Source organism: Mus musculus, chromosome 8, assembly GCF_000001635.26.
Source record: "Mus musculus strain C57BL/6J chromosome 8, GRCm38.p6 C57BL/6J".
Taxonomy (NCBI): domain Eukaryota; kingdom Metazoa; phylum Chordata; class Mammalia; order Rodentia; family Muridae; genus Mus; species Mus musculus.
The window spans coordinates 59,419,188-59,491,276 of record NC_000074.6 but is presented as its reverse complement, the minus strand read 5'-3'; the positions used below and the strand labels follow the sequence as shown (position 1 = coordinate 59,491,276).

At 36.0% G+C, this 72,089-nt stretch overlaps 2 long non-coding RNA genes across 2 annotated transcripts; one reads left to right on the top strand and one right to left on the bottom strand.

The window, feature by feature from the left end:
* Positions 1-12,650: 12,650 nt before the first annotated feature.
* Gm34420 lies at positions 12,651-32,760 on the top strand. Its single transcript, XR_379003.2, has 3 exons — positions 12,651-12,927; positions 31,772-31,853; positions 32,659-32,760. It is a non-coding gene; the product is annotated as a predicted gene, 34420 (long non-coding RNA).
* Positions 32,761-41,629: 8,869 nt separating this feature from the next.
* Positions 41,630-71,832, bottom strand: Gm34370. Its single transcript, XR_379002.2, has 6 exons — positions 71,410-71,832; positions 58,287-58,310; positions 57,770-57,947; positions 55,691-55,818; positions 43,709-43,901; positions 41,630-41,730 (listed from the first exon to the last, which is right to left on the bottom strand). It is a non-coding gene; the product is annotated as a predicted gene, 34370 (long non-coding RNA).
* Between the last annotated feature and the right edge of the window lie 257 nt (positions 71,833-72,089).

Here is a 72,089-nt window from a genome sequence, read left to right as displayed (position 1 = left end):
GTGTCAGCTAATTGAATTAAATATGTTGTCAAACATCAACAAACATAACACCTTGTACTAAAGAAATTATGAAGCCAGGACTAGTACCCAAGGTTGACCTCTGACCTTTATATTGTGCTGTGATTACTTTACACTGTATACACACTTACATACACACACAGATACCTTTATACACTCACACACACACACACACACACACACACACACTCATGAGATAACGAAATAAAAACAAAACAAAAAATACAAACAAACAAAAGTCCAATGAATGTTTAAAGGGAGAAGCAGGCAACGTGAAATTTCATAGGGAAAAAAATAACACTCGAAAAATACACAAAGCTGGTTTGAGAAAAATAATTGAAAAGTCATTAGCAAAAACAAATTATTTCAGAATCTCAGCAGTTTCAACTTATGTGTGTGAACAGCCTAAGGGGAGTACAGAAGACATTGTAATTTTAATTACATGGGGTTTTGAAAGCATGTCTCAAACCTGGATCTATTTTACATTATATAAAATTGTTTCAGCTTATTTTTAACAGTAGAAGAGCAAATAATTATCTTTGTTATGTTCGAAATTACAGTGCTACTATCCTTATGGGCAGTTTTATACTTCAACGGTATAATGCCAAATATCCTTCTTCTTAATTCCCCTCTTTCAAATGAGAAAAGCCAATTTGCATTATTTATAGGCAATACATAAACTTTATAGCTGAAACTTCAAGCCCATAATCTTTAATTATCCCTTAGGAATCTAAAATATTTATTCATACACCATAAAGGCCTGGGAACCTTCTTAGTTTGCAATCTGTCCAGCCTCTCCTACTCTGTAAAAACGGAAGAGGCCCATGTTATCTCAAGTAAGAAGTTGGTCACTAAGTTATCATTCCCAGGGCATTGCAAAGTTTATATTTTACAGCAATATTTACAATAATTAACATTTTCACTTACTGGGAATTGCTCTGAGAAATGTATATTTATTGTTTTTATCCAACACAATGTTACTGTAACATAGGCACTTTCCAAAATATGTTATAAATGGTACCTCAGAGAGATACCAGGTTAGATGACTCCTAATGTGTTATATATGTGGATGCCATATCTGGTTCACACCTGTTCACTTATTCTCTGTTCATTATTTTCTCCTAGTATATTATAAGTGGAAGAGTAATAGGTTAGACAGATTTATTTTAAGGCTTGGTCCTGGCTTACCAAGATTTCCTGTGGAGATCAGGCTAAAGTCTAATTCACAGAGCGCTGCCTGTGTGCTACCCCAGTACTGGGGTTAAAACTGTGAACCACCACAAGGGAAGACACTAATCACTGACTTAATGAGAATGACAGTTGCAAATTTCTTAAGACAATTGTAGTATGAACCTAACATATGTGTCAAGAATGTTCATTAACATTTTCTTCTTAGAAAAATATTGTAATCACACTTCAACATAAAATTAGTATTTTAAAGTGTTGAGATCACCCTTAAACAGTGTAAAGAATATAGCAGTGTATCAAGACATTCTTCTGTAGTGCTGAAAATAGGTCCGAACTCTTAAAGCATATGGCTTCATTATGTCCTGGTATGTCTACATATTTACAATTATGTAGACATATATGTGTAAATACATATGATTTCTGCATTTAGACTGTCACTTTTGACTTGGTTACTAGACGATGTTTTTCACAGAGCTTGGCAAACTTTTATCTTGAGGATGAAACATACGCTGCTTTTTTCTACAGAAACTCATCTTCCTCTCTTACCACAAGTACAACTTCTTCTAAGGCTCACTTTGAAAAATCACCATTCCCAGGAACATTTCCTGTGCCTTCTCTTCCTGTCTCCCTCACTTCTTTATGCAGCTCTTTATTACTCATTTTCTCTATACAAATCACATGTAAATAGATCCGAGTATCATTTTACCTATTCTAACCTGATATTTCTGCATAATGCAATTTTCATGAAGTTAGAAACCTCATCCAGCTTGTCAATTTTCATGCTTTCAGCACACAGCACAATCTGCAGATTCAATGTGTGATTAAGGCAATAATCGAATGAAACAATGAGAATGATGGTGACAAAGATCTATATCAAGACAGAGTAATTTGTTTCTTTTCAACTCTTCCCGAAGAAAATGAATAGCACACAATGATTGCATGCAGTCAGACATTTTCACTTATTCATTCCACTTACAAGTTGGGTGACTGCAAGTTCAAAAGTAATAGAATAAATGCGGGATAAATGAAGAAAAAGCAAGAATTCCTGAAAGTTTGATGTTTGATCATGTTTTTTATATCCTTTGTTGCTTAATTAAAAAGCACAATTAAATATAAGACAAATATGAAATCAAGTCAAGGTGCATGATAAGTAAGTCAACACATTTTATCCATGGAAGGAATAATCAGCCATTTGTTGGTAAGCAATCATCTAACAGTAGATCCTTCATTATAGAAGATATACGTGAGCATGAGAGTTAAATCAATACTGGCATGATAGGAAACAGATATTAAAATATATGTTCTCTCGGGTGGACTACCAGAATAATTACTCTATGTCTCCCACTAAATCAATGGTAACATATTGTAGGTCCTACCTCTGCTGCTTTTCCATAAATTTGTCCCTGAAGAGTTATTAATAACATTGAGAAGAGATTGGAAAGTGAATAAAGTTACACACCTAACTAATCCTTGGGTCTTGATCAAACTTATCCTTTCGAAATATCTTCAACTTGAAACAGAATCTGGGAAATGGTTGTATAGGTTGATTTAAATCAAATGCAGAAGGAATTGTTTAAAAGAGTTAGGCATCTTGCTCTTTATAAAGACAGTTGATGCATGAGCTACATTAGGTCTTCATATTACATCATCTAAAGAGCATATCAGTACACAGGGGGTGGGGGACCTGATGAGGAGGTAACTGAGAAGAAACTGACAAAATTTTCTGGGTGGACCAAAAATTGCATTTTTAGATAAGAACATTTGAATATTACAGAATTAACTAGAGTACAAAAAATAGTGATAAAACTAGAAGATAACCAGTAGAAAATTATAAATAATGTCAGTGTTCAATTGTTCCATCTCTCCAGATCTTGGTTCAGGAATCATTATGGAATGGTGGCTTGTGGAGAAAGACTCTGATATCTAATAGTTTTCTATTAACTGTGGATAAGTACATATTTTCATCCTTAATTTCAGTTTGGCTGAAGTTGATGCCATTGCTGAATGAGTTTCTCATCAATTAGTTAATTTCATCTCTCTAGTATCCCAGTTTGGAAAATAAATAATATAGGCATATTAGAATTATCACTAAGTATAATTCAAATAGTAGTTGAACTCAGAGCATTAATTAACTTTGACAAGCTACTCAGTAATTTCACATGGTTTGCATAACCATTCCTTTCCCTTACTGAATCCTCACCCCTGACATACTTTATTAGGATACCCTTCATACTTCATACATACTTTATACATACTTTATTAGGATACCCTTCATACTTCATACATACTTTATACATACTTTATTAGGATACCCTTCATACTTCATACATACTTTATACATACTTTTTTAGGATACCCTTCAGAGAAAGCCAGTCTTATATACTTCTCCAGACAGCTGCCTATTTTCATTTTCTGATTTGTAATTTCCAACCTCTTTATTTTAAAAAGAAAGTCCCTGAATGTATAAGATCAACACTCAAATGAATATAAGAGACCAGTCCAGTCATCAAACTATTTAAGTTCAATCAATTACAAACGGTGTTCAACATCTTCATTCAGGAACCAGCTCTTTCCATAATATAAAAGATTGTAAGTAGATGACAATATATTATTGTAGCTTTAAAACTGACTAAAAGTATAATCACTTGAGAAAAAGAAAAGTATGTTCTTTGCTTGTTTGCTTTGTTTTTTTGTCAGATCTGGAAAAAGTTCTGCTTCCCTTCTGCATGCAGCCTGGTTTTAGTTTGACTGTCATTGCTAATATAAAACATCCAAGGCCCTCTAGTGTGTTAACATATTAGAAGTAAGGCATGTGGGAAGTAAGAAGAGACAATATACAATGTAAGTTAGATATGCACTGGCTGTTTAAAGTTTCTACTCAGGTTCTGGTTTGGGGGAAGCTCAATCACGTGAGTAGATAGTCGTGAGGGGAAACTGTTAATAAAGTATAAATATATGACAGATGGGAAAATACACATTTTGATAAGCATGCAGCCAGATCTATAATATATACTGATATGTATTTGATAATATCTCCTTACTGGTCATCTCACTTCCCTTTTCCCTATTCATATAACATATAAAAGAGAGTTTTAAGAACTATATACCTTACTATGTCTTTAATTAAATTTTTTGTTTCTCTTAGGGTTATTACATAATTCAGGAACACTCTTGTTCCAACTTTCATAACTTATATTCCAATGATATTTCTTTCAGTGAGTCTACTTATTTCCAATGCAGTACAAGGTCTCTGTAGAGGATACCATTAAATTTCCCATGAAACAATTATCATTGTTATAGCCATGTCCACAGAAGGCAGTGTCTCTACCATAAGAGTTCAAGCCTATGTAGGGGTCAGTGTTCATCAGCTACCACAATGTTCCTTTGGTTTCACCTTATTTTACAAGATTCAAGATCGATTTATGATTGGAATTATGCTGCCTTTAGATGTTATAAAAGAGTCAACTTGTCCACCTTTAAACATCCTATTCATAAAAACCATGGAGGAGGAAGGAGTTCTCAAAAATTTTTCCTTTACATATTTAGATATATATTATAAAATGTCTATACTTCCTTCATTACATCATTTAGAAACATGACACATTGACACTTTCGTATAAAAATTACATTGGGCTTTTTAGCTTTTATCTTAGTGTAAGTAGAAATATGAAACAATATATATCATTTCTTGGTTAATAATTAATGTCTTCTTACTCTCAGACTGCTATAAGCACATTTTCTGCTGGTAGTATGGTTTTTAGATTAAATGTCACCTCTTTGCAGAGGCCTCTGTTCTGATTGTTTTCTATGTCTCATTCTGTATCATTCTTTACCTTACTATGTCCCTAAGAGACTGACCTCTGCGTAGGGCTGCAATTGCATTCTTGACCTCTGACTGTTGGTCAATGAGAGATTTGGAAAAATGACAAAAGTATGATCTTAGGTCATTCATCTTCCATGTATGTCCCTTTCTGCCTATCCTTAGGCTGTCTCTCTCCTATCTATCACACATTTTGTATACTTCATGGTTTTCAGACTTTCTATTTTTGCCCAGTGGTTTTTCAAGCTTTGGGATGATAATGGTTCTTCAGCTCTTACCCCCAAGGAATTTGCTCAATACTGGTTTTGTCTCAGTATTTCTATCTATATCTTTCTTTCTAGGCATTCATTCTATTAAATATTTCCACTTTTCCAAGTTGGAAAGGTTATTACATTTCTTTCCAGACTCTTGACTATCAATCATTTGAACTAACAAAACTAAATTCACAACTAGTTTTCTGCCCCCATTGTTCTGTAAGTATTTAATCATATAAAAGGAAAGATTATCAAACTTGAGAGCTGGGAAATGGGAGGAGTGAGAGGGAGGATTGCAGAGAGCAGCTAGAGCAAAAGAGGATGTAACTCCATTTCAATTAAAAACATATCTAAAAAGCATTAAAGCTTCCAGGGGCTAGAGCTGTCTCTCAGTGATAGTCCAAGAGTTGATCTTAGGATTTGGTTCCAAACAGTGAAGGAGACAAATGTTACTACGTAGACTTACTGGACTAGATACTACAATTCTTTACCTTTAAAAGGCAATGAAGGGAGTCTCAAAATAGCTCAGTATCCTGAAAAGGCTGTCTCAGACTAAGGCTTTCTGTAATCTAATCATCATGCCAGTGATTAGATAGAGTACAGCAGAATAAAGCCTTTAAAATGTGCAGGATATAGAAATGGATAAAGTCCTATCTGTCCAAGGATTAGAGAACATTGTGATAGAGAAGGTTGTAAGGATGGCAGAGTCAGAGAAGGGGTTGAGTACGGAAAATGCTGCTTCCTGGGTGGAGTATTGTTCTTGCTTTAAAAAGTTATGTGAGGGATGGACAGCTGGCTCAGCAGCTGTGGTTATCTGCATAAGATATACACAAATTCAAGCCAATAAAACCTCCAGTCTGATACAGGGGTATGGGAGCTTCTTGGCTTCACAGCCATAAGAAGAGAAGTTATTGGCAATTGATGACTGCTGAACAAGGAGAGTCACTTTCCTTCTGGAATTTGGCTGCTAGTGTGTTACCCTTTTCCCAAAGGTAACATACACATATGTTGAGTAGTAATTTGGCTCAGAAAGCTTCTACTGATAATAAAAACACTGAGTAAGACATTAGGAAGGAGGCAGGTTGGTGAGTCCTGCCCATGTTGGAGGGAATGTTGTGGAGTAGATGTGGTCAAAATAGATTGTGGCCATGTATTAAATTTCAAAGAACAGATAAAATAGTATTTAAGAATTTGAAAGAATATGTTAGAATAACAGCAAGCTTGATCTTTCATGCTCTAAAATGGACTTATGGTATAATGGATAATGACATTATCCTCCTCCGTGTTCAAAATTTAAATTTACTGGCACAGAATAAAAAAAACCCACAGTTTTCATTGTTTAGTAACTTACATGTTCATTTTATTATTTTAATTACTGTCAAACATACATGGAGACATGAGTTTTATATCTGCAAAATTATATTTCTAATTGGAATGGTGGTTTGGTGATTTAATTCACATCTGACAAACTGAAACTTATAGATTGAAGAATTAAAATTCATCTGTGGGATCCAGTCAAGTGAAATCTTGGTTTAATTGTGAAAATGGAATCTATTCTTATTGGGCTAAACTTTCTTATTAATCAGGATTGTTGACTAGTGAGGAATTTGTTTATCTTCATCAGTGCGTATTAGTTGAACTTTGTAAACCAGTAATAAAATACTCATTTGAAGAAACTGCATATCATAGGGACCTCTGGTTGTCATATATAAAAATTTTTAAAATTGAAAACAACATATAAATATTGGAGCAGTGGTCATAATTTCTCAAAAATTTAAATGGAATAACATCTTCATATTTGAAGCATTTATAGGAAGATGATGACTAGTAGTAAATTTTACATTTCAGTCATGTCTGAAGATATATTTTTGAAATATTTTATTTATTTATATTCCTGTCATTGTCCCCCGCCCCCCCCCCCCGCAAGTTCTTTCACCCACAGTTCCACATACCATTCTTCTTTCTCCTTGCCTCCAAGAGAGTGCTCCCCTTCCCACTAGGTATCTTCCCTTCCCTGGGGCCTCAAGTTTCTCAAGGATTATGCACATCTTCTCCCACTGAGACCAGACCTGGCTGACCTCCACTATATATGTGCCAGGGACCTTGGACTGATCCTTGTATGCTCCTGGTTGGTAACTCAGTCTCCTGGAGCTCACTGGGGTCTGGGTAAGTTTGCTGATCATCTCATGGGGATCACTCTCCCCTTCAGTTTCTTCAATCCTTCCCTCAATTCAACCATAGGGGCCTCTGATTTAAGCCAATGGTTGGATACAGGTATCTGCTCATCTGTCTCAGTGGGCTTCTAGTAGGGCCTTTCAGCTATACCAAGATCCTGTCTGTAAGCATACCATAACATCAGTAATAGTATCAGACCTTGGTGACCCCATGAGATGGATCTCAATTTGGGCTGGTCATTGGACTTCCCTTCCCTGAGTTGTTTCTATTACTGTCCCTGCAGTTCTTTTAGACAAGAACAATTCTGGGTCAGAAATTTTGACTGTGGTTTGGTAACCCAATCCCTCCAATTGAGGCCCTGCCTATCTACTGGGTGTGGACTCTTCAAGTTCCCTCTACCCAGTGTTGGACATTTTAACCAAGGTCACTACCACTGAGTCCTGAAAGTGTCTTAAATCCCAGGTCTTTACTACTTTCCAGAGGGTCTGCCCATCTCCAAGCCCCTGAGGCTTTGTATTCTCATTCATTCTCCTGGTCCTTTGGGCTTCCCTTCTGTCCCCAGTCCCCATACCTTTTCCTGTCCCCCTTTTCTCCTCCCAGTCCCCTCTCCCACCCAGGTCCCTCCCTTCCTCTGTATCTTTGATTTCTTTCTTCACTGACCAAGCTATCTTTGAGCAGAAAGTTATTCTGTTTCCCTGAGTATGTGGGCTTTCTGTTTTTGTTGTTATTGAAGTCTAGCTTTAGTCTCTAGTGATCTGATAGAATGCATGGGATTATTTCAATCTTCTTTTATCTGTTGAGGGCTTATTTTATGTCCAATTATATGGTCAATTTGGGAGAAGGTTACATGTGGAGAAGTTCTCTTAAACCTCTTTTTCCAACTTTTTACTCTGAGGTAGTACTGTCGTTGTCAGTGAGGTGTGTTTCTTTTATGATATCAATTTGCTGGATCCTGTTTATGTATCCTGTCTGCTAGCCTGTTGCTTTTTATTGGGAATTGAGTCCATTGATGTTGAGAGATATTAAAGACAGATGATTGTTCATTACTATTATTTTTGTTGCTGGAGAATGTATTATGTATGTATGATTCTCTTCTTTTGGATTTGCTGTAAAATGTTTAATTTCTTGTGTTTTTCTTAGTTGTAGTTACCCTTCTTCTGTTGGAAACTTTTTTCTAATATTCTCTGTAGGGCTGGTTTAGTGGAAAAATATTGTTTAAATTTGGGTTTGTCATGGAATATCTTGTTTTTTCCATCTAAGGTGATTGAGAGTTTTGCTGGGGATAGTAGCCTGGGCTGGCATTTGTTTTCTCTTAGGGTTTGGGTAACATCTGTCCAGAAGATCTTCTGTTTTTTAAAGTCTCTTTTGACAAATCTAGTATAATTCTGTTAGTTCTCTTAATGTGTTACTTGACCTTTTTCCCTTACAACTTTCAATATTCCTATTTCATTCAGTATATTTAGTGTTTTGATTATTATTTGAATAGAGGATTTTCTTTTATGGTCCAATCTATTTGGTATTCTATAGGTTTCTTATACATTTATTACCATCTCTTTCTTTACAATAGGCAAATTTTCTTTTCAGATTTTGTTGAAGCTCTTTTCTGGCCCTTTGAAATTGGGATTCTTCATCCTCTTCTATTACTATTATTCTTAAGTTTGATCTTTCACTGTGTCCTGAATTCCTTAAATATTTTAGGTTAAGAGCTTTTTATCCTTTGCATTTTCTTTGACCAATATGTCAATATTTACTATGGTATCTTCTATATCTTCAATTCTCTCTTCCATCTCTTGTAATCTGTTGGTGATGATTTTATCTGTATCTCCTGATGTTTTTCCTAAGTTGTCCATCTACAGAGTTGCCTCCCTTTGTGTTTTAAAAATTCAGTGAAAAACTCCAGTCTTTTAAAGATAATTTTATAATCCAGTCTCTTTTAAAATACAGTTTTTGTAAAATTCTAAAACCTCTTTAAAAGTCCAAAGTCTCTCAACTGTGGCATCCTGTAAGTTCAAAAATAAGTTAAGTGCTTTCTTACTTCAAAAGAGAAGAATCAGGGACAATTACAATCTGAACAAATCAAAATTAAACTCCCGAAGTGTAAATAACTTTATGTTCAACTTTCTAGGATTCACTCACAATCTTTTGGCATTCTTCAGGTGGTTTGGGTTACTTCTCTGATTCTTATGTCTGTATCAAACATAGCTTGTCTTACAGCTTTTAGCAGGCTCCACCCCACTTTTTCTGCTATTCTTGGTAGCTGACCTCTGTTTCTGGCATCTTTAAAATGATGGTATCTTCTGCTGCATCTGGGCTGCATTTTCTTCATTAGCCACATATAGGCTCTCTTCATGGGACCATGTCTCAACTTCTCTTTATATTAACTTCAATTCTAGCGCTTCAACTAAAACTGAGGCTGTACCTTTGTCTTTTCCAATGCCCTATCTTAGCCTCGAATGGTGACAAACCTCAGCTGCTTTTTGGGACCCCTTCATACCTTTAAAACCAGTGCGATCTGAGTTGCTCATACACTACCAAGTTTGGCTAGCAGAAGAAGCTACAACTTTGGCCATCTCTAGAACAAAGCTACTGTGTGGGACCAGGGAGAAACACTTATCAGAAGATTCTACCTCAGTGATGTTGGTCTCTTCTTAATAACTGCTAACATTTTACATTATTGGTTCCAGTATCTTTAATCACAGCTGGTTGGCTCTTCAATCACATCTAACTAGAACCAACTTAAAGAATGAATTTAAAAAAAATCATCCAGGCATGTTGGTCCACGGCTTTAATCCCAGCACTCGGGAGGTAGAGGCAGGCAGATTTCTGAGTTCGAGGTCAGCCTGGTCTACAAAGTGAGTTCCAGGACAGCAGGGCTATATCAAGAAACCCTGTCTCGAAAAACCAAAACAAACAAACAAAACAAAATAAAACAAAACAAAAAGAATGAATTCTATCTATCTATCTATCTATCTATCTATCTATCTATCTATCTATCTATCATCTATCTATCTATCTATTTATCTATCATATACACGTGATATAAATGTATATATTAGAATTAGAATGACTTACAAGCTGTGATCCAGCTAACCCAACAATGTATGGCTATGTACAGAAGGTCCAAAAATCTAGTAGTTGTTCAGCCCATGAAACTGAATTTCTCAACTGGTTGTCAATAGATACTGGACACTGGAGTCCTAAAGAAGCAGGCTTAAGGCCAATGAAGGAAAGAACTTGCTAGTAATGGTGAGAGCAAGTAGGGAGAGAGATTGAGAGAGAGAGAGAGAGAGAGAGAGAGAGAGAGAGAGAGAGGGAGGGAGAGAGAGCTTTCTTTTTTCCATGTCTTTTATACAGGGTTCCATCAGAAATGTGTGGTCCACATTAATGGGAGATTTCTCCCCTCAAAAGACCTGGATTAAAAGATTAACTTCAAACATCAAAATATGGATTACAAATGGGTCTTTCCACTTGAAAAGTTTTAAGTAAAAAAAAAAAAAAAAAAAAAAAAAAACCTTTAGAGGTATGCCCATTTATTTGTGTCGTAGTTAATTCCAGATTTAGTCAAGTTGAGAAACAAGAATAGCCATCACAATTTTCATTATAAGTTATCAGGGGGAGTCATGTAGAATTACAGGAAAGAAAAGAGATGATAGAGATGACAAGAGTCTCAGCAAGAACCAGCCCTGATAATACTGTTCCACATTGAATCCTTGCAAGAGTTTTGGTTCTCAGGAAGACAAAAAAATAAGATTTTGTTACTTTTGGACATAAATTTGTTATTGGCAGATCGTTAAACAAATCTGTGATTTCTTATATTTAATATTCAATTTCAGAAAATAATGTTTAAGCTTGGTTTAAATATCAAAATGATACAATGATTTTGGGAACCAATTTTATGTAAAACAAAAAACATCTTAATTTGGCATTAGAGAAAAATATTTATTTATGTATTTCCATTGTTATATATGAGTACAATTTTCAGATTGTATTATATAATCATACTATATAATAGTTAACTCTGGTTCCAAATGTGTCAAGAGTTGTGAAAGGCATGGACAAGATGTGTAAACTTTTAAGGAAAAATGCTCAACTCTTTCAACATACAGTGCTGTTAAATTGAAGTATGCATTTATTTTTGTAAGAATTTTTGGGCTAAACAGTAAACACTGATGAAAATTGTGTCACCAAACAAGAATGACTATTAAATTCAGAAGGGAAAATTTACAAGAAGTTGATTACCAATATGTTCCCAAACTCTTTCTTCTGTTTATTCTTGAGACATCACTGGAACCTGCAATCCAGGTTACATCAAATGAATTGTGCAGTCTTCTAAATGTTGGTGTATACAAGGTTGAAAAAGACAGTAATGAGTGTTAGGGTCACTGTGTGCTAGGATCTATGGGAGCTTGTTGAATGACTAAAGGAATCAATTCCCTTCCCGTGTTCATGGTCACTGTAAAAATACTGGGGGAAAAAAAGCAGAGGGCCTGTCCATCACACACACAAAACAAACACAGTCATTCCATTAATTTCCAGATTGGTTCCATGAAAGGTTCAGAAACCCGTTTTCATAGTTACTTCAAGGAACTCTATGAGACCATACAATACAAAGCAAGCATAAGATAAACTTAATGAGACATTATTTCTCTCAGCAGTTCACCCAAACTTAGAGGTAATGAAAGGGTTAACAAATCAATTATGTTTTTTTTAACCTCTCTAAATTAATTTGTTATATTACCTTCTATTGATCTTTTCTAATGCAAATGCATTGCTGGTAAAATACTTCAGAGATTTCTCTGACCTCTTTATTGTTGTAGGATGTGGCAATTAATTTTTTTATTGAGAATCCAATTAGCTTTCTGCTCTTACAATGTTTTACCCAAATCCTCCTTTTAAATTCTCTGAAGGTTACCAGGAAAAGACCAACTAAGCATGACTCTGTTAAAAGGTAGAAATAAAGAAAGCATTACTTAGGCTGTGTACAAAATTGAGGTTAAGGTAGGTTAACTGAATCAGATTTCTTGACGAGATAAAGATGTTCTAAATCATGAAGAATTAATCAGAAAATTCTAATTGAAAAACAGGACCACAACAGTCTATTATGAAAGGGGAGGAAGTGTCAAATTAACACAACAAGGCTAGGAAATCTGGAAAAGATTTTACAGACTTTTGCCTGCTTTGACCCCTTAAAAGTCCTGTTAAAAAAGAAGAAAAACAAAGGGAAAAAGGCCGGAGGGAGGGCTTCAAGATTAGGACCAACCAAGGAGATGCACTAACAAAGGAAAAGTGAGTTCCTTAATTGGAGGTGGTCTGCGTTTAAAGAGCTCTGATGTCCTGCAGATGCCAAGGACAGGGAATGCAGTCTGTGTAATTACTACAGAGAAACTGAGAGGCAGGCTAAGGGAGGATATCCCAGACTCCAGGACAGTGGCTGAGGCAGCAGCTTTCAAGTACAGCTCTGTAATAATCCAGGTAAGTACCCACCATTCAGGTTAAAATTTTAAAATTACATTAAAAAGCCACTCCGTTTCTATTCATGATCTCCCTGGCTTTTTCTGACCTTGAATCAAAAGCGGATGGCAGAGTGGCTGGCTAGAAAAGGTAGGACAATTCTCAAATGTCCCTGGTGTGAACAAATGAAACTCTACTGCACTCACAGTGAACATGAACACAGGAACTGACTCACAGACACATTTTTTTTCTGGACACGGGGAGATTCTGTTTTTCCGAATCTAATACCTGTGCTGAAAGGCAGAAGAGAGAGGGCACAAAAGGGGCCATGAAACCTGCCAAGGGCTGCCACTTCCTATTAACTGTCTGTTCCAAGGCTGCAAACCTTGCTTAGAGAAACTGATCTCAAATTAAACAGAAATCTCATGAAGGTTTTCTAAATTTGTTTTTTTTTTCAAATTCTTGAAAGGTAGACAAGAACTGCTTTCAGAAGGATGCATTAAGAGTTTGTTATTAAAATATTTAATTTTGAAGAAAATATGATATAGTTTATAGTTTTTGTGCTGCCTCTCATCTTTGATCATTCTCTCAGATACGTGTTTGTGCACACATACAGAAATGATGGGAATATACAGGCTGTGTGCTTTGGAGTCGACCATATGCTAATCTTAGGTAGGATTTGCACATCAAAATGATTCCTACCAAGTCAAGAATAATTGCACAGGAGTTAGGAACTTACCATTGTCACTGTGGTATCAGGAATTGTGTGAGAACTTGATACTAGTACACACTGGGATTCTTTGAGCATATTTTAAATTCCTAGCATTTTACAACGGTAATTAAATGTGTTAATGAACTATGTTTATTATGCCCTCAGATTCTCCCATTTTTAACACATCTTGGTTTTAGCACATTTAAAATCTAATTTTTTATTTACAGATTAATTTAATACTTATTTTTCTGCTTGGGTTCATAGAATATTATACTAATTGTATTCTATAGAATTCACATATATGCACTTTATATTTATGTTTTAATACATATCTGGATATTTCTGGTTCGAATTGAACTGAATAATCTAATTGAAATAATTTTCAAATCATAATTTTACTATAGAGTTTTCAACCATAAAAATGTAGATATTTGTATAATAACCTTTGCTCTATCATTAGAATTAGTTAATTCTTAATTCATGTTCTACAATTTTTGTTTCCTCAGTCATCAACCTAACTGAGACTAATTGAAAGAAAATACATAATTGAATATCAGCCCTATGACTATGTTAGTACATAGTACCATAGACTTCTTATGATCAGACAGTGTCTTGAAATCTGTAATTATTTTCTAGAAGGAACCCTGTAGCCAGTTTTAGCTCCTGTTAACTCTGAGCTGAGATTCTTTGACCTTTTATATTATGCAAGTGACCCTATAATTAAATTTAGCCTTTTATCATAGAAGAGCAGTTATCTTAACATGATATCAGAACAGGAATTATGATTTCCATTATTTTTCCCCACTCTTTCATTTTAATTTGTACTCTGTAAGGAGCTATCATGTTCAATTCATTTATATATTTAATGGGAAATGCTATCACTCAAACTGTATTGAACTAAGTTCAGAAGGCGATAGCTTCCAATCTGTTTGTGTGTACGGATCTCAGCAAATCATTTCTTTCTTGGTCTATATGCTCTTTTGAAAAGTGGGCAGATAATTGCAATCAGACAAAATTTTTGGACAGCATATGAAGCATATTGAATCCTGCCTCATATAAATTACTATCATTATTATTATTTTGTAAAAGAGCAATGTCCAGTTACAAGTGAAAGAATAAAATCTGTTTGATGGAGAATTAGCAGTCAATACTGTCCTGGCTCTTCTTTCTTCTTCCAGTTTCTAATCATGCATTGAACTGAGAAGCCAGAAAATAAAGCAAACAAATTAGGAAATCTATAAAGTAGATGTATATAAGTGAACATAAATGATAATTTGCTTATAAGAAATCACAATGTCATTAATTTATGAAAGAAAGTTATCACTTTAAAGTTTAAATTTTGGGGAGGCTAGGCTAAATGTGAGACTTGGAAAACTGGTGTGAACCAGGAGAAGCTTGTAATGCCAAGCCTCATGTGATAAGAAGATACAGCTAAAGGAGGCTGTGAAGACACATCCCAAACTGCAACTGTGTCGATACTATATTTGTGGGTGTTGCCTAAGTTATACATTGGGAACAGTATTTTAATTAGAATACCAACACAAGTGATTTAAAGAGAATCATTTTTCCTTTGAAATCGGCTATTTAAAATGAAAGCATAATTATTATATTTTGGTGATAATGAAATCTATGACTCAGCTTTAAATATTACATGCACAGTTATCATTCTTTCTCTATAACCCTAGTTTACTATTACTTGTAAGTCAAGAAAAAGTGAACTTGGCCTTTCTATTTACTCCTCGTGGAAAGAAATATAACTATTCTGCTAATGGGAGTAAAGGAAGCTCAGAATGCCAGAGGTAGGTCACTTCTAAACAAGATAATTTATAAATGTCCTCAAATGACCCATAAGGATCACTTCCAATGCGTGTCACCTACCCTGCACAATTTCAACCTTTAATCAAAATGAAGCACCTTATACACATATCAAGCAGCACAGGATGGGTGCCTGAAAGTCATGAGGATTTTCAGAGCATAGACTCCATGGATGTTTTTCATTGTCTACTTGACTGTGGGGAAAAAAAATGACTAAACTATAGCAAAATTATTGGGCACCTACAAGGAACAGATATATGTCATGTAGTCATGTAGCAGAGCAAGCCAGTATTTCTAGGCACACTGGAAGTGATCACTAAGAATTGAGAGAATTTTCTACCACAGTTTGAGTTTAAGGTCTCTAACATGAAAAAACAAACAAACAAACAAACAAAAAGACAAAAACAATGGACCCTAAAGAGAGTATGGTAGTTTGCATAAGAATGCACGCCCCTCCCCTGCCAACTCACATACCAAGACTCATATATTTACATGCTTAATCACCAGTTTGTAACTGTCTGGGAAGGATTAAGAGATATGACTTGTTAGAGAAGTGTGCTGCTGGAGGTGGGCTTTGAACTTCCAAATAAACAAAACAGATCCAGTCTCTCATCTCTGTCTTTATCTCTCTGTCTTTCTATCTCTATCTGTTGTTCCCTGTCTCTCTGCCCCTTTCTGTCTGTCTCTGTCTGTCTCTGTCTGTCTCTGTCTGTCTGTCTGTCTGTCTGTCTGTCTCTCTCTGTCTCTCTCTGTCTCTCTCTCTCTCTCTCTCTCTCTCTCTCTCACCTGTCTCTTTGTCACTCTCTCGTTCTCTGTCTCCTTGCCATAGATGATAATGTAAAGCTGTTCAACTCTCAGCTGCTTCTTCAGTGACATATCTATCCACTTCCTGTCAAGATGATCTTGGACCTCCAGAACTGTAGGTGGCCCCCAATTAAATGCTTTCTTCTTATATATTCCCATGTTCATAATGCGATTGCACTACCCCGTGATAGTAAATAAAATGGAATAAACAAAACAAAACTGAAGAAACCAAAACCAAACCAAAACCCAGTAAATACTACATAAAATAGAACATAAAAAGAAGACATCCCCAGATGGACTTTGGAATTTACTTTTATTTTCCTCAATATGATGGAGAACACTTGCTCTAAGTCAATGAATGCTAGAACCTATAAGTAAAACTCCACCATGTACTTAAATAACATAATTAACTTGCTACTCAATTTTTTCTTGTGTCTTGATGCTTGGGCAGATATTTAGTCCATATATTGATTTCACTGGGGGGAGAAAGACATTTGAAAATTATACTCAGTATTCAGATAATCAAAAGGACAGGCTGCATGAATAATGTGGTTAGTTACTGTATCATTTATCAACATAAAATGGGAAAGAAAAGGAAGAGAATGATAACAGACTGCTATTTAAAGTGCCATAAGGCAGCTGAATAGTCAAGATGTTCTCTAAATTATGCTACTGTTACATAAGCACGAAGTCACAGTATGTAAAGTTTCAACTTTTTAAATTCATAAAACATGTCCATTTGTGCTATCTACTGATTTTTGTACCTCTATCATCCATTTTTGCAGGCTCCAGGAACAGTCACAGTAAAGTATACTACTCATCATTGTGATGCAGCAAACACTAGGGTTTTAGTGATTTTCTGTTGCTGTGAAAAAAATATTATGACAAAAATCAACCTAAGAGAGAGAGGGTCTGTGTTAAGTCCCAGCTCAAGGCAGTACTGTAGTTTTTTAGTGGTAGGAACTTGAGATAGCTGTCCATCCTGCATATACTATCAAAACTCAGAGAGCATAGAAAGCTTTTGTTTAGATTCTGGAATGAAAACCTTCCTGCCTAGCTGGTGTGGATTGAGAGTTGCCCACCAAGAACACATTTAATTCCTTGTTAGATAAACATCATGGCTTCATAACTCCTTTGACCAATGTGATTTCCTTCAGGAAACTAGAGTCCAGCTGCATCCATCACTAGACTAAAAAACAAATTTTTACTTCAGTTTGTCTTATCTCACCCTTGATATTTCTGGATAGCTTCTACCTACAAGCAAGAGAATCTTCCGTGAACTCTAGATAGCTATTTTTATCCCAGATATGAAAAGTAGTTCATTTACTCAGTAAAAAAAAAAAAAAAATTAAAAATCCTATGACTTCTATAATGCAAATTTTGTGATTTATCTCATTTTAGACCTCCATTTGGTAGAACTCGTGAACAAGCACATGCTAGATGTGACTGGTAGAAATATAATTCCAGAAATAAATATGTCATGTCCATGTTCTGGCTTTAGCAATTAGTTATTTTCAGGTCTGTCCAAAAGCTTTTTTTCCTGTATACTCAGATTCTTTTGCACTAGGCTATAAACAAACATCACCTAAATGTTTTTGTTTGTTTGTTTGTTTTTGTCTCCTTATGGTCTTTATTAATTGGAAAGTGTTTTGAACTTGATGCATGAAGAGCAGAGAAAAAATTTCACTACTGTCAAAATATAGTCGAAGTAAGTTAAGGCAATATTTCTTGCATACACCAATGGAGTTAGGTATACTGCCTACTAGACTATTTGGCTATTGCCAAAAGAATAAAATTTAATGAGGCAATATTATTCACTTAGAAGGTAAAGACATTTAACACTACAGGGATCATTTAACAAGAGGGCACTCTAGCCGATTAATCTGGTGGATATGAATGAAGCTGAAGGAAAACTGAAAATGTCTACTGTACATAGAAGGTTATAGTAATGGTGGTTTTACTCTATAGTCATAAATATTTTTAATATTCTTGAAGTGAATTGGCACTTATGAAGATCATAAGTTCCTTTTGTACTGAAAATTAATGGCCATGTCTCATTCCTATTATTCAACTTAGCAGGCAAATGTTATTAAGTTGATTATATGTTTCTAAAATCACTTTCATCCACTGGCCTTATTTTGACACTTTGTTTAATACATCCTTAGAGTTCACATCTTTGCTCAAGGTCTCTAGAAAACAAAACAATGCAAAGATTTTTTTAATGACAATATTATATTAGAGGATGCAGTTCAAGATGGCAAGAAGGAGGAACATTGAAAAGGTGACAAGAAAATAAAAGTATTCAAGACAAGCTAGGAAGAAACAGTTTCTGATGAAACACAGAGGCTGGATGCTGTTTCTCAAGAAACAGCTTGTCAAGTTTTTAAAACTGTAAAATAGAGTATCACAAGAAAATATTTCAACCTTGGTACATTGTGGTGACAGCAAAGTGAAGATTTTATCCACTATCCTGTACCCCTCTCTCTTTCTCTTTCTCTAGTTTGCCTTAGGGGAAATGACCTCTTCTGAACTTGAGCAGACAGAAGCTCATTGACTTAATAACTAATATCTACACGGAAGTAAAAGTATACCATGTTTTTCTTCTAGGTGTGGGTTACCTCATTCAGGATCACATTATCTAGTTCTGTTCGCCTGATTTTTTCCCAAAGGTTGAGTAATATTCTGTTACGTAAATGTACCACATTTTATTTATCCTTTCTTCTGTTTGGGTATATCTAGGTTGTTTCCAATTTCTGGCTTTTATAGATAGAGCATCAATGAACATGCCTAAGCAAGTATTTTTTTTAATGGTAAGATAAAGAATAATTTACTATGTGCCCAAAAGTGGTATAGGAAGATCTTGAAGTAGATAGATTCTCATCTCCCTGAAGAACCTCACAACTGATTTCTATAGGTGCTATATAAGTTTACACTCTCACCAGCAATGGATGAGTGTTCCCCTACTCCACATCTCTACAAGCATAAGTTGATATTTGTGTTGTTGATCTTTGCCATTCTGACAGGAATAAGACCAAATATCAAAGTAATTTTGATTTGCATTTCTCTGATGGTTAGATGTTGAACATTTTTTAAGTGTTTCTCAGCCACTTGGATTTCCTATTTTGAAAATGCTCTGTATACATCTGTACCTAAATTTAAAAATTGGATTGTTTTCTTGACATCTCATTTTTTTTTTTTTTTTTTTTTGAGACAGGGTTTCTCTGTGTAGTCCTGGCTGTTCTGGAACTCACTCTGTAGACCAGGCTGGCCACGAACTCAGAAATCTGCCTGCCTCTGCCTCCCCATTGCTGGGATTAAAGGCATGCACCACCATGCCCAGCTGACATATATTTTTTTTTTGAGTCCTGTATATATTTCAGATATTATCCTTCTATTGGATGTATGGTTGGAAAATATTTTCTAATTTTTGTGTCTGCCATTTTATCTGAATAACAGTGTCCTTTTGCAATGCAGTTTCATGAGGCCCCTTTTATTAGTTGTTGATCTTAATGCCTGTGCTAATAGTTTTCTGATCAGAAAATATTGTCCTGCCTCAATGAGTTCAAGACTATTTCTTACATTCTTTTCTCTCAGGTTCACTATATCTGGATTTGGGTCTAGATATCTTTGATCCATTTGGAGTTAAGTTTTGTACTGTGTAATAAAGATGGAACTCTTTGGACTTTCCTACCTGAAGACATCCAGTTTGACCAGCAGCATTTGTTAATGTTAATGTTTTTCTACCTAGTGTATATTTTTGACTAACATATCTAAGGTCTGGTTTGTGGATATATTTCTAGGTTTCAATTTGATTCTAATTGATTAATAAGGTTTGTGTGTGTGTGTGTGTGTGTGTGTGTTTCCATCTGAAGCTGAAAATTGACACAAGCTGACAGCAAGGCCCCATTGCTGATGCCAACACCCACCCCAGTTCTTGAGCATGGAGAAGCCAAGTTGGTGTCTACATAGAACATTCATACTTACATATTAGCATCTTTGCTACCAAAGGTACTCTTTAGTCTAAAATGAGAATACATAAGCAACACCCAGTTGCAAATCCTTTGATAATATATAATGGTATTCTACATGATATGTTAGTGCAATGGTGGCACAGAGCTTGTGGAAGCAACCAACTATTTCCTGATTTAACTTAAGGTTTACTCTACAAGTTCGAGCTAGTACTTGACACTGCTTAAGTGTTTAGGTGACCAAAACCTAGAAACTAGATATCTCCAGGACCTATTGTAAATCCAAATACTACTATTGGCCCTTTAAGTTGGAAATCTTCACTCTCTTCTATACCTATTATCCTTAGATTTGGTCTTCTCGTTGTGTCCTGGATTTCCTGGATGTTTTGGGTTAGGATCTTTTTGATTTTTGCATTTTCTTTCACTGTTGTGTCAATGTTTTGTATGGTATCTTCTGCACCTGAGATTCTCACTTCTATCTCTGCTATTCTATGTTTCCTGGTCTCCTTCCTAGGGTTGTTTTGTTTTGTTTTGTTTTGTTGTTTTTTTCTTCCAGTGTTGTCTCCATTTGTGATTTCTTTATTGTTTCTATTTCCATTTTTAGATCCTGGATTTTTTTTTTCAGTTCCTTCACCTGTTTGGTTGTGTTTTTCTGCAATTTTTAAAGGGATTTTTTGTGTTTCCTCTTTAAGGTCTTTTATCTATTTACCTGTGTTCTCTTGTATTTCTTTAAGAGAGTTATTTGTATCTTTCTTAAACTCCTCTATTGTTGTGGATAGACCTGGGGCTTATTATATTTGATGTTAATTCTGTTCTCCCTAGAGTGGCTGCAAACAAAGAATGAGTCAGCACTCATTGTGATTTCCTGTAAACCTGTTTCCCACCTTAATTTCTAAAATAAAGGAGAGCTGATGATTGGGCAGATAAAAAGGAAGGTGGAGCAGAAGTCCAGAAGTTGAGGGAGAGAGGAGAAGGAGAAAATGGAAGAGGGAGAGGACACAGAGGAGGAAGAGGAAGAAAAGCAGAACAGAAGCACATGGGCTGGAGAAACCACAAGTTCTAAGGGGCTCATAGATGTGAAAGATGGTAGTGTAGTGGTAGATTTGCCCAATCTAGGTACACAACATGTAATCATATTAACTGTGTTGTGTTTTCATTGCCAGGGAATATTTGGGAGGAGATTTACTGCAACACTCTATCATCATCATAAGATGTGATTTGAAATCAGAGTCTTGCTTTTTTGGTGTGTTGGGGGTAACCAGGGTTTGCTGTGGTAGGACAACTAAGTTCTGAAGATGATAAGTAGTCTTGGTTTCTGTTCCTTATGTTCTTGCACTTGTCTTTCACCATCTGGTTATCTCTGGTGTTAGCTGGACTTGCTGTCTCTGACCTTGGCTTGTCCCTCCTGCAAGCCTGTGTGTCAGTACTCCTAGGAAACCACTTCTTTCCAAGAGGAATTTGGGTATGGAGAGCTGTGGTACATGGTCAGCTCTGGGGTGCAGACAGAGACCTGTCCCCAGCTGGTCCTTGGTTCCTGTGTCCTGATGGCTGTGGGAGGGTCCCTCTTGGGCCAGGAGTTTAAGAGAAGTGCTGGTTTTACCTGTAAGCACTCTTGGGAGACCAGGTATCTCCTGGTGGTATTTGTATATGTAGCTCTGTGGCACAGGATCAGCTCTGAGTGAGGAAGGAAACTGCAACACTTCTGTCCCAGGCAACTCCTAGGTTCCTGTGTCCTTAGGATTCCAGACAGGTTCCTCTGAACAGCAGTGGTGGTCCTACCTCCACTCACAGGCCACTCTGTACTCCTGAGATGCTTGCTTCCTCCTGATGCTACATGAGTATGGAGCCCTGTGGAAGAGGATCTGCTACAGGCAAAGATGGGAACCAGAAGGCTCTCATCCCAGGCCGCCCCTGGGTTCCTCACATAATTACTAAATTACAATTATGACATTAGTTCTCTTAATTTATTATCATAATCATTTATAGTATATAAAGCTAGGTATGTATATTAATGGGCAAAATCAGAACATACCACACAGCTTCCAGTAGATCTAGGAGCACTTACACTGAAATTTTAAGATGTATTTAATTTAAAATAAGGTTAACAAATATACTTTCTGATTTTTATTGTATAATTGACAAAACTGTGAACATTTATGGCATAAAATGTAATGATTTGCTTAGATATAAATTATGAAAAATAATGAAAACCACATTTTATTAATGATACTTTGCAATTACTTAAAAGCTATTCTCAGAAATATCACTTATATCTTATTAATTATTTTTGAGATTAGATATCACTATATATCTCTGTCTGGCCTGGAACTCACTGTGTAGATCAACTTACAGTAATCTTGCCTCTGCTTCCACATCTCCTAATCTTGTCCCATGAAACCTAGCTTGTATTCTATCCTTGTGCCAAATATTCAGCCCAGAGCTTAATGAATAGTTGCGCATCTCTCAATCACTAATCTCTGTCCCTAGTCCTGAATTAACTCTGGTAGTCTGCTACCCACCATGGGTACAGAATTCATTTTCTAAGATCCAGTAATTGCCAGGGTCCAGCCTCTTCCTGGGAGAGGGTTCTGAGAAAAGAGTGAATGGGAGTGGTGGAGGAATGACTTGGAGTTAGTAATGTGTGGAAGCTGAAAGCTCTATAATCTGCTCTAGCTGCCTCTCTCTCCTGCAGACCAAAGCCCAGTTTTTTATTTACTACAATTGCATAAGCTACTTCCATATTGCTTATTAGTTAATCACTTACCCCAGGTTCTTTTGATCATTTCACAAATCAACATTTTATGGACCTATCTCCTTGACTCTTAGGACTAGAAACTGAGATACAGAGTACATTTGAGGCAAATGAACCAGACAACAAGTACTTTTTTCTTTCCTTTTTTTTTTTTTTTTTTTTTAATATTACAAGTCATATGCACTTTTCTGGGAATAGCACTTATGGTTGACAAATCTAGACACAAAGGCTATTGTTATGTGAAAATGTTACCTTTAAGTATAATACCTTTTAAATCCCTGAGCTATTTAACAAGCTCTTCTTTATGCTGATGTAAGCAACACTGAAACTCATTTTATAATTCTTAGCTACCTCAATATATTTTTTTCAATCTTTGTATTGTTATTTTTTTTTGTTTGTTTCAGCAACCCAAGGCCTACTATTAGAAAGTATTTAGTGATCCCAGAAAATAGAAATATCACTAAGCTATCATCTTTTTTCATGATACCAGATCTTTGACAAATTCCAAATTCTATTTGGATTACACATACAACTAGATCCATTAGGGAGTAGAATATCTGGATCAACTTTAATTGTTGATGGAAGAGACCACCATTTTACCACTAATGTTATATATCTGTCTCCCTGAGTTTGTTTTTCAACTATTCCTTTCTCTTTCATGATCCAGGATTTTTCCTCTATTTTCTCAAAATCTCACATTTTTCCTCTTTTTCCTCTATTTCCTCAAAATCTCATATCTTCTACCTTAATATCTTTTTGACTAAGCTAACTCATTAGTGCAGCTGCCTCTATTCTTTCAGGTCCATGAACTCCCTCATACAATTCATAATGCATAATTATATTTTTCATACATAAGAAACTCTGTAAAGAACAGTTCTTATACAGATCTATGTATTCTTCAACTTTTGTATAACTCATATTTACAGAGTTCTTTCCTACAGCCTTAATGGCTGTCCTAAAGGTTACAAAATCACTGTATTGCTGAGGATTACCAGACACATTCTTGCTTCCTGGAACTGTGCTGGTTTTGAATATCATGGAGTCATTAACTTTGACAGGGAGAGCATTCCCCAAAAGAAGAATGTGAAGTAAAATATGTACATTATTATGAAACAAGCTTTATGCCTACAGCAATCATCAGCACTCAAGGAAACCCTGTTAGCTCTGCTCCAGGGGTGGGAACTCTGTCACATTGTCCATTCCACAACTATGCCAGACTCAGGTCAGTTTATGGAATTGACCAACATCTCTCTAGTTGTTCTTTGCCTCCTTGACTTATCCTTGGGAACAAAAATCTTGTTTAAATTTATGAGTTCAGCTTTTGCAGACTCTACATAGGAAAGAGCTAGCTTAGTATCCATCTTACTGTAGCTGACTTACTTCACTTACCTTGATGTTTTCTAGGTTCAGCATTGTGGTTGCTGATGTAAAAACTCCTTATTTCTACAGTTGGATTGTGATTTATCACATAGGTATGCCATATTGATTTGGCATTGCTTAATTAATGGACATTAAGGTGAATTCCATGTTATTCCTATTGTGAGAAATGATGTACTAAACTAAGACCTGCAGATATTTTGTGATTCTGCTTTCATTTCTGTAAAATTCAAACATGGTAGAAGCATAGACAGATTATCTTATCTTACTCTGTCTAGACTTTTCTTTTCTTTTTTTTTGTTTTGTTTTGTTTTGTTTTGTTTTGTTTTGTTTTGTTTTGTTTTGTTTTGTTGAGACAGGGTGTCTCTGTGTAACCCTGGCTGTCCAGGAACTCACTCTGTAGACCAGGCTGGCCTCGAACTCAGAAATTTGCCTGCCTCTGCCTCCCAAGTGCTGGGATTAAGGACATGCACCACCACACCTGGCTGACATTTTTTTATTTCCCTTCCCTCCCCTCTCCTCCCCTCTCCACCTCTCCCCTCCCTTTTCTTCTCTTCCCTTCCCTTCTCTTCCCTTCCCTTCCCTTCCCTTCCCTTCCCTTCCCTTCCCTTCCCTTCCCTTCCCTTCCCTTCCTCTCTCCCCCCTCCCCTTCCCTCTCCTCCCTTCCCTTCCCTTCTTTCTCTCTTCCCTTCCACTTCCTTCTTTTCTTCCTTCTTTCTTTTTCTTTCATCTTTGAACTGCCATAATTATGTATATAATTATGGCAATAATTTACATTTTTACTTTAAGAATCTCATTTCTTCAAGAATATGCCATACTTTTCTAATATAATATATCTGCCACTCAGCTTCACCAGCCACTAATCATGCACCTTTTATTCATATCCACTTAACTCAACCTTCATGTCTCAGTTTATTTTTAGGCTTTTTCTTTTTTTCATAAGGTAGAACTCATGCATACTGAAAAGCACAAATCTTAACTTCACATATTCACCCATATAACCTTGATTTCCTTTAAAAAAGAGATGATTCTATATGCTATAGAGGAGTCTCCCAATTTCTTTCTTATCTCGAATTTTGATAATCACCTACTAGTCAGAATGAGGTACTATCCTACTGTGGTTTTGATTTACATTTCCCTAATTACTAGTGATCCTGACCACATTTTCATATCTGTTTGTCATGTATTTTGGAGGAAAATCTACAAAGTTTTTGGGTTTTTTTTCCCACATTTTAAATTGGGTTGCTTTTATTTTGAACTACCAGCTTAAAGAAGTACCTTGTATATCATAGATAGGAACATGTTGTTTCAGACAAAATTCTGCCTGGGTTGCTTTCTCATTGTGCTAACTGTTCAGTTGCTGTGGAGAATCTGTTCGGTTATTGTAGAGTTACACAATTTTACTCTTGGTTTGATACTGGGACTTTGTTGCCATTTGTGGAAGTTAGTGTCTGATCAGTGCATTAGCCTGGAGTGGTGATGCAGGATGGTTTTATCAGCACTGCAGAAATTGAGGTAGGAGGGTCTTGATCTCAAGGTTTGCCTAGCTTACATGAGGAAATACTATCTCTTAAATAAAATGATAAAGTAATGGGAGTAAAACAACTTAAATACCAATTGTATGAACATATATCCCCTACATTTTCTAGTTGTTTATTTTTGTCATATATAAAGTTTAACCTACTATAAATTTACTAAGGAACCAATGTCACTGTTATGGATATGAATTGGCAGTTTTTCTTGTGACCAATTATGGATACCATTATTACATCTGATTGTATAGGGATAGAGACTAATTAATGATGAATAGGAGATCTTATTTAGTTCTCATTTCTGTTCTATTAGTCTAGGTTTTTATGGGCCATATCAGACTTTTAAAATTTTGTGTGTGTGATTACATGAGTACACATGGGTGTGCATGTGCTTGCACCTGTGCATGCATGCATGTGTGTGTGTATGTGTGTGTGTGTCTGTGAGTGTGTATGTGTGAGGTATGAATACAAGTGCCCTCTGTCACACTGGTTCTCCTGGAACTGGATTTACAGGTGAGACACCCAATATGAGTACTTTTATTCAATTTCAGGTCTTCTACAAGAATGCTGTTAACCACAGAGCCATTTCTTCATGTCCAAATACGCCTTGTTGATTACTATTACTTTTTTATGTAGAAAAATCAGGAAGCACAGTACGCTCAGTGTTGTGCTCAAGATGCTGCAGAGACTTATGTGGCTTCATATAAATTTGAATTTTTGTCCTTTAATTTTCCATTGAAACTTAGAAGAGAGTACTTTATATACAGCTATCTGTGGGCAGTATGAACATCTTGTTAATATGAATCAGAGCATGTATCTTTATGTTCCTTTTTGTTCTTCAATTTCTTTTTATTGGTGTTTAATAGTGTTTGGTGGACAAATTTTTCATTATCTTGCTGAAAATTGCAGTTAAGTATTCTGTTTAACGTTATTGTAGTTTATCTTTGTATCTTTTCTGAACTGTTCATTGAGCATGTAGGCTTGGCTGGTCTAAAATTCCTTACACTGGATTCAAATCACAGATATCTTCTTGCCTCAGATTCCTAAGCATGGGAATTAAAGGTATATACCATTATATCTGGTGAAAGAACTGGTATTTATTTTTAATTTATATGTCATGATTTTATTTAGTTTATTAGTGTATGACAATCAGTTAGTAAGTAATATATACACACACACACACACACACACACACACACACACACACAATATGAAAACAGAAACAATTCTACCTTTATCTATCTTCATTTAGATATTGGTTATTTCTTCCTCTGACTTAGTAGAAATGGCTGGAATTGTGTTTAGTAGAAAGCAAGTAAACATTGGTGCATGTGCCCTGGTCTTAAAGAAAATCTCTCAGTTTACTTCTCCAGTGTGGTGTTAGTAGCATGTTTAAGATGTTTTCTTCTCATTTGAAGGTTTGATATTAGGAACGATGATTCAGGTTTTATAAGGATCTTCTACCTAGAACAGTATATTATAAAAGCTGAAACATTTCATTGCTTTCTTTGGAATCATAAAGGAATGATTAAATTTCCCAGATACTCTAAATGTTTGACTTTGCTAGACTGTACCAATATTTATGCCTGAAGTCACTTAAAAATAAACAATGTACATAAATATTAAAAATACAGTTGATATATTTCATTTAACTTAACAAAACATTGGCTCAATTACTTTCTATTTTACTGCAGAATTTACTAAGCATAGTAGTATGTTTGGGGAGAATTTGTTTAGGGTGCCTTTCAGTTCTTTGGCATGAGTGGTTATACCCTTTCAAAGTTGTGAAATTTTCAGATAATTTGACTAAGCAAATTTTTTGTGTTTTCCAATTCTTTTTCTGTTTTGAGACACCCAGAGTACAAATATTTTTTTGCTTATTGATACCTCATCATTTTTACAAGCTTTCCTTGTTATATTTGATTTCATTGTTTCCAGGTCTTCAATTATCAGTGACTTTCCAGTGCTATAAGACAACATGGCCAAAGCAACTGATAAGATAAACAATTAACTGGGGGCCATCATTCCAGATGGTTATCATCTATGACAATCATAATAGGGAGCATGGTAGCAGTGAGCCAGGCATAACACTAGGTAAGAACAAGAGCATATATCTGATCCACCAGCAAGAAGCAGAGGAGAGAGGGAGAAATGAGAAAGAGAGGGAGCAAAACAGGCAGAGGCAGAGGCAGAGGCAGAGGCAGAGGCAGAGGCAGAGGCAGAGGCAGAGGCAGAGGCAGAGGCAGAGGCAGAGGCAGAGGCAGACAGTGAGAGAAATAGAAATATTGTGGGCTTTTGAAACCTCAAAGCCCAACCTTAGTGAAACACTTCCTCCAAATAGTTTCACTATAACTATTTAACTATAAGTATTTCAACAAATGAGCCTGCTGGAGTCACTGTCCTTCAAACCATGACACCAAGTTACTTAGTGAGACCTGCCATCAAGCTCAGAATGTCCTGCTCTTAAATCCGAGTCTGGATCAGACAGAACTCTCAATATTATTTTTATTTAATATAGGTAGTTCTATGTTCTAATATTTCTAATTACCTTTTAATGAACTCTGTCTCAGTGCTAAATTCCTCCCTCAAATTGTAAATTGTCTGTAGTAGCTTTTTTTAAAATCTTTTTTATTAGGTATTTTCTTTATTTACGTTTCAAATGTTATCCCCTTTTGTAGTTTCCCCTCTGAAACCCCTCTATCCCTTCTCCCTCCCCCTGCTCACCACCCCACCCACTCCCTCTTCCTGGCCCTGGCAGTCCCCTGTACTGGGGCATATAAGCTTCACAGGATCAGGATATCTCCTCGAATTGATGACCAACTAGGCCATCTTCTGCTACATATGCAGCTAGAGCTGTGAGTCCCACCATGTGTTTTCTTTGACTGGTGGTTTAGTCCCAGGGAGATCTGGAGATACTGGTTAGTTCATATTGTTGTTCCTCCTATGGGGCTACAAACCCCTTCAGCTCTTTGGGTACTTTCTCTAGCTCCTTCATTGGGGACCTTTTGCTCAGTCCAATGGATGGCTGTGAGCATCCACTTCTGTATTTATCAAGCACTGGCAGAGCCTCTCAGGAGACAGCTATAATAGGCTCCTGTCAGCAAGCTCTTGTTGGCATCCACAATAGTTTCTGGTTTTGGTGGTTGTTTATGGGATGAATCCCCAAGTGGGGCAGTCTTTGTATGGTCATTCCTTCAGCCTCTGCTTCATACTTTGTCTCTGAAACTCTTTCCATGGATATTTTGTTTCCCCTTCTAAGAAGGACTGAAGTATCCACACTTTGACCTTCCTTCTTCTTGAGTTTCACGTGTTTTGTGAATTGTATCTTGGGTTTTCCCAGCTTCAGTTTGACAGTTTTTCAGAAAATTGGACATAGTACTATAGGAGGATCCAGCAATACCACTCCTGGGCATATACCCAGAAGATGCTTCAACATGTAATAAGGACACATGTTCCACTATGTTCATAGCAGCCTTATTTATAATAGCCAGGAGGTGGAAAAACCAAGGTGTCCCTCAACAGAGTAATGGACACAGAAAATGTGGTACATTTACACAATGTAGTACTACGCAGCTATTAAAAACAATGAATTTATGAAATTCTTAGACAAAAGAATGGGTCTGGAGGTTGTTATCCCGAGTGAGGTAACCCAGTCACAAAACAACACAGATGATATGCACTCACTGATAAGTGGATGTTAGCCCAGAAGCTCGGAATACCCAAGATAAAATTGTAGTATCTTTGATACCCCGATTGCATTCACTTGTATCTTATAAAGTTTCTTTAAAATCTTCGTGGTGAATTATTTTCAGCTAAGTCATCAATTTCCTTGGTTATAATGTCAATAATGATATTAGATTATATTATTTTGAAGAACCAGCATTACATTTTTATGAAATTGTCTTGTTTCTTTGTTGATATCTGCATACTCTTTGGAGTCGTTAGCTTTACTGGTCTTATGAGGTTTTACTTCTTTATTGTCTGTTTTCACATTTATAGTAAAAGCTTTGTCCTAGGGTGTTATTTAGCAGGGTTTTATTTTGTTTGTGTACATGTGAGTTCAGTTGCATAAGATCAAAGTATATCTAATGTGTGTCTGATTTGATGTGAACACTCTGGTATCTGGGATGCAGCTCTTATGTGTCTCATCTTGCAGCATCTTGGTGCATGGTGAGTCTGTTTTTGGTTGTACCAAACTTCTTAGAGTTTTTTGGGTGTAAAGCATATTTGCCATGTCCATGCAAGTCTAATGTGGTTGCCATTGTTACAGTTATAAAGTAGCTGTGTGTGATAGGACAGGCCTCTTCGTCAGACCTGCATAGGTGCATTGCATTGGGTAGATATTAAGGACTGAGTCTTTTTAATGACTGAGGACTATATAGGACTGGACTTCATTGTGTACCTAGCATATCCATAACCAGGATCAAGACCTGTTTGGTTTCCTTGAGTAACTTTGGGAGGGCAAAGACATTATACAGAGAATTTAGCTGAATCTGGGGAAGGTGGTACCAGGATTGACAATCAGATTCCTGGAGGCATGATAGAATGGGGGAAGACCACACTGCTGCTTTTTTTTTAAATGACAATAAGAGAATATGTATATATATATATATATATGTGTGTGTGTGTGTGTGTGTGTGTGTGTGTATACATGTATTATATTTTATATAATATAATAATATATAATATAATATATAATAAAAGACGATATATGTATATATGTATATATGTGATATATGTGTGTATATGTATGTGTATACATATGTGTGTGTGTGTGTGAATTTTTTTCTATGTCGCCAACTATATTCCTAATTCTGCCTACTGTCACTAGGTGCTGGGATTATAAATACTCACCTTTACACAATTTTTAAAAATATTTGCTGAGAATAAAACTCAGTTCTTTGTGTATGCCAGACGAGCAGTCTATCTATTAACTTAGTTATACCCTCTGCCACAATAGAAACCCGTTGATTAAATTTTTTATCTTCAAATACAGGATAATTTTTTACAGTGTATGTGGGTGATAATTTCAGTGACAGATTCCACAGTTTCTTATTACTAAGTAAATTCTAAGTCAGCTGCATGAATTTACTGCTTTGACAAATTGATTCAATTAAAAAACCTAGCAAGGATTAAAGTGGCATTAACACACTACTGTTACTGCAGTGATATGGGTTTATTTAACAGAAGTTAAATTGTCACTGACAGCTAAATCATACACATGGGAGACACTTTTACTGCAGTACAATTGGCCTTCTCCCTCAGGCTCACCTGGTGCAGGAAATGCAGAATGCTGATAGTGGAAATTCTTCTACATTATTTTAAAAGTCTGTGTTGCAGGAACATACAGTATCCTTATGTTCTATTCTTCATGAGCAATTTTAGCATGGAATTCATTCCCTTTTCTTATTTTGCTTTTGTAAGGCATTTGACTGTAATTGTGCGTATTTACGGGATAAAACGTGAAGTTTTGAACTTGCACACCTCAAGCAAATATCCAGTCAAGCTAATTCATATATTAATCACCTCAATAATAGTCCTTGTGTTTGGATCCAGTAAATTAAAAATGTGATATTTTAGCAAGTGTGGGATATTTGATGTGTAGTTATTAACTGTCATTGCAATGCAGCTCAGCAGTCATCAAAACGTGTTCTCTCAATGTAAGGAACGGGGGTCACCAGGCTCAATGAAATGTCAGGAATAGCAAGACGTGTATTTTTCACTTACCTGTGCTGTACAGAAGGAGGAAATCTGATAGGAAAGGAAAATAAAATGGTGTTTAGCAGAATCTGAGTGTAAGAAGGCACAATGGGAAAATGTGATTAAAGACCTGCCCTCTCTTCCTTATTTTTAAAATTTATTTTAACTAAAGTAGAATTATACCTCTTCTTCTGTTTTCTTCCAGCGATATATTTACTGTAGTCCAGCTCTGGTGGAGTTTAAAATCCAAAGACGGATGTTTGAAATAGGCAGAAGAAGACCAAGAGGTACAGTTCACACACTCTGGCATGGAGACAGCTCAGGCCACTTTTATTTGTACATCTATTTCTTCACAGCGGAAAAGGTTTTACATTCATTTTCTCATTTTCTCATGGGCAGTCTGTTTTAAGAACTTTTTTTTTTTTTGAGACAGGGTTTCTCTGTATAGCCTTGGCTGTCCTGGAACTCACTCTCTAGACCAGGCTGGCCTCGAACTCAGAAAACCAACACTGTTCGGCTGTTTTAAGAACTTCTTACATTTAATAATAATGTACACAGTGTACTTCCACTTTCTTCTTGTCCTCAATCCCCACAGTCATTATCTAACCAAGCCCATTGATATATAACTAAGTGACCTTGGTTGGTAGCAATTGTGGTTATAATAAAGAGAGGTGATAGACTACATAACCAGAAAATTCTAGTTTAATTATTGACACTTAGTGTCTTCTCACATCCAAATCAGAAAATCGAGTTCCTTTAATGCCCAGGGCTCTCAGGAAACAAGTCACCTGAGTTAGTTCCTCATCTCTGCTTGGCTCGCTTAAGTATGTTCCCATTAAGTCTTAGATCTAATGATCCAGCAAGACATTTCTAACCTTTTGATTACCATCTAGTTGTTGTTTGGAACAGGCTCGCGGGCATATTTTTGTCAGAACTATGTTTCCTTAAGAAGAGAACATCTGGATGTTAATTGATTCGCCTAGACCAGAGCCTCACCATTATTGACAGAGGAGTAGTGAGCTATTCTGCTCCCATGATCCTCCAAGACACAGAAGAATAAATCAAAGTCCATGCTTCCTTTTTCTATTCTAGGGAAACATCTGTTACAGACAAAGTGAAAGTAAAGACTTCCAATAGCAAAGACAAAAATGCAAATGCAAGGCAAAAGCGAAGCAAACAACCTCTCTGGGAAAGGTCAGTAGATTCTGCACAAATATTCACACAGGTCCTTGCCATGTGGGGACCCAGCTCCTAAGGCCTTGCCAGAAGAAGATCCTTCTGTGTTACTTTCATGCATCATTCCCAGAAGAGACTTGGCCACCACCACACATTAACATGAAAAGTGATTTTTTTTTCTTTTTATTGGATGTTTTCTTTATTTACATTTCAAATGTTATCCCCTTTCCCGGTGCCCCCTCAGGGAACCCCCGTCCCATCTGCCCTTCCCCTGCTTCTATGAAGGTGTTTCCCCACCCACCAACCCACTCCTACTTCCCCACCCTGGCATTCCCCTACACTGGGTCATCGAGCCTTCCCAGAACCAAGGGCCTCTCCTCCCATTGATGCCCTACAAGGCCATCATCTGCTACATATGCAGCTGTAACCATGGGTCCCTCTATGTGTACTCTAGTCTTTGGGGAAAGTGAAAATTTTGTGGAGCTCTACCCATAGACAAAGTATTACAGGCAGTTTGTGACTGCTAGGAGGATATTGTCTCCCAGACACAAACCTGTAGCAATATACTCTCCCTTAGAGCACAGGTAGAACTCCAGATATTTTTTGGACTACAACAAGAATCAAAGTCCTTATCCTAATGAATAGTACTTAAATAAAACTCCTCATCTTTCACAAACCTAATATCTCCTTTCTTCCCAGGAGTATTCTTTATGTTCAGTCTTCTTTGATGGCCACATTCTTTGATGTCCTGATGAATGATCTATAATGTGATGCTATGCCTTCCACTTACCATTAATCTTTAGCTCATTCTAAGTCTGTCTCGTTGGGTGAAAAACAGAAGTTATCAGTTAGCTGTGTATCCACGTAGTCAAACAAATTTATGTTTAAAAAAAACTTACAAGCAATCTAGTACATGTTGTAATGTACTTGCAGAAAGAGATGCATAATTCCAAAGATTGAGTATATATATATACATATACATATATATATATATATATATGCACACATATACACACACATATACATATGTATATATAATGTTATAATAAGATATATCTACATACAGATTTACATATAAACAGCTTACACTTTTTTAGAAAATAATTTGGAAAATAACACATCTTGAAATATCAATAAAATCTGGAATTGTTTGTAATAACATAAAGGCAAATTTCTAGGGAAATTTTATTCATGTTTATTTTGAGAAAATAAAGGTTTTGATCAGTTTCATGTTTGTGAGTCTCTGTGTACGTTTTGGCATATTTTATATTCAGAGGTTGCTTCAGCAAATTTTACAAATTAAGTTTAGTATTTCTTCATTTGTCATTGATTAGGTTCAGACTTTCTGCTTTACAAACTAATGAAAGGACTTTACATATGATGGGTCTGATGGGCCTACCACAGACTGTATGAATGAACTCGAAATAATGAACCTTCTGAAAGGGAAAAGAAATGTCTTCCCATTGTTCTCTTCCAATTTACTTTTAACTGTAAATTATAAAAATATCCTACCAGAACCAAAGTTAATCTTATTCTGAGCATATATGAATTTAGTAGGGAATAATAATTCCCTGCAGTTCTGTTGAAATGAACTCACACATTAGAATGTCAGGAATTGTCTTTCATTATAAGGCTTCTAATATGACACCATGGTGCTTAGTATTTTTATATTGTGATTTCTACTATCCTTTGGAAGATGTTGCATGCTGTGTAACTTAATAACTAGAAGTTACCACTTGTCATTATTTCTATGAAACTTCAACCTAGCCTCATCTATGTAAGATAGAGTAAACTGAATGTCTTTTAAATGATAATTTTAATTCATCCTGGGCATATTTGATCTGTCCTAGGCAAAAGGTCCATTTTCACACATCTTGTCTGAAGCTTTTAGGAAGGTACCTGTATGCTCATTCTTTCACTGACCATACAGTTGATTTTGGCTAAGAAAACCTCCTTTCTGTTCTCCTTGTAAGTCAAACTAAGACAGAGGAAATCAACAATTACTCCTTAGATTTTCTTTCAGCTCTTCTGAATCTGTGCATAGCTAGTTAATTCCACATGTTTAGCTATTTACAAATGCCTGAAAATTACTACAACCCATGTAATAGTCTTTTCTGGAGGTAAATGGAGGGAGAAATGGACTAGATGAGAATGAAAGTGGGGAAAATAAGGAAGTGAGGAGGGAGACAACTGTGGTGGGAGTGCATTGTATGAAAGAAGAATCTATTGTAAAAAAAAAAAAATAGAGGTATTTTATCTCCATTTTAGAAGTTAGGAGTCCAAAGGTGAGGTGTCGGTAGAGTTCATTGTTCCTTATCTGTTCCTATTCTCTCCTCCTCTTTGCGTCCTCTACATTCTAATGGCTCAAGTGTATTGTACTCAGTGACTCACAGCTGAATAACTTGCAGTTGACTTGTTTATGAAATGATTCCTTGATCTCTGTTAAATGATTCAGTAGAAGCTGGAGGAGTTGGAAGAACGAGGCACAAATAAAACCCTTTTGATATAAGAAATAGATCATGCATATTTCTTGTCTTGTTTTTCCAGATCATGCTGAAACTCCTTAAGAGAGCAGAACAGAGAAAATAAAGAAATGGATTGGAATGCCATTCTTAGCAAGCTGTGCAGCTGACATTGTCTGTCCTCGTTGACCTTCACTTTTTTATTGATGTGACTCTTAATATGTTTATATTTCCCTGATATTTCCCAAAGGAAGTTACAATTAATGTTTGAAAAATGATTGAAATGAGTCATGGTTTTTATTGGTTTTTTGATATTAGTTGATTTTAAGGCTATTTCCATTTAAACTTCTTATTTCAATAAAGAACAAAAAGGATTCAGAATTAGAAGTTTTCAAGATTCTTATTTTAGCTTCAAAATATGGGTTTGGTTTATAATGAGTGCTAATAATCCTTAACTATCACATTATGCAGAACTAGAGTTGGAAAATGATTTTATTTTTTTCTTGTCTCACACAACCCATCAGTAAGCATTAAGAATAAATGTCCCTAAAAATTAAAATAAAGTATCTTTTCTCTAGAGATTGTTAAATGATTGATAATAGGCAAATATCTCATAATGAAACTTATTTTCCAAATATTCTTATTATGCAATTGTACATTAGATATGGAATTTCCATTTTGAAATCAATTGTCAGGGATTCACGATGCCATTTTCTAGCCATCTGACACTTGAGATAATTTTTACCTATGCTTTGTACAGAATTATAATTTGAAACTGAAATGTTTCCCAAAAGCTGTGAACCAAAATATTAGTTCACTGATAGGTGAACAAACATACCAGGCTTCTAGGAGTGATGTAATTATTTGAAGGTAAAACTTAGTAGAAGGAAACAGGTCATAGTAGGTGCCAGGTCACCTGTATTCTTTCTGTTTATTTCTCTGGCCCCTTCTCTTTCTCTCTGTTTCCTTGTCTACTGGTCTTTCTCTGTATGTCTCTGTGTCTCTGTTTCTGTCTGTCTTTGTCTGTCTTTGTCTGTCTCTGTATCTCTGTTTCTGTCTGTCTCTGTCTGCCTGTCTCTGTCTGTCTGTTTCTCTTTCGAACTCCCTGTCTCTCTCTGTCTCTGTCTCTGTCTCTGTGTGTGTCTGTCTGTCTGTCTGTCTGTCTGTCTGTCTCTGTCTCTGTCTCTGTCTCTCTCTGTCTCTCTCTCTCTCTCTCTCTCTCTCTGTGTGTGTGTGTGTGTGTGTGTGTGTGTGTGTGTGTGTGTATGTGTGTGTGTGTGAGATCTGTCTGCCATTCTGTCTCCTCGTACTCTACTTTGGCATATTTGAAGCAAACTGGCTCTTCTATTGTACACCAGATACCATTGAACTTCTGTTCTGCATCACCACAGTCCTAAAGGAAATGAAGCCAGCTGAGAACGAACCTGAAATTGAGTATGAATCATATTTTCTTTATTTTAAATTGTTTCTCTTATATATTTTGTCACAACTCAAACCAGCTTACACAAATGATATGTATTCTACGCTCTACACAGACCACCATTTCTGGTACTTTAGCATTTATAAACATACCTCACTAATAAACCTGGGATAAAATGAGAAAACAGAACTGCTGTACTTCACATCTACTCTACTATAAATATTGAAAAATGTTTTTTTTTCTCTCCCAAAGGAAAAATAAATTTCTGTATACATTAAAAACTATAGTCGGGTATGACTTCCATCTTGAGTGAATTTTTAAGTCCTATTAGACTAAAAATAATAGCAAAAGCCATATTTTTGTGGACAGGAAAAGACCACAAGTTGTTAACACCGCATAGAAAACTACAGGCAAAAAGGAAATGTTGAGAGCTGAAGAAATTGTCTCCAGAGGGAGGGGCACAGTGATTCGTTCTCCTATAGCAAAAGGTCACCCGTGAAACATTCCTATGGGTAACATGAGAAAACCTGAGAGGACAGGAATTGTGTGTTCAGGAATATAAGTGTGTGTGTGTGTGTGTGTGTGTGTGTGTTATGTGTATGTGTGTTCGTGATACACACATGCATGCACATGGAATAAAAATCTATGAACAAAGAAGCCATGAATTTGACAGGTAGCTACCAGAGAGATGTGAGAAGCTTTGGAGGGAGAAAAAGAAGGGAAATGGTGTAATTATATTTTAATCTCAAAAGAAAAACAACTTAAAAGTTATAGCCTAAAGTTTTGATTTAATTTACAAGTCTGTTGGCAATTTCTTTTGTTTTTTGATAACAAACTTGCATAATTTTCGTAATGGAATATACTGTTCAAGATGTACTGCATAACATAAACATTTTTCTTTATATAGTCAGTGAGTGCTGTTTATCCTGATTATCACTGTAGATTAATTCATATGAAGACCATATTCTTGCTGAATTATGTTTTTCAGCAGCAATGTTTCTTCAGCCATATCTCATTACTCATTTAATTAGTTTATGAAACAGTCTGCTTTCTGGCCACAGTCACTGTGCAATTAAAGGGTCTTTAACTGATGACAAGAAACAAGTAAGTTCAATTATGAATGCACCCAGGTGAGAAAAGACAAGAATAAATAATTATTCACATAATTATTTATTATATAAATTGTAAATATATTGCAAAACATTCCAAAGAAATAAGGTGAAAATAGATTGTTAGTAAGTCTAAGATTTCATGGTTTTAATAAATAAAAATCTACACATTTTGTACTGACGATTTAGTTGAACACTCAGCAAAGAGAAGAATTTAGAGAATAATTTTGTGTATTTTTAGGATTAAACTAAAGGTCATTGGTAATAACCAATGAATTTTAATTTAAAATTTAAATTTACTTAATGTACAGAAAACTTTTTGTGATGCGATGAAAATATTATAAGAAGCTAAGGAATACCAGTATAGTGTTTATTCAACTTTTAAATCAATTCAAAAATAACACAAGTAGAAGTATGAGAAAATAATATTAGGGAACAAAAATTATAATTAAATGCTACAAAACATTTAGTCTCTCTTAATAAAGAATGCAGGATTCCAATAGGGCCTGATAAATTATGGATCTTTTGATGCAGCAACTATTCAGGAAAGGAACAGTTGTCTTTTTCTAGGCTTGTTTCTGCTGGAACAAAAAGAAAAATACATAAAGACCAACAAATTATCCTCATTTTAAGTATTTCACTAGTTATTAAAATTAAACACCGAAAAGGATAATACACAATTGCAAGTAAAGAAAAGAAAAAAATAAAAACAGACAATAAACTGAGGCTCAGGATAAAAAGATATAGAACTTCTGAGGTATACATGAGTGTGTGTGTGTGTGTGTGTGTGTGTGTGTGTGTGTGTGTGTGTTCTGTGCTGAAGGTGTCAACAACATTCAGAATGTTTACAGAAACTTAATTTTTTAAAAAGCAAATGAAATTCTTCAATTAAGAGTATAAAGGCTTATGGAAACTAAATGTCCAGAGGATGTGATTATGTCTGGCTTAGGCAATGCTGGAGGAACAAAATGCTGAGTGTTAGGATACTTCAGACTCTTGGTTCACATTGTGGAAATAAGAGGACATACTCAGGCAAGGAAGTAATTTTTCCAGTCCAGAGATGATGTATGGTATATGTAATGGAAAAAAAAATTCAGATCAGACAAGGCCTTATAAACTTAAAAAGTACTAGAGAGAACAAAGATATGATTGATGAATTTACACATAGTTCAAAGGTGAGACTGGTTTGCAAGACACTACCAGTGGTTTAGCTCATAATGATCATTAATGTAATCAAGTCATCTAATTCTCAGGGTCTTTACTACACCCCCCCCAATCACTTAACACACACACACAGACAGACACATGTACACACCTGCACACACACATATTTACATGTGTGAGTAAGATAGTATCTATTATCTAAGATGTTACTGCACATTCCCCATTGGAGAATCAGTCTTTTGGTCTTCTTTTTCAAGGCATATATTCTGTTTTGTTTACTCTTCCTTAATCCAAAAATACTATCATGAGAACCTATCATAAATAAACGGCATCATTTAGTTTTGTCAATGATCCTGCCAGTAGATTAGGCTGGACTTCCTCTTTTCCCAAGCTTCCTCTAGGATCATTTTTTTCTACAATGGCACAAGATCAGTATTTAAGTGGTAATCAGCAAAATTCATTTTCTGGAGTGCTGCAACTTTCAAAGTGCTATAATTATTTGGGAGAATCAAAGTTATATGGCAAACATATTTACTACTAAGATTTCTGTGAGCCTAAACTTTTGTAAGCATTCTACTGAAAATAATAAAGGGCCATGCAATACTTCATACACAGTTTATTCTAATTTTACGGAGGCCAACTTTAAAATATTTTAACAGACTTCATTTTAAATCAGAATTGTATCTTTTAAGATTATATCTTTTGTATAACTTTACCTTTATTTTGCAGTCATAACTTCATAAAATAAAATTTATATAAGAAATTTCTTACATATTTCTGTAAGTAAGAAAATTCTTTTGCTGTCATCCCAGAACTTACACATACATTTATGATCTCAAATGTTTGAAGTAAATATTTTGTATGATGTTTATTTGTATGAGAAGCAGTGTTTCAGATAATTGGAAAGACATTTATAGAAATTATAGCTTACAGGCTATTTTAATACCATACTTCAGATAACCACATTTAGGAATAGGTAGATTCTAGCAGGACACACTCCTGCATGCCTTCAAACGCCAGGTGCAGGCCTGTCTCTGTGGTTTGTGAGTTTCAGGACAGTCATAGCTACATGGTGAAACTCAGTCTGGAAAACAAAACAAAAGAAAAGTATAGGTCTGAAACTTGAACTCTTTTTAAAAAACATATTTAAAGGGACAGCATTTTGAATAGATGAAATCATCTTTGTACTAGAGCACAGAATGGAAGGACAGCTTGTGTGCTGTCAGGATTCAGTTTGTTCCTCTGCACTGTAAGATTTTGTTCCACAGGCTTGAATAAAAGTTAGTTTTTTCTAACTTTTGTCAGAATACCCCAAGCTCCGAAAAGAAGAGATAGGATGATGTTACTTTCCCGTCTTTTCATTTCCAGAGCTGGTAACTACATGAATGTGGTACAATAGCTGAACTTTAGGACTGAAATGCCTTAGCATAGATATAAGATCTCAAACTTCATGTACCTCTTACCAAAAGCTGCCAGTATGTTCAGGTTTACATCATCATCATTCATCATTCATCAGTATATTCATATTATCAGCTAAATTTCAAAGAATAAACCCTGTACTATTCATAATTATCATAAGTATACTTATACAGCAAGTATTAGATTGAAACATTTTAAAATTCACATTTACTTTAATTGGTTTTTTAAGTTTTGTGAAAATTTGGAACTTTGTTTTGTTTTGTTTTGTTTTTGTTTGTTTGATTTTTTCCAGACAGGGTTTCTCAGTATAGCTCTGGCTGTCCTGGAACTCACTTTTTAGACCAGGCTGGCCTCAAACGCAGAAATCCACCTGCCTCTGCCTCCCAAGTGCTGGGATTAAAGGCATGTGCTACCACTGCCCGGCTGAAAACTTGGAACGTTTTACCTTCTGATACATTTTCTCAGCTTTAGCATAAGTGTGTATATAATTCAAATGTTCTGGGGAATAATAAATTCTTTCTAAAAGGTATTTCTGACAAAGATATTAGACTGATTTTTATACTATATGTTAATTAGTATTACAGAAAGATTTGATCATTTTTTAATAAAATTATTTCACATACTAGTGGCAGAAATGACTTTTTTGTTCTTTCTAACAGATAGTATTCATATATATATATATATATATATATATATATATATATATATATATAATGTTATCTGTTTAACCTGGTCTTTCATTCATATCATATCATGTTATGAAATCAAAGATATAAATGGTGTGTCTTAGTGTACTTTCTTTTCTATAATAAAGACCATGGCTAAAAGCAATTTGGGGAGAAAAAGATCTGTTTTATCTTACAACTTACTGACCATTGAAGGAAGTCAGTAAAGCAACTCAAGGCAGGAACCTGACACAGTAATGGAAGCAAATGCCATAGAGAAATAATTCCCATTTGTGTGCTCATCTTTGCTTGTTCAACTGGATTTCTTTTACAATCCAGGACCACTTGCTCTGAGGTGGCAGTACCTACAGTGAGCTGCCCTTTCCCACATAAAGGCATTTTTTTATCTGAGGTACCTCTTTCCAGATAACCTCAGCCTATTTAAAGTTAACAAAAATTAAATAAATAATTGATCCTTTGTCAACCTGACACATCAATACTTTACTAGTAAACCCAAACCTTCTAATTGATCCTTAATATATTATATTGATATCAATATTTTCTACATAAAACATAGTAACAAACATAACAGGCCACAAAACATAGACTCAATGTACAGAAAAGTAAAGGTAGAAGTTTTACCTTCAGGTATTTCTGTTCTTAGAAACAGTGAGTTCCATGGAGTGTACAGGGACATATCATGATTGAATTTATCAGGTTTCCCATTGACATATGTGTTTTACACATTTCTTTAAGACACAACAACACAATTTTCTAAGCAGTGTTATTTATGTTTTCTATATCCAATAACATCTATTAGAGTTTAAGATACATTCTGTAACTTGTTAATCTGCAAACAAACAAACAATCAAACAAACTGCTCTTGATTATTTCATTTAATCCCGAGTGTAACAGCTCTCTCTCTCTCTCTTCTTAAATAATTTTTTCTTAGATTCCTATTAGGTTTTAAAGTCATTTTCCTGCAAATACTGTAAAAAAATTTTTCCAGTCAGAATTTCATAACTGCATCATCATAAAACATTTTATTTCCTGGTGTTAGATGAATTGGTTACAATAGATTTTATTCAGTACTACATTACATTTGTAACATTGTGTACATTTGGTAAATATCTTGGACATTCAATATTGGGAGTCCACAATCTTTTCAAAACACTTATTCTACCTCTCAAGACAACTTCCTCCCAGTGTACTGAAAGAGTTCACTTGCAAGTCAGTTTCCTATTACTAAATGGGAGACGTCTACAACTGTCCCTTTGCAGACTCACAGCCATGGCTAACATCTTTTAAGCTGTCAGGATTGCATTTCAATTGTATTTAGATGAATTCTATGCCTATTTACATTTGACTCAACGATATGGTCCTATTAATCTGTGGAATACCAGGTTGGCAGCCTCATTCTTCCCTCTCTCACATCTAGACAGCTGAATTATCTTGATTTATGGCTTCAGAATGACAGTGGCTGCACAGAATCTTACACTCTGTCCCACTGAATTGACTTTGCATCATCATCAGACTGTGCACAATACATTGCATCCAAAAGACTCCAAAAGAATTTTTAGAAGATGCTTAAAATTTGATCTTAGTTTTATGGCTCTGAAGTGAGAACTCGATACCATGCATAACTTCACGTTTGCTTCATCCAGTCTCCGTCATACTTTATCTCTGTTGTCAAAGCATTAAAATGCATATCTGGATGATGAAATAAAATGTACAGGATGTATAGACTGACAAACAGTGCTCCATTACAAATCTTATTTGTCTTCATTGCATTTTTTTTTCCTGACAGGGTGAAGGGATTGTCATGGAAAGCAGATCATTCATAATCAACAACAGAAGTGATGATGTTTCACAGGAAGCCAGGGCTATGGTGCATATCACTACTCACAAAGAATAGTCATTTTCTTTCTTTTGACTTTTCATAGCAGATTATTCAGGCAGTTAAAAATACTAAGACATTGAAATGTCTGTGATTCAAAGAGTACCCCATTTCAAAAAAGATCTTGCCAGTTTCTAGACTTAACATGGTTTCCTTGTAGATGTAACAGCATAAAGCAAATGTAAATCAGAACAATGACATTTATTCTGTCATGTTTATAATACTTCAGAGATAATTTCTCTCGTAGTTTGGTCACAAGGTTCATACAAGAGAGTTACAGAATAGCAAAACCCCATGTCATCTATTTCTTTAAACCAAGCAGTAATTTCTTCTTGTCTTTCAGCTTTTCTCTTAAACTAAGTATTTACTGTTAAGGAGATTGGGCAACCTCACTTAATATGCTCATCTGAAACCAGAAAGAAAAAGTCTTTATGTATGTACATAATTATAGTTTACATCAATTGCATTTGAGTTGAATACAGGTCTAATCATACGTTAATTTGCTAGCAATGTAAATGTGTATGTTCTATGGAAAAAAGCTGAAGTTTTCAGGGTTCCCTGAATACAAAGACTCAAAAGGGTCCATGATCTAGGCTTATAACTCATCCATGGCTTGTATATACTGTGAGTAATACAAACCCTTGTTTTTCTGTGACATGTTTTTATGATTTTGTAGCCACTTGTAACTTCATTGGATATAATCAATATAATAAATTTATGATAAATTTCAATGAGTCTAAACATCAAATGTTCACATTTCACGTGAGTCAGTTATCTTTTCCGGATATTGTAATACTTAAGTTACCTGCTTTAGTCATAACAATACCTACCTCTGTTACTCATATCATATATCACCACAAATCTAGCAATCATACAGCTGGAGAGATGGTTTGGTAGTTAAGAGATATTGCTGTTCTTCCAGAAGAGCAAAGTTCGATTCCTGAAACCATATCATGTGGCTTACAATTTCCTATGACTCCCGTTCAAGGGGATCCAATGCTTTCTTCTGGCCTCCACTGGCATCTGCCATAAATTGCACATATAAACACAGATTTACATACATATACATACATAAGAAGTAAAAATAAACGTAAACTTAAATAATAATCCACCTATATGCGAATCAGAAGTACAATTGAGACCTCATTGGATGAAAATACATATTTCAGCACTTTGCATTCAGTTATGTAAACTTAGGAACAATTCCTTTGCATTTTTCCAAATTCTACCCTTGGCTTTTGTCTTCCTCCTGTCAAAGACAGCCACATCAGACTGAGAACTTGGTATTGATATCTGGTTGTTTTCTCCTTCCAAATTTAGACATTTCTGGAACTATGTTTTACTCTCAAGGATAACTCAGGATAATCCCCCCAGACTCAGTGTTGTTGACATGCTACATGGATAATGTCGTGTTGCTCAGAATGCTGCACATTCACAACCCTCAGGGGTTGTGATGGAAATTTTTAGAGGTATTCTTTTGTCTACCATCATGCTACTGTTCCAGATCCTAATCTCTCACTATCACAATGAATCATTTTCAACACAGCCAAAATTTATTAAGAAAATAATAATAATAATAATAATAATAACAATAATAATGGGTAAACAAATAAATCAATGAAGAGAACTGGGATTTTAAAAGAGAGGCACATATGTTTTATTTATTTGGTTAAAAAACTATAATTACTGGGTTTCTAGAGGCAGCTCAGTGGTTAAACATAATGGATGATCTTCCAGATGCCTTGAGGTTTGGTTCCAGGAAGCAACATGGTAGCTAACACAACTCCTCTAACTCTAGTCCAAGGAGATCCCACATCCTCTTTTTGTCTGTACAGACACTGTGTATAGACACACATGCAGACAAATACTGTATAAATCAATAGATTTTTTTTAATTTAAAAATCTACAAGTTTTAGGTACTTATGCAAACATTTTTAGTACATAATCAGTGACTATATCTGTCAGATCTGTTTGTTTGTTTGTTTGTTTGTTTGTTTGCTTGTTTGCTTTTTGGTGACTCTCAGGTAGGATGTTTAACCTATTCAAGTGCTACCTACAACCAACATAAACACCAAGAATATCACCAGTCAGATCCTAAAATCTTCAGCAGAGATTTCCGTACCTGCTGCCACCCATCTGCCTATTGTCTTCACCAGTTAACTTGAAAATTGTTTTTGTTTATGATTTCCCTTTGATTAATAATGAAAATTTTCATAAAACCATTTTCATATTCTAACACTTTATATGTGTTAGCGTAAATCTGTGTTTGCCCTTCATGCTCAGTCATAGCTGGCTCACATTTTGTATTTCTTATTTTCTTTGAGGAAAAAAAAAATCCATGGGCTTGTTTTTGTTGGGGTTGTTGTTGTTGTTGTTGTTGTTGACAATAATAGCTACACTAATAGCTAACCCTGTGGAATGATCTTTCAGCTTCCAGAACCAGTGTCTTTGATATCAGTATCTTACCAGTCAGCATAGGGAAAAGACTGACAGACTTTACAGTTGTAGCGAGTGATTAATGTAGAATGCTCCATAAAGGCCAAAGCTATTAATAATGTTGGCATTATGCAGTGATAAACAAACCTATTTATGGCAACACAGCCTTATGCACTTTAGACTGAGATTGAGGCTCCTGGTGCCAAAAGAAGTGGCTGGAGAATCTCATTGAAATTAAAAAGATTAAGTCCTCATTACTGGGAGGAAATGGAGAGCTTGTCCTAATCCTCCCCTAACTATGGCTGTGTTTTTCCTGCAGTGCAAAGCCATCTAGGCATTGTTGTGCAGAGCTATTCCTTCCATGGTACCTTAAGAACTTTGCAGTGTCTTGTAAATAAGACTCAACCTCTTGTTTAATTCTCTTTTTGAAAAGTAAAAGATATAATTCTAATAGCTGGCTTCCTACATGCTAAGTCCTAAACAAATTATAATTAAGGTTGTTACTCTTTGATTCTCTCCTTTGATTTTATTATACTAATTAAGATGTTTAATTGCATCTTAATGTTATAATCAACTAAATCCTTTCGTTCTCTATGAAGGTCCTTTCATTGATGTGTGTGTGTGTGAAAAAGAGAGGGGGGGGAGAAGGCAGAAACCTAGAGCTTTTGTCCATTTAGGATTAATGTCTAGTCTCTCATTTGACTACAGATGATGAGATAAAAATCAACAAAACCGTAAGCAAATGCTTCCAGAAGTTTGGAAACATGAAGTAGAGAGCTGTAACTCTACCTAGGAGCCAACATGAGGTCAGCTCTAGAAATTTAGCAGCTCACTTGCAACCTTCATTTCCAAGATGTAATTCTGCATTAGGGACTCACAGTATTCTAGTGAGACTGCCTCACTTAAGTAGCACAAAGCAGTGTTTACTGAAACTGGAACAGAATACGTGGCAAGAGAACTGGAGAAGATGAGAAGGGAGAAGGGAGAAGGGAGAAGGGAGAAGGGAGAAGGGAGGAGGGAGAAGGGAGAAGGGAGAAGGGAGAAGGGAGAAGGGAGAAGGGAGGAGATCTAAGGAGATTTTAGATGTTTATAAAACAATTGTTCTCATCCTTCCAAATGCTGCAGGTCTTTAATACAAGTCCTCAAGTTGTGGTAATCCTTTGCGCCCTCCCCCCCAATACCATAAAATCAGTTTCATTGTTACTTCATAGCTGTAATTTTGCTACTGTTATAAATCATAATGTAAATAATTTTGGAGATAAATGTTTGCCAAGGGAGTCATGACCCACAGATTAAGGACCACTGTTAAAGGATGAATTAAAATATTCAATGACAAAAAGCTCAAGTATTCAAATACAAAAAGACAAAAGAATAAATAGATGGAGAAGAAACTCTTAACAGTATGAATGAACAAAGATTAACCACACATAGTCTGGGAAGCAATCTCAGGAAGATGCATTGTCTATCAATCCTAGACTAATGACTACTCTGTCTATGCCTTAGACAATAGTTCTATAGGAACAAATGGGTTCTTAAGGTGCATTCAAAGCATACCATGACAGTGTTGCTCCTCCCATGGGCCTGCAAATGCCCTCAGCTCCTTCAGTCCCTTCTCCAACTCCTAACTCCTCCATCAGGGACCCCACACTCAGTCCAGTGATTGGCTGTGAGCATCCACCTCTGTATTTGTCAGGCTTTGGCAGAGACTCTCAGGATACAGCCATATCAGGCTCCCATCACCAAACATTTCCTGGCATCTATAAGATTGTCCAAGTTTGGCAAATCTATGAGGGATGGATCTCCAGATGGAACAGTCTCTGGATGGCCTTTCCTTCAGTCTCTGTTCCTTACTTGGTCTCCATATTTCCTCCTGTAAATATTTTGTACCTCCTTCTAAGAAGCACTGAAGTATAAACACTTTAGTCTTCCTTCTTGAGCTTTATATGGTCTGTGAATTGTATCTTGGGTGTTCTGAACTTTGGACTAATGTGTACTTATCAGTGAATCCATACCATGTGTGTTCTTTTGTGACTGGGATACCAACCCCAGCCCCCACTCCCAGGAGCTCTCTGGGGCTGAATCACCAACCAAAGAGTACACATTGAGGGACCCAGGGCTCCAGCCACATATGTGGTAGATGATAGCCTTGTTGAACATCAGTGGAAGAAGCGGCCCTTGGACCTGATGGGGTTCGATGCCCCAGTGTAGGGGAATGCCAGGGTGGGAAGGCAGGAGCTGGTGGGTGGGTGGAGGAGCACCCTCAGAGAGGCAGAGGAAGAAGGGATGGGATAGGTGGTTTCCGGAGGAAAGACTTGGAAAAGGGATAACATTTGAAATGTAAATAAAAAAAAATATTCCATTAAAAAAGTGTACCATGTCAAAGGTTTAAGTGTTTGATAAAACATAAAGTCTGAGAAACTCAATAACCTAAAATCTTCATTATAAGACCTTTAATTAGAAGGGTTAAGAGGGAATTGCAGAAGCCAAAAATCAAACCAAACCAAACCAGCCAAACAACTAAACAAACAAAAACATGGAGACAGGAACAGCAGGGGTTAGTATTTTTACCTTTAGTATACCAAGAGTCTAAGAGATAGTAGGGTACATGAGAATTCAGATATATGCTTGAATTATCATTTACTCTAGTAATAGAAGTCTTGACTATAGTTTCCTAGAAAAATGAACACGCTTTCAAATATCTTTTGTCTTTGTACTTGGGTCAGTGTGTACTTTATAGATAATAGATCTAAGTTTGAATTGCTTATATGAATTATGTTCATTTTATTATTTTGTGTATGTCTCAGTTAGGATTTTACTACTGTGAACAGACACCATGACCAAGGCAACTCTTAAAAGAAAATCATTTAATTCGGTCTGGCTTGCAAGTTCAGAGGTTCAGTCCATTATTATAAAAGTGAGAGCATGGCAGCATCCAGGTAGGCATGGAGCTGGAGGAGTTGAGAGTTCTCCATGTTGTTACAAAGGCAAATAGGAGAAGACTGGTTTCTAGGCAGCTAGGACAAGGGTCTTAAAGCCCACGCCCACAGTGATACCCTTCCTCCAACAAGGCCACACCTCCAAATAGTGCCACTCCATGGAACAAGCATATTCATACCACCACAGTGTATAAATATATTTTTGTGTGTGTATACCTAAGATTTAGCTCACTTTAAAAATGTTACTCTGTTCAGATATCCAAATACCAGTGACTATGAAATACTTTTCACAATTTATTTATTTTGTACATCATTATTAGTCTATTTTACTTTTACTTATTTCAGATTTCTACCTGTTCTTCAGTATATATTATGATAATTTTCTATATCACGTGATTTTCCAAAAATACATACATATATATATACACACGCACACACACATACATACATATATACATATGCATGTTTATCTTAGAAAATAGAGAATAAATGAAATAATGTTGTTACAAAAATACTGTTGTGGATATCAATGCACATTTTGTCAGGCAATGTTGCCTATATCTTTTCCTTGCTTATAGATAATAAAATGTGTTCTATTTTCTTTTCTATTACTGAATCCTATTCATTGGCTTTAATTTTGATTAACATTTGTCTCAGTTTTATAGTCTTTGTATTGGTACAATGTCTGAGTGGTTTCCACTTTTTCTGCTTCTTGTGTCATCTATTTAAACTAAAGTATTGAAGTTATTTTTGTGTCAGTTATTTGAATTTAAATCTGCTCTGTTAATGCCTACATGCCATTTAAATATGAACGTTTTCCATTTATAAACTTAATAAATTCAGAAGAACATCACTATTTAGCAGTGAATATGAGGGTGGGTTAAGGATAAGAGTTTATAGCCAGGCATAGTGGCTCATGCCTTTAATCCCAGCACTTGGGAGGCAGAGGCAGCTAATTTCTGAGTTCGAGGCCAGCCTGGTTTTCTCAGTGAATTCCAGCACAGCCAGAGCAACACAGAGAAACCCTATCTTGAAAAGCAAAACAAAACAAAACAGGATAAGAGTTTATAATTATATGTAACAGAACTTCACTTTACAATATTTATTTATGTCATAATATTTCTTCTGCCTTAATTTCTTAAAGAGAAAAATAAAAGAAATGGTGTTTATAGAACTGTTGGATGTTGGTCTGCAACTCATAGAATTGCACTAATTGTTGTATATTACTATTGTTAAATTATATTCCTCTATATATTCTATATATAGTTCCATATATAAATATATTCTATATATTCAGCTCCTCTATATTATTAAATGAGATGTTATTTAACTTAATTCTTCTACCTGTGGATATTTCGAACCATTTGTTGAAGATGATGATTTTTATCCAGCATATAATGTGGAATCTGTGGCAATATGAGATGGCTGTATGACAATGACCAGCTTTGGCACTAAAGGGTAAACTGAGACAGGCACCTAGTGAGGATCAGTGCTGGGGGCCACTGACAGGGGTAAGTCTAGATACCTATAGGGCTGCTGCCTATGGAAGCTAATGATGAGAAAAGATAAAGGAGGGACTAACACACACACACACACACACACACACAGAGAGAGAGAGAGAGAGAGAGAGAGAGAGGGGGAGAGAGAGAGAGAGAGAGAGAGAGAGATTCAGAGAGACAGAGAGACAGACAGAGCAGACAGAGAGACAGAGACAGACAGAGACACACAGACTGTTGAAGCAAAAGCAAGTTCAAGTGATGTATTTCTTCTCTTAACTTCCTTTCATACCCCTTGAGACAAAGTTTTTCCTCTTAGGAAGAAAATTACTTCATAGCCATAAGTTACACATTTTATAAAGATAATCCCCATAAAAACATATCCATCTTGAAGAGATTAAAATCATTACACACATGAAAATTACAAAAGGATATCATTATATTATATGAAAAGTGTATCTAAGTAAACCAATGCCACTTATCTTTATTTCCAAAAACTCATTGTAACTGCAAAGCAGTAATTTTTATTCGTTGATTAAGAAAGTTTAAGCAGGCAAAGTCTATAGTAGTTAAGTTTCTCCCTATGCTTGGTTCACAGCAAGCTATACTTATTAAGGAGCAGGTTATGTTCCTTATATCTCACTTTTGAAGTACTGAGCAGCTAAGCTGGTTTTCTGATTTTATACTCCGAATTATTACTCTTTACCATAACCTTATTATTTTCTGGTGTACACAAAAAACCTGATACAAAATTCCTACATCACAGGATCACGGACGTCAGGCCCGAGCTATCATGTGTGCTGATTTTGATCATTACCGCGACCCAAGCCTATTCTTCTCACCTCTACAGTTATGTGCTTGTCATGCCTGAGTGCTCGCTGCACTCTTTTCTCTAACTCAAGCAGCCTCTGCCATACTATCAGGAAGGGCACACTGCACTCTTGATTCTTACTTAAAAAAGATTCTATCAACTGTCCTAATTTTCTAACTTTATATTTTTTATCAATTACCCTAACTTCCCAAACTTGAATGATGCTAACTTCATAAAGCTACTTAAACCAAGTCAGAAATTCCATAAAGTCATTAATTTATCTAGACATTACCTCAAGAACTTTCATATTCATGTCGATTTGCAAGAAACTTCTCCAACAGCGTGGGCTATTGCCCAGTAATTAACCACACCAGACTATAGGCAGTTAGGGTGTCCTGGTGTCCACTCACACCAAGCCAAATAGACAAAGAGTACGGCAATGACCAGCATGATAAAGCACACCAGTAACAAGAAGAGATCCTGAGATGAAGTCTCTAGGGTTGTGCTGTCGCAGAGCTCACCCATCACAGCTGAGTTAGACATTAGCCCATCTCTAGGGAATGTAGGGAACTACCACTTCCTGTTCAGTGTCTGACAGTTGTAATCATGTATAATCATATTTAAGACTTCTATAGTGCTCTATTGATCTACATGATTGTATTGTGCCAGTTTTTATCTCTATGGCTCTGTAATACAGCTTTAGTGTATGGTAATCACTCTGTCATTGTCCTTTTTGCTCAGAATTGCTTTGGAAGACCAGGGTCTTTTGTGGTTCCATATAAAGCCCATGGGCCACCACAATGATCAGCATGACAAGATATCCCCAAAAGTGAAATAATGGCACTTGTATGCCTTAGTAAACATAATTGTATTTAAGGCCCACTAAATTGGACAAATTACTGCCTGGTACTGTAAATCTAACCAACCACATGTACTGATGGATGCCATGTACTCTAGAGAAGAAATTACTACTGCCATATTGATAAGCCAGTTTAATTTCCAACTACAGTCTAAATACCTAACTTTATATCTACAAGTGTAGCTATCTCCCATCATCAGAGAAATTATTATTAAGATAGATGGAGTGATCATAGAAATTTAAAACTGGTCAAAATACAGAAATATTGACTGTGGAGTTTCTGATACATCTATAACACATCTTCTATACTTAAAGTCAGGGGACATAAAGAGTGGAACAAAAGTTAAAACCAGGAGACCAGGGCATCTGCTAAAAGAGTGTTTTCTATATATAGCAGAAAATATCACCCATGAAATCCTAACAATATGACTGCCTAAACAAGACCTGCACAGTTACAATACTGATTGATATTCCAATGCAGACAGGAAAAATCTTACAAAAACTCATCTACAGAAAATGATGTCCCTAGTACTACTGGAGGATCCAACAATACCTCTCCTGGGCATATACCCAGAAGATGTCCCAACTGGTAATAAGGACACAACTCCACTATGTTCACAGCAGCCTTCTTTATAATAGCCAGAAGCTGGAAAGAACCCAGATGTCCCTCAACAGAGGATGCCTCAACTGGTAATAAGGACACATGCTCCACTAATTCATAGCAGCCTTATTTATAATAGCCAGGAGCTAGAAAGAATTGAGATGTCCCTCAACAGAGGAATGGATACAGAAAATGTGGTACATTTACACAATAGAGTACTACTCAGCTATTAAAAACAATGAATTTATGAAATTCTTAAGCAAATGGATGAAGCTGGAGGATATCATCCTGAGTGAGGTAACCCAATCACAAAAGAACACAAATGATATGCACTCACTTATAAGTGAATATTAGCCCAGAAACTTAGAATACCCAAGATACAATTTGTGAAACACATGAAACTCAGGAAGAAGGGAGACCAAAGTGTGAATACTTTGTTCCTCCTTACAATGGGGAACAAAATACCCATGGCAGGAGTTACAGAGACAAAGTTTGGAGCTGAGATGGAAGGAAGGACTATACAGAGACTGCCCATCCGGGGACCCATCCCATAATCAGTCACTAAACACAGAGACACTATTGCATATGCCAGCAAGATTTTGCTGAAAGTACCCTGATATAGCTGTCTCATGTGAGGCTATGCCAGTGCCTGGCAAATACAGAAGTGGATGCTCATATCATCTATTCGATGGAACACAGGGCTCCCAATGGAGGAGCTAGAGAAAGTACCCAAGGAGCTAAAGGGATCTGTAACACTATAGGAGGAGCAGTAATATGAACGAATCTGTACTCCTAGCGTTTGTGTCTCTAGCTGCATATGTTGCAGAAGATGGCCTAGTTGGCTGTCATTTGGAGGATAGGCCCTTTGTCTTGCAAAGATTATATACCCCAGTACAAGGGAATTCCAGGGCCAGGAAGTGTGAGTGGCTGGGTTGGGGAGCAGGGCTGGGTAGGGTATAGGGAACTTTTGGGATAGCATTTGAAATGTAAATGAAGAAAATATCTAATAAAAATTGTTTAAAACATAAAAAATAATAACTTAAAACTTTATGTCTAAAATACTTGTCATTAAGTTTATAATGTATTAGTTTTATTTTCAGTGAATATAAAAAATTGAGAAGTTGTTTCTTCTGCCATTTGATCGTTGAGTGAAGGCATAGTTAATGCATTTCATTAAGCTTTACTGTAATGGTTTCTGAAATGTTTTCCCCACAAAACTATTTTTTATTCCTATAATACTACACTATGATGTCTGTTGAAATATATACCTTATATTTTGTGTTTATAGCATAGCTGTATTGGCATATCAAATATCTAACCATGTCTATTATTCATATAGAACTAACAACTTATTTTTGAAGAAAAAACTCAAAGAAGATCATCATGAAAATCTATAATTGTGTCAATGTTCAAGCATGTTTTACCAAGAACATATTTTTCTTTATATAACTGAAAATGAACAATACTATAACAAATAATAGCTAGCTACTGAGTTAGCTATTGAATGAGTTTTGAATATATATATATTGAAATTTACATGGATTTCTTGTACATCATACAGATATCATAAATTTATTTTCTTATATGTGTAATGTCTAAATATATTACAAGCTATTAATTTAGACTGTTAAAAAAAAAAGAAAAATATGTCCCAAACATGGGAAGCCTCTCTAAGAACACAACCTGAAGAAATTTCATTCTTGTTCAACTAGCAGCTATAAGTTACCAGTATCATCTCCCCTAGGATTGGGTATACATGAAGCCCCCCACCCCCTCCATCAATGCTGGCATTTAGGCTGATTTGATATCATGCAGGTCTTATATAAGTTGTCATAGCCACTGCAATGCAAGCATTCTATTATGCTGGGCAAAGGTCATTTACGTCTTATACTACTTCTATTTTTTAATTTAACCTTCTTTTATTTTTTGGGTGATTTACCAGAGGTTTCAACCTGCCTTCTTTTTTCTCCCTCTTCTCCAATATACCCACTACCTTACTTTCAAAGTCATTCTTCTTTAATGATTCAATGATTATTCTCTCTCTCTCTCTCTCTCTCTCTCTCTCTCTCTCTCTCACACACACACACACACACACACACACACACACACACACACACCCTGCATACATATATACTACTTAGTCCATTTATAATGGCTTATATCTATGTGTTTCAGGATGACTCTTGGAATTTGACAAGATATAAGGATGTTTTCTTGAGAAAAGTAATTTCCCCCACTTTGCAGCTATCAGTTGCTCATGGTGCTTTATGTAGAAGTACCATTTTGTGAAATTTCCTTTACCCACAATGGTGTGTTAGCTGGCATTTATGTTATATAAATCTTGTTTATGCAACAATATTTTTGACATTTCATGAATGTTTTGCTGTATATGATTTTATTAAAACTTCCTTTCCATAGTTACTTAGTTTAGCTCTTTTTATTTTTCATTTTCTTAGTTCAGGCATATAGTTAGAAATATACCACAGGTAAATTACTTTGCTACATTTTAAATCGTATATTATAATATGACATTTATGTGAAATTATACATACAAAGTACATGTAGTACATACATATATATATGTAGAATGTAATATATATCCATACACATATGTATCCATAAACACACAAACACACACATTTGGGCTGAAATAAAGTGATTTTCATAGATACTGCATATCAGATAATTTTAATAAAAAATACAGGCCTGAAAAAGAAAATTAATCTGTGCCTTTGTCAAGAAAACCATTTTGTGGGTGAGACTTTATTATTCAAGTGTTTGAAACAGTCATTTCAGATCCTGTGCTCGTGAAGTATGACATGAAGTCTGGCATTTCCAACATTTTCTCACTAGGCAGCTGGTAAAAACAATCTAACTTAACAGGTTGAAGCTAAACCATATGCTGAAAACTAGACTGAATAGTGTACACAGCAGTTACATAAGTATAAATCATGAGTAAAATTCCCACAAACTGCTTAATATTTGTTAACTTAAAAATCCTCCCATTACCTTTTCATGGACCTAGGGTTTTAAAAAAGTATTTTAACTATTAACTGTTCAAGCTAACTCTGTTATTGAGAACGGTGTTTTTTATTATGTGATGTCTGCATTTACTGTTTTGGATCTTAAAAGTAATATGGAAATGTCCTCAAATTCTAACATTTGCTCTCACATCTGTGTGCAACTGTCTCCCGAGGACATTTGGTTCAATGAAGACAGCTGCCTTCCTCTCACATCTGTGTGCACTGTCTTCAGGGGACAGTGGCCTCCATGAAGCCAACAGCTTCCTTGACTCATATAAATGCTTCTCATTAATGAACTCTGCCCACAGCCTTCTGGAGAAAAAGACCCTGGGAACATCATGTTCTGCTTCTTCTTTGAATGGCATAAAAAACAGAGAAAGGATGATATGCAAAACTATTCATTAACAGATAAACTGAGTATCATAAAGTCAGAATTTATGTATATTGCTTTTGTTATGAAATAATTTTGGTAAGAAAAATGACTAGAGTCATTCATCTGCATATACTAAGCACTCATACATGTTAATTCATTGTGAGTCCTATGGTGGTACTGGCATGATTACTTTTATCTTAGGGTTTTATATCTGTGGAGAGATACCATGGCAATGGCAACTCTTATAAAGAAAAGCACTTAACTAAGGCTCACTTACAGTTTCAGTAGTTTAGTCTATTATCGCCATGGTAAGAAGCAAGGTGGAATGCAGGTAGATATGATACTGGAGAAGGAGCTGAGTGTTTTACATATTGATCTTCAGGCAGCAGCGGGGAATATGACACACTGGATAAAATATGAACATATGAGATTCCAAAGCTTGTCTCCATAGTAACACACTAACTCCAAGAATGTCACACCTACTCCAACAAGGCCATACCTACAAGTAATGCCACTCCCTATGGGCCAAGCATTCAACATTTGAGTCTTGAGTTATGGGGGCCATACATATTCAAGCTACCACAGCATCATAAGTCGACTTTCAAGAATCTTTGGAAATCTTCACTGGGTCATATATTTTGGGATAAGGGGGCCGTGGGAAAAAGTCAATTAATCTATTAATCTATAGGCATAAATTTTTCTCAACCTACTTTAATAAATGTTCAACCCCTAGTCTGCCACCCACCAGAGGTAGTGGAAGAGAAAAGTTATTAAGGCACAGGAAGCAGGCCTGTTTAGAAATAGTTTGTATTTTGGGAGGTGACTCCAATCTTCCTTGTCAGGATATTAGCAGAAAAGTCCAGGAGCAAACAATATGAATTAGCAGCTGCAGTCCAGAGCACTTGGCAGTCACCACACATGAAAAAGCCAGGTCAGTTCAATTTAGAAAAAACTGCAAGGCTAACAAACAAGCCCACAGCCACAGCAGAAACAGCAGGAAACCACAGGAACCTCACAAGAAGTTCTTTGGTGAGTTTCTTTCTTTGGCATCACCACAGTGGAGCTCAGCAACACAATGGAAGGTCAACCAATGTGTGAATAGTGAGATGGAAGAAAGCAAACCTATGCTTTTGCTTCCACTGTCTCTGGGGTCATATTTGTATTCCTTCTGAACAGCATGCATCCTTCCATGTGGTTGCTATAGTAAAACATTCTTTCACCTGTGTTCGCTTCAGGAAAACATTTTTTTTTCATGTATGAGCTTTAGCAAAACAACCTTTCACCTATGTGGCCAGCAAATCATCATTTGACATAACTGACTTTCCAAAGAAACCAAAAGTTTCCACTTTCCTATTCCTTCATAAAGTGGGGATTTCTATGTAGCACAACATTTGTTAGGTCTTATACTGCCTATAAAATAATGATGATGTACCAAACAAAAATGTATAGGATATAACAATCCATTTTGACAGATTCATGAGCTCGAGTGTAGATAGCTAGCAGGTGCTTGTGTCAAGAAGTGTCTGCTTTAGTAAACACAGCACTCACGGATAATACATACTCAAATACTGTGGTGCCCATCATTAAAATGTCTCCTAAATCCTACCTGTAACCCATTTTTCAATTGTGTCTTTTATTGGCCCTTGTTATGACAGTTCATTTTGTATGTGACCTTGACTAGGTCCCTCTGTTCAAGTATTTGGACACATTTTAAGTTTGGGTATTTCAGAAATTTGGTTTGATGACTTGAACACTTCCAGTAGTGGGCTTTGAGTAAGATATTGTAGTCAGGATGCAGTGAGATGAATTGAGAAAAAAAAATAAAATAAGGCCAACTAAAATAAAACAGCTGCAAAAGCAGATCTTCCTAAAAGGAAGGAATTCTCCTGGAATATGCCTTTGGGACTTGGCTTGAATTCAACTTCATTTTTCATTTTTTTTCCATTTCCTGGTTATATCCTGAAAATATTCAGTATGTCAACCCCTATAATTCCATACATGAACCGATTCCTTAAAACACCCTCTCTCTACCCCTCTCTTCCTTTCTCTCTCTTTCATATCTATCATTTATGTATCATCAATCTCTCTGTTTGTGCATGTATGTATGTATGTATGAATGTATGTATCTACCACCTACCTAATCTACAGATTTGTCTATCACCTAGCTATATAAATGGTTTTATTTTTCTAGAGACCTATCACATGCTATGAGACAGTGAATCAAAGTAAATTTGTGATTTCACACTCCTTTTTTTCTTTCTGAAAGACAAAAACCACCATCAACAACAACAAAAACAAAACAAAACAAAACAGAACACACACACACACACACACACACACACACACACAAACACACCCTCAATCCCCTATGTATCTCTCTTTAGTTTGCAGGGTTGAGGGTACTGAGTGAGGCTGTGGTGATGTAGCTCTTCTCTTCCGGTGGAGTCATCCTATTAGTCCGAGCTTCATGAGCACAAATCCTTGATTGCACATACTGCCCATATCATCTCTCTTTTTCAGTCTCCATGTGAAACCTATAAATAAGCCAAAGTTATTAGGTGGAAAACAGTCCAAGTTAAACCAGTTGAGTTACAATTAGTAACCTTCATATTTATAAATGCTTAGTATATCTTATACCATGGAGATATTGCTCATGCTTTCAAGTTTTTTGAATGTATAAGATTGAAACTAGAACTTGAACAAGTCCCTAAAAAAATCACCATGTGGGAAATTATTTCCCAGTATGATTTTTATTGCACTAAAAATCAACTAAAATGATTTCATATCAAGAACTGCTCACATAAGCAAACTGCTATTGGAAATGTGTGGCCTTCATGCCTGGGTACTTTTCCATTTCATTCCCTCATCCTCACCTTTGGCTCAGGCTGCAGAAAAACCTGCCATATTTCCAGTTGGGTGGGATAGATTCCATTTGAGGTGGTTGGTAGAGCAGCAAACGTTTATTTGTGAAATGAAAGGATAAACAAGTTGAGTTAAAACATGCTCTAAGAATTTCTCTTGACTGCTGAGTGACACAAACATTTCAGAAACTACAGATAAACTAGAAAAACTTGGCAATACAAAGAACTTTTCAAACATGTTGGAAGCAAAGTGTGGACATCTTAGTGATATTAAGTTTATTAACACTATTACTACCCAGTTATCCAGTCATAAGGCAGATATCTAGAAGTAAAAGGCTTACATAAAACAAACCCTGAATGCTCCCAAGAATCAGTATTGCACACTCTAGGGAAAAAGATGTTGCACTAGGAAACTGCTAACATAATTTTCAACTACAACTCAAATCATATTTTATAAAAAAAAAAAATGGAATCAGAGAGTGCCCAAGGATTAGGAGGAGGTTGGATCTGGAAGAAGTTAACGATAGGGTAGGAAAGTGACTATGAACAAATGCAACTGGATGCATGTGTGAAATTCTCAAATAATTAATAAAATATGAAAATAAAAATTTAGTATAATGATTATTAATGAAAGAACAGGCAAATATCAAAGAAAATAATTTGAAAACTGTTATGTGGTTTTATCAAGAGTGCTTCAACTTCTAGAAAAGTCCATTTTGATTTCCATTTGTGTTGGTTTATCGTCTTTAATTATAACAATAGGAATGAACTATGAAAACCAGATATACCACTATAGGCATATACCAAGAAGATGCTCTAACATATAATAAGGGCACATGCTTCAATATGTTCATAGCAGCCTTATTTATAAGAGTCATAAGCAGGAAAGAATTCAGATTTTCTTCAACAGAGAAATGGAAACAGAAAATGTGGTACATTTATACAATGGAGTTCTACTCAGTTATTAAAAACAATGAATTCATGAAATTCTTAGGCAAATGGATAGATCTAGAAAATATCATCCTGAGTGAGGTAACCCAATCACAAAAAGAAGACACATGATATGTACTCACTGATAAGTGGATATTAGCCCCAAACTTCAAATAATCAAGGTAAAATTGACAGATCACATGAAGCTCAAGAAGAAGGAAGATCAAAGTGTAGGTGCTTCAGTCCTTCTTTGAAGGAGAACAAAATATTCACAGGAGCAAATATGGAGATAAAGTGTAGAGCAGACACTGAAGGAAAGGTCATTCAGAGACTATCATATCTAGGGATTTACCCCATAAACAGTTACCAAACCTAGACACTATTATGGATGCCAAGAAGTACATGCTGAAAGGAGTCTGAAATGGCTGTCTCCTGAGAGGCCCTGCCAGAGCCTTACAAATGCAGAGGCAGAAGTTCCCAGCCAACAATTGGACTTAGCAAGGTGTCCTCAATGGAGGACTTAGAGAAAGGACTGAAGGAGTTGAAGAGGTTTGCAACCCCATAGGAAGAACAACAATATCAAACAACCAGACTCACCAGAGTTCACAGGGATTAAGCAATCATCCATGGAGTACACATGGCTCCAGCTGCATATGTAGCAAATGATGACCTCGTCAGGCATCATTGGGAGAAGAGGTCCTTGGTCCTATGAAGGCCTGATAGATGCTCCAGTGTAGGGGAGTTGAGGGTGGGGAGGTGGGAGTGGGTGTTTGGGTGTAGGAACACCCGCATAGAAACAGGGGGAGGGAGGATGGATTAGGGTGTTTCCAGGAGAGGGAAAACCAGGAAAAGGGATAACATTTGAAATGTAAATAAAGAAAATATACAATAAAAATGTGTTTTTAGTTTTGAATTTTTATATATGTAAATACTTTTTTAATTTTGAGATTGTAATATAATTGCATTGGTGTGTAAATTCACTTTTCTACATTCAACTTCTCTTATGTAGAACCTTTACCACATAATTTCTTTTAAATGCACAGCCTTTTTTCTTTAAATTGTGTTACATCTATCTGTATAGACACACACACACACACACACACACACACACACATGTTTTTAAGTACATAACTAGAACCTTCTAAGTTCTGAGTTACTTGAATATACATGTTTTCAGGGCTGACCATTTGGTATTAGCTATGGAAAATTGTTTCTACTTAAAGTAACAAAACAGAATTATGAGCTTCTATGAAGCAAAAATTTCAAAAATTTAGTCGAAGCTGTAGATGGTTCAATAAATCAAAAAGAAAAATCCTGCAGGCTAGAGGGAAAATTAAAGCCTTTAGCTTGAGTATACTTGTGGAAGAGGTATTCCTACTCTACCTAAATAATCGTTGGAACTTTCGTTCAGTTCCACATGGCAATAAATACTAAGCTGATGTATCCACAGGGTAATAAAAATTAAGTTGATTTTCAATATTGATTGTGTTTTAATAGAAAATGACCTTGAAATTACTATTTTATTTTTCAAGAGTTAAAGGAGAGCCTTGCCTACATAAGGAGTTTGATCTCAGCTTGAGCTAAATAGTGATGTCCTGTTTTGCAGAAACTAAGAAATGGAGATGAAGCCAAATATTTGAGCACCTGCATAATACACACAATAGCCTGGTTTCAGTCTACTGAAGACCAAGGAGAGAGGGAGAGGGAGAAGAAGATAGATGGAGAGGGAGAAAGAGAGGGAGAAGGAGAGGGAGAGGGAAACAGAGAGAAAGAGAAATTAGAAATTAGTTATAAAGAAGAACAATGGGAGGAATATTTAAGTGGGGAAAGGACTGGGAAAGTATGGAAGAGTTAGAAAGAAGGTTTACTACAGATCTAAAGCTTTTGAAAAAGACATATACAAACCTAATAATCTATTATCCTATGTATCCTACTGTCTTACAGATACCTACACACACACACACACACACACACACACACACACACACACACACGAATGCATACAAGTGCACATGCTCACACGGACACAGGAATATACAAACTCCACAGGTTGCCAAATAAAAAGCCCAGTGCCCGAGCTGATCAGTAAGATACCTCTCCTGCAGTCATTCGTTAAGGCTGTTCCAGAGGTCCACAAATAATGCAGTGCACTGTACTTACTCTTGGTAAGTGCAATGGGGAAGGAAATTACTAACCCTTGTGATATTGAAAATCAAGTTTTAGATTACATGTTGGAAAATCAGAGACAACATATACCATAAGCAACTATTTGTTCTGTATTAATCTGATGTAATAATTATGTGTGCAAAAATATAAAATAAATAAAGAAAAGTTTGGGTAATTGGAAGCCTGTTTCTCAAAGGTAGGAAATATGTATAAAGTTAAGACTGAAGAATCAATTATCTGGTTTGCGGTGACTTTCAGAAATTTAGCTATGCACACAAGTTTTTCATAACATATTAAAGTGGAACTTATACAGATAAATATATATGCATTTCTATAGTTATTAATATATGTTTATACTTTATTGAGTATTTGGCTAAAATTAGACTTAATGACTCATTGGAAGTCAGTCAAAGTTCCCAATGGAGGTCTATAAAAATGATATACAATTAAATACATAAGAACTTTTAAATGTCATGATAGGTCAGGTAATCCACAACATAAACCTGAGAGATGTATGGTTTCATGAATTAAGTTATTAAAATTAATGGTGGTTTGTTCAAATGACATAGCAGGGGAACAAATGTTTTTGCTAGTCAAATTCAGGAAAAAATCTATAAAACACAAAATTTTATGTTAATAAAAAAGTTATATGATATGGATACTAATCAATAACAATCTGTTCACTGCAGTAGTACCGACTTAGTAAATTCAAAATAATGAGGATAAGAAAATTACTATTAGGCTAATATTAAGCAATGCATATAATAAGAAAAGTTATGGTGGTTTTCAAAAAGAGTAAAACATATATCCTAAGGAATAAAATATTTATTGCCAGGCAGTGTTGGCACATACCTTTGATTCCAGTACTCAGGAGGCAGAAGCAGAAGGATGTCTATGAGTTGGAGGCCATCATGATCTACTGAGTGAGTTTGAGAATGGACAGAACAACAAAGTAAAACCTTGTCTTGAAAATTCCCTGCCCTACCAAGAAAGATATAAAATATTTTCATAGTGTAAAAAGTCTTCCCATATGCTACTTATTAAAGCCAAATATAATATTATTTAATCATGTGGATATTTCATAAACACACACACAGGCACACACATGCACGTGCACACACACACACATACACACACACACACACACACACACACACACACACACACACAAGTAACACAGAGAGCACATATGTATATCTGTATGTAAGATTATTTCCTAACATGCTTCTGTTTTGTTTGCATATTACCCTTTACATTTTAAAGCTCTTCCTTGCTTTTGAGAGCCAAAAAATGTCCTAATTTCAGCTTCTTGTGCCCTTGATTCACCATGTCTATAAGGAGTTTTGGCATCTTGTAATAGATTTCAAGTATTTAAACTCATCCTAATACGTAGATTTACTTTTGAAGTGCTATGATGAATATCACACTTAATGTAAAATGTCATTTCCCAGCAACTAAGACAGGTTGTCTTATACTTTCTGCTAGAATGGAATTAGGAAGATTGCTTTGTCTGTATGGAACTTTTGTATCTATGTGTGAATTATGAAATTTAGTTTTTAATTTTTTGAAGAATTGTGTTGGAAATTTGATTGAGATTGTATCATATCTGTAGGCTGCTTTTGATAGGATGGTCCTTTTTACAATACTAATTCTATCAATCCATGAGCATGGGTGTGATCTTTCCATTTCTAATAGGTTTTTCAATTTTTTTTCTTCAGTGTCTGAAAGTTTTCATTGTACAAATATTCTACTTTCTTGGTCAGAGTTATTCCAAGATCATTATGTTGTTTTTAATAGGATTATATATTTTTTTACCTTTTTCAAAATTGGATTTCATTGTTACATAAGAAGTATAATGATTTTGGTTAGCACACCCCCATTTTTACCATGGTCCCATAGCATGAGGACTGTACATATTTTTCTGATTTATCTAAGTATTACTACCCAAACCTACTGCCATTTAGACTCTCACACCAAAAGACAACTTGGTGACACCTGTAAGACTTCAGAGGTACAGCAGAGAAAACCTATAACCCTGAGAGTCATTTTGTTAACTTGACACAGCTTAGAGCTTTCTGGTTGTTTTTGTTTTGTTTTGTTTTGTTTTGTTTTGTTTTGTTTTGCTTTGCTTTGCTTTGCTTTGCTTTGCTTTGCTTTGCTTTGTTTTGTTTTGTTTTGTTTTGTTTTTGTCAGCTGTAGCTGAAGAATCAGCTGTGAATAACCAGAGAACAGAAACACTAAAGCAAAACCTTTGCTTTATTAGGACAACCAAGCATGGTCATCTGTGGTTGAAAAATAAGCCTTGATTAAGAAAATACCAGAATCAATGAGAGAAGTATTCTGGGAAGTCCTTCCTCGGGGTCACCACACAGAAGTTTTGGTCTAGAGGGTGTCAAAGTTGTAATCTCAAGTCAAAGCCAAATTTCATAATGTGTAAGAGTTTCCCAGAGAAGGAACTCTGAGAAGATGTTTACCTTTGTGATACTTGGCATAGAAGAATAAGAACAATGCCAAAGTGAAAGGAAGGTGGACACAGGGAAAAACAGAGAGAAATAGGGAGAGAGGGAGTCATAATAAGAATATATTATACAAGAAAAGGTCTACTTTCAATAATACTTTTCTGAGAATACTTTCAATAAATTCACAGAAGAAAATTTATCTTACCTAGAAAAAGAGAAGTATATCCAGGTACAACAGACTACAGAATGGCAAATAAGTAAGAATAGGAATCAAACATAAAATAAAGGGCATTAAAACCTGTAAGAATAATGAAGTCACTTATAAAGTCAGGTCTAATAAAACAACAATTATTTGACTGAATTTTAAAGTCAAAGGGGGAATAGAAAGATGTATTCCAAGCTTGATATACCCCATGAAAAAGTCCTACTGAACCACAGTTACAGACAGTAAAACTATATATAATAATTGAAGAAATAATTTCCATGATAAAAACAGACTAAAGAAGATTATTAATCAATAATCCAGCTGTACAGAGAATACAGGAAGGAATACCTATGTATGAAGACAAGGACAAACACAATTACAGCATCATAGGGAACTAATTGACAATTCCAGAACATTCAATCAGAAGAGATCAAGAAAACAACACAAAACAACATGAACTAATACATATAGTTCAGTAATAACTCATCATGTCAATCCTTTTATTCCCTGGTAAGGAGACAATTTCTACCAGATTGGATTAGAAAACTAGATCCATTGTTTACTGTGCCACTAAGAAACATACACCATGAGCAATAAATAATAGAGACAAACGTAAAAGTCTGGAAAAGGGATTCCAAGAAATAGAAGAAACAAGCATGCAAAACTAGCATAACATCCCATAAAGCAGACTCCAATCAAAACTACTCAGAAGAGATAAGGATTGTCACTTAATACTCTTTGAAGGAACAAATCCATCAAGGGGACAATGTCATTTCTAACATATATGAACAAAACATAGTTGTATCTAGATTCATTAAAGAAATACCTTAGGTTAAAAATTAAAGATTTACAAAGTAAGAGTGTCAGATTCAATACCCTTTTCTCACTAATAGGCCTCTTGGACAAAATAAATAAAATTAAGTAAAGAAACACTGGAGCTAAATGATGACTTCATAAGTCAAATGAACCCAAGAGATAATATAGAATATTCCAACAAATCATCAAAGAATACACATTGTTGCAGAGGCCCATGGACGTTCTAAAAAAAAATACATACATAATAGGACATATTGGCCTAACAAATAGGAAAACTGAAGTTGCATTCTGAGTTCAATTTGAATACAATGAAATAAAGGTAGATATCAACAGCCTTAAAACTACAGAATATACAAAAACTCCACCTGCAAAATACAAAACTTTGAGATTTTATATGTTTTCACTGAAATAATGCATGTCAAATTCTTAGAATTTCATAGAAATATACTGTTTATTTTAGGGAGACAAATATACAGAGATACACATGGTTAAAGACAAATCCAAACACTTTGTAACTAGAAAATTCCAATCTAAAAGCACATAATCTTAGGGCTGGAGAGTTGATTGAGCTTTTAAGATCCTTGCTCCTCTCCATGGAACCTAAATTCAACTCCCAGTAAGGGAACCAAGTGGCTTACAACTGCCTGTAACTCTAACCCCAAAGGTTTGACATCCTCTGCGGGCCTCTTCAAACACCAGCACATGGAACATACAATCTCTCTCTCTCTCTCTCTCTCTCTCTCTCTCTCTCTCCTCTCTCTCTCTCTCTCTCTCTCTCTCTCTCTCTCTCTCTCTCTCTCTCACACACACACACACACACACACACACATACACACACACACACACACACACACACACACACGCACACGCACACATGCACATACACACACAAATAAATAAATAAAAATAAAAATAAATGCTTAAACTTTTCTCCTTTTTTCTTTTTATTAGCAGTTAGAAATAACTAGTGCATTTAAAGGCTGGGACTTCATGGCTCGTTTTTATTTTCTCATTGATTAAGACATACTTTACAACGCATCCCAGAAGTCTCATATTCTGTAATCTCTTGGTAATTAGATCATATTTGAATGAGAATATAATTTGGTAGCTGTCTTATTAAACAAATATGACTTATTTCCCTGTACTTGCTTTATATGGCATTCATGTGCTCAGGAAAAGAAATAAAGCTTCTTATGATTATTTCTGTATTTGAAGATGAAATATTTGCAATTAGAAATTTTTAACTGAAAATAGAAGGAGAGAACAAAATACTCATGGGAGGAAATACAGAGACAAAGTGTGGAGCAGAGACTGAAGGAAAGGACACACAGAGACTGCCCCACATGGGGATCCATCCAGTGTACAGCCACCAAACCTGACACTATTGCAGATACCAAGAAGTGCTTGCTGACAGGAGCCTGATAGAGCTATCTCCTGAGAGGCTCTGCCAGAGCCTGACAAATACAGAAGCATGCAGCCAACCATTGTACTGAGCACTGGGTCCACAATGGAGAAAGGACTTAAGAGCTGAAGGGGTTTGCAACACCATAGGAAGAACAACAATATCAACTAACCAGGCCCCACCCCCAGAGTTCCCAGGGACTAAACCACCAATCAAAGTTAAACCACCAACCAAGGAGTACACATGGAGTGACCCATGGGCTCCAGCCTCATATGTAGCAGAGTATGACCTTGTTGGGCATCAATGGAAGGAGAGGACCATGGTCCTGTGAAGGCTCAATTTCGATTCCCCAGTGTAGGGTGATGTCACAGTGGGGAGGCAGGAGTGTTTGGGTAGGGGAGCACCCTCATAGAAGCAGGGGGTGATGGGATAAGGGGTTTCCCGAGGGGAAACTGGGAAAGGGATAACATTTTAAATGTAAATAAATAAAATATCCAATAAAATGGCTTACATTATTTCTTTGAATAAACACATCTTTCTTATTAATGTCCTATACACAGCTGCTCAGTCAGTACCATTACGAATTGTTCCTACAACATTTCACATTGATCTAACCCAAACTATAAAAAATAAATGCCATGCCTCAATAGCCAGGAAAGAAAGTACTCATCTCATAATCCTTATTATTTCTTTAAGTGCATCCTAATATGATAACATAACGAAGAATTTTTGGTTCTGGGACAGTGAATGAGAAAGATCTTATGGATTCCAACCAAATTCAACTAATTAAATGAAAATATGGATCAGTTCCAGACACTTATGTAGAAATTGTAGCAAAGCACTAATTAATTCACAGCCTTTATCTAAATTTTAGATTTTAAAGGAATTGACAAATTAATTTAATAAATTGAGACACCATGTATGTGTTTTTGTTATTAGAGATAAATTTAATGTCTAGTTTAAGACTAGACTATTGATGAAGAAAAAATAAACATGAGTGCAAAAAGCATAGTGAGGAAGAGGATAATATGTTAAAGAGTGACAATATAATATATTTAGGCAGCTAAAATATATTCATGTTATTCCAGAGCTCAGAATGCAAGTCTTTAGTGGGAAGAAATGGAGCTGGTAGGCAGAGTAGAAATAATGATGTTTCAAATGGCAAGAAATGTGCATTTTGTCCTAAGAAAAGTTGATTCTGACAACTGAAGGGGGATATGATTAATCTGTTTCTCAGCAAAAGCATTACCTGAAGAATTCCCAATAGAAAACCAGATGAAAGGACTTTTTTTTAACCAGAATTAATTTTGTCTTAGTTAAGGTTACTATTGCTATGAGGAGACATAAGCACATAAGCACAGCAACTCTTATAAAGGAAAACTATTGTGGCTGGCTTACAGGTTCAGAGGTTTACTCCATTATCAGTATGATGGGCAGTGTGGTGACAGACAGGCAGACAGGATATTGGAGGAGAGTTCTACATCCAGATCAGCAGACAACAGGAAAAGAGCAACACTGAGCCTGAAATGCAAACCCCACCCCTAGTAACACACTTCCTCAAACAAGGCTACATCTCCACCAATAAAGCCATATATCCTAATGACACTCTGTAAGCATTCAAATTTTTGAGCCTATTTGAGCCAATCCTATTCAAACCACCACACTCCACCCATGGTGCCCATAGGTGTGTGTCCATATCATCATCATCATAATAAAATGCATTCATTCCAACTTCAAATGTCCTCAGAGTCTATAGCAGTTACATCATTGTTTGAATGTACAAAGTTCAAAGTCTTTCTTTTTTTTTTAATTTTGTTTTAAATTTTTCTTTTACACTCCATATTTCATTCCTGGCCTACCCCATTCCACCTTCCATTTTCTCTACATCCCACACCTCTATCCCACCCCACCCTTTCTCCACATGGATGACCCCACCCCCACCCCACCTGACCTGTAATCTCCCTTTGGCCTCCATCTCTTGAGGGTTAGGCGCATCTTCTCAAAATGAACAGAGACCCAGAAGTCCTCTACTGTATGTTTGTTGGGGGCCGCATATAAACTGGTGTATGCTGTTTGTTTGGTGGTCCAGTGTTTGAGAGATCTCAAGGGTCCAGATTAATTAAGACTTCTGGTCCTCCTGCAGGATCACCTTTCTCCTCACCTTCTTTGAGCCTTCCCTAATTCAACAACAGAGGTCAGCTGCTTCTGTCCATTGGTTGGGTGCAAATATCTGCATCTAACTATTTTATCTGCTTGTTGGGTCTTTCAGAGGGCAGTCTTGCTAGGTCCCTTTTTGTGAGTGTTCCATAGCCTCAGTAATAGTGCCAGGCCTCAGGACCTCCCCTTGAGCTGGATCCCACTTTGGGCCTGTCCCTGGACCTTCTTTTCCTCAGGTTTCTCTCCATTTCAAATAGCAATGTCCTTACTCTAACCCTTGTAAAATCAAAATTGAAAACCAGATCATACATTTCCACCATACCATCATACAGAATATGCATTGCTATCCCAAGAGGGAGGAAACAGAACATAATTAGTTGACCAAAGCAAACCCAAAATCCAGCAGTTATAACTTCAATCACTTCATCTCCATGTCTAATGTCAAATATATAGGTTGCCAACTCTTTTTAGCTTTGATGAGTGCAACACACTTGTCATTCTCTTTGACTAGTTCCACTCCCTGTGAGCAGCTTTTCTTTTTTTTCTTACATTTCTTTTCTTTTTTCTTTTTAATTAGGTATTTTCCTCATTTACATTTTCAATGCTATCCCAAAAGTCCCCCATACCCATCCCCCTAATCCCCTACCCACCCACTCCCACTTTTTGGCCCTGGGGTTCCCCTGTACTGGGGCATATAAAGTTTGCAAGTCTAATGGGCCTCTCTTTGCAGTGATGGCCCACTAGGCCGTCTTTTGATACATATGCAGCTAAAGACAAGAGCTCCGGGGTACTGGTTAGTTCATATTGTTGTTCCACCTATAGGGTTGCAGATCTCTTTAGCTCCTTGGGTACTTTCTCTAGCTCCTCCATTGGGGGCCTTGTGACCCATCCAATAGCTGACTGTGATCATCCACTTATGTGTTTGCTAGGCCCCGGCATAGTCTCACAAGAGACAGCTATATCTGGGTCCTTTCAGCAAAATCTTGCTAGTGTATGCAATGTTGTCAGCGTTTGGAAGCTGATTATGGGATGGATCCCGAGCAGCTTTTCTTATGGTTTTGAGATCTTTAACCTTTTGAGGTTTCCAATCCAGACTTCGTCTTTAGATCTTCACACAATGTTCTCTCTGTGCCTCCATACAGAGACACCCCGACTTATGTCACTCCACCTTTCGTGAAGGCAGATTTCATAATACCTTTTCTTCTATCTTTAACTCAAAAGCCAGAAAGGCATGGCTGAAGCTGCCAAATTCTGCTGCTTGTGGTGGCAGTGATTTGGCCACTTTGTTCAAGTACACCTTTACCAACTTTCTGTTTTCTAAATTTCCCTTATTGCCTAAGCTTGGATGTCCTGGAACTTGATCTGTAGAGCAGGATGGCCTGGAATTCAGAGATCTTCCTGCCTTACCCTCCTGAGTGGTAGGATTAAAAGTATTTGCCATCATGACTGGACCTAACCTTTTCTTTAATTGTTTTTCTCACAATTTGGAAACTTAGCTGGGTGGGTTCTTGCTTGGGAGTCACCAGGCCTGTTATGTTTGATTATTTCCCCCCTCTACACTTTTTATTTTTCCTTTCTCAACTTTATCTATTTCATTACAGATCTGTACCACATAATGCTTAGAAAGGTATTTATCAGAATCCAGATGAAAGTTATTTTCTAGATAAAAATATAACAAAACAAAATAATAACAAAAACCTTAGTATACAAAAAAGTAGAAGATAAATGTTCTTCATTTTAAGCTAAAGTTTTAATTATGTATTGTAACTTTTATTTTTACATAAGTAAAATGGCACAAATCATTTTCTCTCGTGCATCAGGATACTATTCTGGGATAAGGTTTGAAATGAGAAATTAAACAGGAAGAGAGGTAATGAAGGTGAGATAGAGGAAGAAAAGAAGAAATAGGAACTAAGAATGGGTGTTAGAATAAAGGAGAGAAACTGAGAAGTCCTTAAACATAACAGTTCAAAGATCCTAGAAATGATATATTTGCAATTTAAAAAAACAGCATATGACTGTTGAGAACTTCTCAAAAGACTTGATGTAGTGAAAAGAATGGGATCCATTACTTTATACGTGAGAATTTGGAAAGACTTCTAGCAAGATTTTTCACATTATTACAACAGTGATTGTTAGATAACTAAGTGGAAAACAAGCTAATATCTGAGATGGTTATTAGTTTCAGAAGCATTTGAGAGGCAAGGAAATCATATAGTAAAATACAGGTGAATGCTGAACAATCTACTAGTAAAATTATGCAAATGTTTAATGTTAATTTAGCCAAAAAATTTAATCTAACATTGTGAGAAAAGACAGAAAATCTTTAAGACTTGTGGAAAAGAGAATAAGTCTATTAAACTAATTATTTTTTGTTTCCTTTTGTACACGTAAAAAACAAGATATTTTCCAGATATAAAATCAGGTATTGTTTACTTTGTATTCTATTTTCTAGAATTAAATAGTGAAACGATATGAATAAAGAAAAGTGGTTCTTTTAAGATGACTTAATTATATATGAAAATTATTTAGTGATAACTCAATTCATTGGACTCAGAAAATTTGGATTAAAATAATATTGAATTTAAAAAACAGGGTTGGTAGACATTAATAAACTACCTTTATGAAAATCTTAGCAGCAAGGAATAAGAAATAGGGGAAATAAATCTCTAACTACTTAAATTAAAATTAATTTAGAAGGTAACTTTGTAGCATATGTAGTTGCAGGACATAATGAAGCTGGAAATGTTAAGACAAGCTCCTCACCCTCCAAGAAAAAAAAAATCAAAATCAAAACAAAGCAAAAACGAAAAAGAAAAAGAAAAAGAAAAAGAAAAATTTCATTTAATAGGATTTCATGTCCCCAAGAAAGGGGCAAGGAACTTAAAGAAACTGTGTATATTTGGGGGGCAGGGGCAATTAAAATGGCATCCTGTACCTGGCTCACAACAGGACTAGGCCACTCATGGAGGTGGAGGTGGGAAGTTTGATACCCCATACCTTATGCTACCACTGATAAGTGAACCTTGGGCTGTGAGAAGCTGCAGGACCCTGCTCCGGATGTGGGGAAGTGCAGTCTGAGGTCCCCACAAACCTGCCAGAATTGGCTCAGGCCTCCAGGCATACACAGAGGGCAGGAATAGCAGTTTCTAGCTCTTGGGCACCACACACACCACTGGATGCTGGCAGAAGAGCTGAGAACAGAGTTGGGGACCCACAGGGCTGGCTCTAGCTCAGGGCCTCAGGTGAAAGGACAGGAGGAGAGAGCTCCAGCTGGTTCCCATGGGGAGGAGAATCCTTGGCTTGCCTGGGCGGCAGCTTGGCAGCGGTGAAAGTGGTTGGGATGGTTTGTAGGCATTTATGGTAGGCTGGCCATTGACATGTGTGTGTGTGTGGGGGGGATGCGGAGAGGGGGAGAGCAAGAGAGCAAGAGAGAGACAAGGGAAGGAGAGTAAGAGAGTAAGAGAAAGAGTAAGAGAGCAAGAGAGGGAGGAGGCAAACAGCCCCTTTTATAGTGGGCCAGGCCTACCTGGCCATTGCCAGGTGACTGTGGGTGTGGATTCCAGACAGAATACCAGGAGCTTAGGGCGTTTCCCTACATGATTGATGACCTCAGAATTATGGAGGTGGAGCCTCCTGTAAGAAGCCTGGTGTCTGGGAGTGTGGCAAACTTCCTCCCA